Below are 72,089 nucleotides of genomic sequence, written 5' to 3' on the forward strand. Positions count from 1 at the left end.
TGGCTTTTGCTAGGATTCGGATATATATAGAGAGAATTTGATGATGGGGTATTTTATCAGGCGAGCCTTGACGGTCCGGAAGTGGCCATCATCGTCGACTACCCTCGCCTTTACCCATTCTGCATTGTGAGTATCCAGAGGCTTCTTAAGAAGAGGTCCCCATCTGTACCCTTATCCATTGTACTGATCTGGATCTTTAATAGGATCGGCACTCCCAGGACAGTGTCTCCTCGAGGGCGGCCCCCACACAAGGTTATCATTCAAAATGAAAACGACCGGGAGAACCATGGAGACTTCACAGTCTTCCAAGAGGTATGTGTACTTAATGCATGCCTAGGCATGAGTCCGGATTGTTAAGAGTCTCCCCCTTTTATTTTTAGGAGGAGTACGCGACAAACAGTGGGAAAATGCCCACTAATCCGGTGCCGAACTCACCGATTAGGACGCAAGCAAATGCTGCGCCCGTTTCGCCTCCTCAAGAGGATTCACATGACGTGTTGGTCACAAATTCCGAAGTGGAGAGGGTGATGAATCACCGTCGCTTGAAGGAAGCTATGCGTGCTCCGGCCTTGTCTGAACAAGAATTCACTGCACTGAGTTCGACAGATGCTTATATCCGAGCCGCTCGAGACGGCCTTGCTAGAGTTATACAGCTATTCTTAATGAAAATATAGGTAAAGTTTGACACAATTTTGCATGGTCGTATACCAGTAGCCCCCGAGACTTGAAGCAGTTGGCCCAACTGATTTAAGGGTCGTTATATCATCAGGTACTCACAAAGAAGAATAACACATTGTCCAAGGAGCTTGAAGAATATCGGACCAAGCTGACTGTTATCACCACCGAACTGGAAAATTTGAAGAATTCCAAAAAGGCAACTGATGGTAAGCACAACAGTGTCCGGAAAATACGATTCTGCGCCAACAATGAGTTTTAAATATGCATTGTTCTATTTTTAGCGGCAGGATCGACAGAGCAGTTGGAGGAGAGGCTAGGGGCTGCTCAGGCGGACAAACAACATGCCGAAGGGCAAGAAACCATTGGTCAAGTTACAGGATGAGAAGAACAAATTACAGGATGCAAACATCAAGCAAACCGAAGAGCTAAAGGACGTACGAGCTCAACCGTCGGATGCCTTGAAGGAGAACAAAAAACTGAGAGGCGGCATATTCAGTATGTCCTTTATCCTGACTTCCATACGATCCCCTCATGGAAAGTTTTATGAAATTGTTCCTGTAGGTTTGCTAACCGGGCGGCCCGAGGGAGAAGCGTCCGGATTTCAAGGTGACTTGCTGCAAGAGCTATCCCAAGTGCATGAGCGAGCTCGGAAAGCCATGACGAACATGGCTAAGGCTTTGTGGCCATCCGATGCTCCTCCAAAAATTATGGGGGAGCTCGTGAATTTATTCAAGGGAGCTCGATGCCGCTTTGAACTATGGAAAGGATCAGCATGTCGAGAAGGTGCACGAGAAGCCCGGGCCATGGTGAAAACGCGGTATACCGGACTTCATCCGAATCATATGGCTCGGGTCGGACCTCGAGGACCATACGGACAAGAAATTCCGGTTAGCTTGGTGTACGACCAAGTACAGACGGCCACCAAATTTTCCCAACAGGACTGTAAACTAGACAGCCTTATAGATGGTATAGATAAAGAGTAGGTGTTTGATTCCATGTAGCAATGCACTTTATCACCAAACTTATCTCCGGCCGAACTTGAAAAAATTGTCATGGAAGACCTTCCGCTTCAACCTCCGAAACCCAAGGGTTGGAGTGTTTCTGAATACTATACCTATGATAAACACCAAGTATGTTCGGAAACCAGGCAATCCGGTCATGGTGCTTGAACAGACAAACTGTATTCGGGGAGTTATGTTATATTACTTTTTAACGTAAGAAACATCTTCCAGAGAGAATAGTTCCGTTAAGGGTTCCTCTCCCTGGGTCATCATGCGTTATTTATGCATGCCTAAGCTGTGATGCTAAAAAATCACAAGAAGTTTTATATTGCAACGGAGGCAGTTCGTTGTTTTGTCCGCCGGCCAATTATTCTCTGAAGAATGCTAGCTTTCGGCTTCACCCGTCTGAGGTACATGTCTGGATGACCCGGTTGTAACAATCGCAGAGGTGCTCCCTTTATGCCCTAGCCGAACAAGCGGGAACGTAGGGCATAAGCACAGGAGCCAGGCAACCTAGCTTGGCAAAAACTTAAGTCATAGAGGTGCATATAATGGCGAAGAAGGGACGCATGTGAGCAGACGACACACACACACACACACACACATATATATATGGTGAGCCCTATGCTCAAAATAATAATAAGCTTCTATTCAGAGAAGCCCCCAGTTATGGTGGGGTGTGTACATTTAAGGATGTATACCCTGCAAGTGTGCGGCTTACCCGAATAGATGTTAGGAATCGTATAAAAACGAAGAAAAAAAGGAGAAATTGAAAAGGAGAAAAAGGAACGAACAAAGGTATATGTCTGGATTTAGGCGTAGAATCGTCGGAGCCGAGCAACGTTCTATGGGTTCGGCTCTAAGCGATTATCCGATGCATTGCGAAGGCGATAGGCTTCTCCAGTGAGAATTTCATCTATAATGAAGGGACCCTCCCATTTGGGTTTGAGCTTGTCCTTTTTCTTCTCTGGTAGGCGTAGAACGAGCTCGCCGACATTATAAGTCTTTGCCCGCACTTCTCTGCTTTGATATCTCCGAGCCTGTTGTTGATGGAATGCGGAACGGGCCTTCGCAACATCACGCTCCTCCTCCAGTCCATCTAGATTGTCCTGTCGGTCGAGCTCGGCTTCTCTCTCTTCATACACGCGCACTCGAGGTGAGTCATGAATATTGTCTCAAGGCAAGACAGCCTCTGCGTCGTACACCACAAAGAAGGGTGTGTATCCGGTCATGCGATTGGGCGTGGTCCGCAGCCCCCAGAGTAAGGAATCGAGTTCCTCAACCCAGTGCTTATCTGATTCCCGTAAGGAGCGCACTAGTATGGGTTTGATGCCGCTCATTATCAGGCCATTAGCCCATTCGACCTGACTGTTTGTTTGATGGTGATAAACGGAGGCGTAGTGAAGCTTAATGCCCAGATTAGCACACCAAGTTTTCACCTCGTCGGTTGTAAAGTTAGAACCGTTGTCAGTAATGATGTTGTGCGGGATGCCATAACGGTGTACAACATCGGATATAAAATCGATCACTGGTCCGGCTTCCCGTTTTTACCAGTTTGGCCTCTATCCACTTGGTGAATTTATCCACCATAACCAGCAGATACTTTTTCTTATGGCTTCCCCTTTGAGGGGTCTGACCATGTCTAGCCCCCAGACCGCGAAAGACCAGGTAATGGGGATTGTTCTGAGGGTAGTGGCCGGCAAATGGCTTTGATTGGCAAAAAGCTGGCATCCGACACAGCGTTGTACGAGGGCCAGTGCGTCCGCTCGGGCCGTGGGCCAGAAGAAGCCTGTACGAAAGGCTTTACTTACTAGGGCCCGGGCTGCGGCGCGATGGCCACCGAGGCCAACATGTATTTCGGCCAAGAGATGTCGCCCCTCCTCTTCGGAGATACATCTTTGAAGGACTCCGGTGGTACTTTTCTTGTAGAGCTCTCCCTTGTGGACTTTATAGGCTTTAGAGCGTCGAACTATGCGACGGGCCTCATTCTGATCATTAGGGAGCTCCTGCCTATTAAGATAGGCCAAGAAGGGCTCGGTCCATGGAGAAATTACCGCCATGATTACATGAGCGGAGGGTGTTGGCTCAGTGCTCGAGCCCCTGATGATATCCGAGTCATGTTTGGCGTCCAGGGGTATGATCGGCGCCGGACTGTTATTTCTGCTCTCGTCCTGCCATACCACGGATGGTTTGAAAAGCCTTTCCAAAAACTTGTTAGGCGGGACAGCGTCGCGTTTAGTGCCCAGACAAGCAAGGATGTCAGCTTCCTGATTACTATCTCGAGCCACATGATGAAACTCGAGCCCTTCAAATCGAGCGGATATCCTGAGTATGGCATTGCGGTAGGCCGCCATCTTTGGATCCTTTGCGTCGAATTCTCCATTTATTTGGGATATCGCGAGGTTCGAATCCCCACGCACTTCGAGGCATTGTATGCCCATAGAAACAGACATCCAGAGTCCATGCAGGAGCGCTTCATATTCAGCTGCATTATTGGAATCCGTATACATGATTTGTAATACATAACGGACTATGTCCCCTATAGGGGATATTAGGATGACCCCAGCCCCCAGCCCGACTAGAATTTTGGAGCCGTCAAAGTACATCACCCAGTTGGAGTATGTGTTGTACTCTTTAGGGAGTTCGGCTTCTTTCCATTCGGCGATAAAGTCAGCCAACACCTGAGATTTATTAGCTTGGCGTGGCTTGTATATTATTTCGAATGGTAAGAGCTCTATGGCCCATTTGGCAATGCTTCTGGTGGCGTCTCGGTTGTTTATGATGTCATTGAGTGGTACTTCAGAGGCCACCATGATCGAGCGCTCTTGAAAGTAGTGTTGTAGCTTTCGAGATGCCATGAAGACCGCATACGCTATCTTTTCATAGTGCGGGTATCGGGATTTGCATGGTGTAAGGACCTCCGATATGTAGTATACTAGTTTTTGGAGTGGGCATTTGTGTCCCTCTTCCTCTCGTTCGACAACGAGCATAGTGCTCACTACTTGGTGAGTTGCTAAAACGTACAGAAGCATGGGTTCGCTGGCGTTTGGTGCGGCCAAAATTGGGTTGTTTGCTAGCAAAGTTTTTATTTCTTCCAACCCGGTCGCCGCGTTCGTCCACTCGAAGTGATCGATACGTCGGAGCAGGCGATAAAGTGGTAGTGCCTTTTCTCCCAGTCTGGAGATAAAGCGGCTCAGGGCTGCCACACACCCAGCTAGTTTTTGGACCTGCTTTAGGTCTGTTGGTGCCGCCAATTGTGACAAGGCTTGAATTTTGGTCAGATTTGCTTCGATTCCTCTATTGGAAACAATAAACCCGAGCAGTTTTTCGACTGGGACGCCGAAAACACATTTTTCTGGATTGAGCCGTATGTCATATGTTCGGAGGTTGTCGAATGTGAGGCGCAAGTCGTCCACCAATGATTCGACATGTTTGGTTTTGATGACTACATCACCTACACATGCCTCCACCGTCTTGCCAATTTTTTTTCCAGGCATGTTTGGATCGTGCGCTGGTAGGTGGCGCCGGCGTTTTTGAGCCCGGAAGGCATAGTGTTAAAGCAAAAAGGCCCATATGGAGTGATGAATGCTGTCGCGGCCTGGTCGGATTCCTTCATCTTAATTTTATGGTATCCGGAGTATGCGTCAAGGAAGCACAGTGAGTCGTGCCCTGCGGTTTCATCAATGATTTGGTCAATGCGGGGCAGTGGGAAGGGGTCCTTAGGGCAAGCCTTGTTTAGGTCTTTGAAATCGACACAGAGGCACCAAGACTTATCCTTCTTTGGCACCATGACCAGGTTTGCTAGCCAGTCCGGGTGTTTGATCTCTCTAATGAATCTGGCTTCAAGTAGTTTGGCTAGCTCTTCCCCCATGGCTTGTCGCTTGGGTTCGGAAAAGCGCCACAACGTTTGCTTGACTGGTTTAAATCTCTTAATTGTATTGAGGCTGTGTTCGGCTAGTCTGCGTGGGATTCCTGGCATATCCGAAGGATGCCAGGCAAAGATATCCCAATTTTTGCGCAAAAAAGCTCTTAAGGCGGCGTCAATCGTTGGATCCAGCTGCGCTCCAATGGCTGCAGTTTTGTTAGGATCCATTGGGTGCACTTGAAATTTGACTATTTCGTCTGCTGGTTTAAAGGAAGTGGATTTGGGCCTCTTGTCGAGGATTACATCGTCCTTGTCCACTGTAGAGCGCAGAGTAGTCAGTTCCTCGGCCGCCAGGGTCTCGGATAGCGCCTCCAGGGCTAGTGATGCAGTTTTATTTTCAGCGTGGAGTGATATATCCGGATCACTGGTAATAGTGATAACTTTGTTGGGCCCTGGCATTTTGAGCTTCATGTACCCGTAATGGGCTATGGCTTGAAAGTGGATGAATGCTTCTCGCCCTAACAGGGCATGATATCCACTGTGGAAAGGTGCTACATGGAAGAGCAACTCTTCATACCTATAGTTTTCCAGCGTGCCGAATACGACGTCGAGTTTGATCCTCCCCGAGCTTATTGCTTCTTGACTGGGGATGATTCCTCGGAAAGTGGTGCCGCTTTGCTCAATGCGACTTTTGTCCACCTGCATTTTTTGGAGTGTGTCTTCGTAGATGAGGTTTAATCCGCTGCCACCGTCCATGAGTACTTTTGTGAGCCGAAAGCCATCTACTATTGGATTTAAGACCAAAGCGGCTGGTGCTCGGACTGATCTGGCCCTTGGCTCGTCGTCGGCAGTGAAGGTTATCGCCATGTCATTCCAAGGATTTACTGCCGCTACCTGGTTGACTTCGGCAAGGTTGCGCAGTGCCCTCTTGCGCCGGTTGTTGGAAGAAAAGGTCTCGAAGACCGTAAAAACATTGAGATCGGCGTTTTCCGAAGAGTGCCTCTCTTGAGGAATGCTGGTGAGGATGGCCTCACTGCTCTTAGCCACCTACCGGAGTACCCAACATGCCCGAATGCTATGTGTTGGTTCGGTATTCGCCGTTGTGTGTATCTTGCAAGGTTTATCGAGCAGGTCGTCGAGGATAGTTCTGTGTCCCGTAAAGGGCTTCGCTTTTTTGTCCATGGGATGATGATCGAGTACCCCATAGGGGTGCATCCTTTTTGTCCGTCCGGTGAGCTGCTTGAAGGCTGGAGGATCCCATCGAGCTGTTTGTGCCTTCTAGGTGCTTTCCATTGCACTAAACTTCTGGATGATGTGTGCCAGATCTAAGAAGTGCGGTATGCGGCGGCGATTGAGAGCGTTAAGGATTCCCTCGTCCATGCAATTGCGATGAAATATTGAATTTGTGTCGTCGTCACGGCAGTCCTTGATCATGTCTTTAACAAGGAGGAACCTGGCCCAAAAGTGGTGGACTGTTTCCTCAGGTTGCTGCTGCACGTACATTAGGTCGCATACATCTGGAGGACCTGAGTTGTTTGGGGAATATTGTATGTGGTGGGTGGGCGGGCTGAAATCCGAATCCTGACCCGTTGTTGTATCCAAAATTTGAAGAATCTCTGAAGTCACCGGTCCAAGGTCCGGAGCATCCTGGCGGTCTTCGGGCTCAACGCCCGGTTCTATGTTCGGAGGACATGAGGTCTCTTCCCGAAGATGGGTATCCGGCTCGTGCGGAAATCTGAACATAGTTTGTTCTCAACTTGGGGGAGAAGTATCATCGGCCTGTTCTTCCAATCCGACCATAGTCTGTTGCTACTCCCAGGCCGGCGATGCGATCAAGTAGTTCGTTTAAAGACGAAATATCTATTGGATCCATCTTTTCGGGGTGTTCGAGGCCGACATGAAGACGATGTTTAGCGATTTCGAGGGACGCCCTTGGCTTAAAGGCCGTATGGGCGCCCATGGTGAAACCGCCGAGGTGGAGGAGTTGTCCCGGAGCTAGGGTTTCTCCTGAGGTGATGTTGTCATTAATGACGAGGCGAGCCATCAATCCCACCGTCGATGGCACAGTGGAACTCTCAATGAAAGTACCAATGTCGGTGTCAAAACCAGCCGATCTCGGGTAGGGGGTCCCGAACTGTGCGTCTAAGGATCGAAGGATATAGTAGACAGGGGTGACACGATGTTTACCCAGGTTCGGGCCCTCTTAATGGAGGTAAAACCCTACATCCTGCTTGATTGTATTTGATGAGTATAGGGGTTACAAGAGTCGATCTACCTCGAGATCGTAATGACTAAACCCTAGATGTCTATCCTATGTGATTTGTGATAGCCTCTACAGAATAAACCCTCCAGTTTATATAGACACCGGAGGGGCCTAGGGTGTACAGAGTCGGTTTACAAAGAAAGGAAACTACACATCCGGACGTCATGCTTGCCATCCACGGAAAGGAGAGTCCCATCCGAACACGGGGGAAGGCCTTCTATCTTGTATCCTCATGGCCCATCAGTTCGGCCCATGCTACACAGCCCGGACACCCGAGGACCCCATAATCCAGGACTCCCTCGGTGCTTTGTAGTGGGTTCGATCTTACGGTGCTTGATCCCAGTGACAGAAGGGGAACCGACACGTATGTATCGTTGCTACTAAGGATAAAACGATGGGGTCTATTTCTACATAAATAGATCTTGTCTACATCATGTCATCGTTCCTATTGCATTACTCCGTTTCTCCATGAACTTAATACACTAGATGCATATTGGATAGCGGTCGATGTGTGGAGTAATAGTAGTAGATGCAGGCAGGAGTCAGTCTACTAATTTTGGACGTGATGCCTATATAATGATCATTGCATGGATATCGTCATGATTATTCGAAGTTATATCAATTGCCCAACAGTAATTTGTTCACCCACCGTTTGCTATTTTTCTCGAGAGAAGCCACTAGTGAAACATACGACCCCGGGTCTCTTTCTCATATTATTTGCCTTTGCGATCTATTTTCCTTTGCTTTTATTTTCAAATCTATTAAACCAAAAATACAAAAATACCTTGGTGCAATTTATTCTTGTTTATTTTATTTGGCGTTCGATCTATCAATCTACTATAATTTATTCATGTCCGTTTGCCAATTTTTGGCATCGTTACCCGAAAGGGATTGACAACCCCTTTAATACGTTGGGTTGCGAGTATTTGATATTTGTGTGCAGGTGTCGTTTACGTGTTGTTGCTTGGTTCTCCTACTGGTTCGATAACCTTGGTTTCATATCTGAGGGAAATACCTACCGTCATTGTGCTGCATCATCTCTTCCTCTTTGGGGAAATACCGACGTAGCTTCAAGCCGCATCATACATTTCGGCGACTCCTTCACCATCCTTCATCTTGAACTTGTCAAGTTGACTTTGAAGCACATCCAACTTGGATTCCTTGACGGACTCGGTACCTTTGTGCATATCAACCAAAGTATCCCAAATTTTCTTTGCATTCTCAATGCGGCTGATTTTGTTGAATTCTTTGGGGGCATAATCCATTGAAGAGAATATCGCAATCTTGAGTACTGTATTGCAACATCTTCATTTCTTCCATTATCGCTTCACAAACCGGTTCTTTTCCATCCTCGAAGAAATCACCTTGCAAGCCAATATGCACAACAGCCCAAACGGAGGGGTTATGACCAAGAATATGCATTTTCATCTTATGCTTTCAATTAGCAAAATTTGTATCATCAAAGTAAGGACCTCTACGGTCGTAATTTCCCTCGCTAGACGCCACACTCTCCTAGGTTATAAAACCAAGGCTATGATCACCAAAACTTATAAATCAAGGTAAATGGAGACCAAAGCTCTAATCCCACTTGTAGGATCGAAAGTATGTCTACAGAGGGGTGATTAGACTAATTGACCAAATAAAAATCGATCATTTCCCAATTTTAGTTGTGGGCAGATTTTAGCAATTAGCACAAGTCAAGCAATCAATCTACACATGCAATTCTAAGAGTGTAGCAGCAGAAAGTAAAACATTGCATATGAATATAAATGGAAGGGTTTGGAGAAGGCAAACGCAATGGAGACACGGGGATTTTTGGCGTGGTTCCGATAGGTGGTGCTATCGTACATCCACGTTGATGGCGACTTCAACCGACGAAGGGTAACGACTACGTGAGTCCACAGAGGGCTCCACCCATGAAGGGTCCACGAAGAAGCAATCTTGTCTATCCCACCATGGTCATCGCCCACGAAGGACTTGCCTCACTCGGGTAGATCTTCATGAAGTAGGCGACCTCCTTGCCCTTACAAACTTTTTGTTTCAACTCCACATCTTGATGGAGGCTCCCAAGCGACACCTAACTAATCTAGGAGACACCACTCTCCAAAAGGTAATAGATGGTGTGTTGATGATGAACTCCTTACTCTTGTGCTTCAAATGATAGTCTCCCCAATACTCAACCCTCTCTTTCAGATTTGGCTATGGTGGAAAGATGATTTGAGTGGAAAGCAACTCGGGGAAGGCTAGAAATAAAGATTCTTATGATAGCATTGGAATATCTTGATCTCAACACATGAGTAGGTAGTTCTTTCTCAGAAAATATATGGTGAAAGTGTAGACATGTTCTGATGGCTCTCTCACAAATGAAGAAGGGGGTGGAGGGTATATATAGCTTAGGTTAAATCTAAGGCTGGTCATAGTGGGGAGTAACTTATGTTACTTCCACTATGACCAACTACCCCAGAATTAGTTGCACTTTCAATTAGCCTTATGTTACTTTCACTATGATCAACTCTGGTCATAGTGCGGAGTAACTTATATTAGTGTCATGCATATGACACTAGTCTAAGTTATTATCTTTGTAGTGCAAAGTACTACATCCATCTTGATTTATTGGTCCTTTTCATATTTTGTGTCAAATTTTGACCATAAATTAAAATAATAAAATGTTGATGCATGTCATAAATAATAATACCGTTGGATTCGTACTTAAACATAGTTTTCAATGGTATCATTTTCTGTGACATGCATTGACATTTTATTAGTTAAAACTATGATCAAAATTTGACACTAAATACGATGGGAATAATAAACCAGGACGGAGGTAGTAACATAGTAGTAGTGTCATAGAAGACTTCATTAATTAGCTTGTAGATTCATATTGTCTTGGAAAGCGCTATGTTACAATAACATATTATGTTACCACTTCTCATTAACTACATGTCACATAAGCAAAAATTTCTCGGAATGCACTTTATTACTTTGCTAAGTTACTCCCACTATGACTAGCCTAAGAGCAACTCCAAAGGGCCGACCCATTTCGTCCGCCTGTATCCGTTTGGGTCGGCGCGGACAAAAGTGGCGGCCCAATGCGCCGACCCAAACCCAAATCACGTCCGCGTCGCGTCCGCGCCGACGCATTTGCGGCCCAAATTTGCGCCCCAAATGCGTCGGCGCGGACGCCGAACGGACGCTTCGCGCGCCTTCTCACTGTCCGCCGCGTCCCCACATGGCGATCGTCCAACTACCCGCTGCCCATGCAGTCAGCTTAATTTATGACGACGGGCCCACGCGTCAGCGACGGCGCCCGTCCTTTTTTAAGCCGACCGTGCGGCGGGGCCGTCCTCATCCAAACTCGCCGTCCCCATCTGCCCACCCTTTCTCCCTCGTCGCCGGCAAACCCTAGCCACCGCAACCACAGCGACGATGGGTCTTTTCTCCGGCGCCAGCGGCAGCAAGGCCAAGGGCAAGTCCCCCGCCACCCCTTTCCCCTCCGAGTTTCTCCCACCCCCGCCGGCGCCTCGCCGGCAGAGGCAGCGCGTCAGCATGCCAGTGCACCAGGCGGAGTGGAACTGGAAGAACCGCCAGCCGCTGCCGTATCCCGACGTGACGCTGCCGCACGACTGGCATCTGGATCCAGATAGGATCCCAGTGCCGGCGGCGCCGCGGTCGGCTCGTGCTCACGCGGAGGAGGTGCGGCGCCGGCGGGCGCTGCTGACGACGGAGCAGCGCCGCGACTCCACCTACGCAACCGACTCGCCCAACTGGGCGAGGTGGTTCGCCTTCGAGCACGAGGACGCGAGGCGCCGGGGCGTGCGCGAGGTCGACCGAAGGCCAACGCCGCTGGTCGTCCGCGAGGAGGACCAGGCGGCCCTTGAGGCCGTCTACCGTGAGAGCGAAGAGGACGAACGGCGCAGAGCGGAGGCGGCGGAGGCGGAAGAGGAGGCCTGCTACGAGGCGGCAATGGCGCAGGCCCTTGCCCTCTCCGCGGCGGGCGACAGCGTGGTGCCGCCGGTGGCCCCACCGTCCCCCATCAAGCCGGAGCCGCAGCCGCAGCCGCAGCCCGAGCCCGAGCCCATCGCGCGCTTCTCCTGGAATGGAGTGGTGCGCGAGTGGGTGTCCGTGCCACCGGTCTAGCTGGGGGCGACGCCAGCGCAGGAGTAGGCCTACCTTGAGATGTGGCGCCAGCCCGGCTGGCAGAGGAGCGTCGGCGAGGCGAGTACTAGGAGATGCTCGAGCGCGACCTCGAGGAGGAGGCGCGCGAGGCCGAGGAGGAGGCGCGCCAGGCCGCGGCTGCACAGGCGGCCGCACAGCCCCCCGCTCCAGCACTGCCTGCGCCGGCACAGCCCGACATGGCAGCGCTCTGGAACACGGCGTTCGCCTGGGCCGGGCCGGCGCCGAAGCTGATCAACCTCACGGACCCCGAGGACAACGATGACGACGTCTAGGGCAGCGCGCCGCCTCGTAGTTTAGGCTGTTTTTATTTTTTTTTTAAATGCAAATGTGGACGCGTGGACTCTCGCCGGCCTTCGTGGCCGGCTTTAATGTTTAATTGATGTAGTTTCTTTTTTTTTTAAATATGCATGTGTTCATTTTTTTTACGCCGTCTAAATGGGTCGCAGGCCAGAATGCGGAAGCGGGCATCCGTGTCTGTTTGACTGATTCAAACGAACAAAAAGCGGACGAAATCGACATCCGTTTGGATCGGCTCGTTGAAATTGCTCTAAAGGACGAGTGTTAAGCACATATCTTTTTGTGGGATGCCAACATGTCACGACTATTTGACCTGGAACAAAACAGTCTGATCCTCTGTTCGTAGTGCATGGTGATTGAGGTTTGGGTGGCTACGTAGGAAGAATATCACAACAACCAACCAAAGAAACCTAAAGCTAGTCAGTCAATCAGTTCTGCCCCCGTCACATCGTGATCAGGTGGGGGCGTCGCCCCAACAAGGGTATATATATGTATCCGTGCCATGAAAACCGGACCGCCCGCCCGCCCACATTCGGCGCTGACAATAGACATCCTCTGCTGCTGATTTTGTTGTGTTGCTGCGAGGATCTTGTACCCATCGCAACCACTCCTCGACGACCCGAACCACGACCCGCCGTGTCACCGCCTTTTTCTATCTTTTATTTTTAGAGACGGTGCAGTAGATAGAAGAGGGGAGTGTGAGGAAGAGGCAGAGACAGCAAGTAATCCATATTTGCTTTCTTGTTTTGTTTTCTCCTTGTTACGAAGACAAATTCCATCATCCTTTAGGAGACCAAGCAAAAGCATCATCATCCCTCTCCAAAATCCGTCCCCTCCCTCCCTCTAAAAAACACGTAATCACCAACCTTTACCACCTTTGATCCATTGCCTTTACCTTTCCTCGCCTCTTCTTTTTCCCTTTATTCCATGCCTAGTTGCTACTACTCCTCCCACTGCTTTGCGAGCAGCGAGCATTCTGTTGCTTACACTCCGCTCACACACGGCACTGCCACCATTGCACCACCAAGAAAGTCAGTCAGTAGGCAGGCAGGTAGCAACACGCCAAGAGCATGAAGGAGTTTTCCTACCAGGAGATCGAGGCGGCGACCGGCGGCTTCGCGGCCAAGAACGTCGTCGGCAAGGGCAGCCACGGCTGCGTCTACAGGGCCAGGCTCAGGGGCGGCGCCGGCCACGGCAGGAGGCTCGTCACCGTCGCCGTCAAGAAGGCCTCGCACCCGCAGGGGGAGGCCAAGCTCGCCAACGAGATCGCCGTGCTCACGGCCGCGCGCCACCACCCGGGCGTCGTGACCCTCGTCGGCGCGGTTGCGGCGGCGGGGCGGTCGCCGCTTCTCGTCATGGAGTTCATGCCCAACGGCTCGCTGCACGACCTGCTGCACCGGTCCCCGAGGCCGCCGCCGTGGCCGCGCCGCGTGGAGATCGCGCTCGACGTGGCGCGGGCCATGTGCGCGCTGCACGGCGCCGCGCCCCGCGTCATACACCGGGACGTCAAGACGGCCAACGTCCTGCTCGGCCGCGACGGCCGCGCCCGCCTCGCCGACTTCAGCCTCGCGGTCAGGGTCGCCGCCGCGGGCGCGCCGAGGCCGGCTCCGGCTGGCACTATGGGGTACCTGGACCCGAGCTACACGGAGCCGGGCCGGCTGGGGCCCGAGAGCGACGTGTTCAGCTTCGGCGTGGTGCTCCTGGAGCTCATCAGCGGGCGCAAGGTGATGGACGTGAACGCCTCCCCGTCGTCCATCGTCGCGTGGGCGCTGCCGCTGATCGGCGCCGGGCTGGCGCGCCAGGTGTTCGACGGGAGGGTGGCCGCGCCCCGTCCCGGCACCGACGCCGAGGCCGCGATCGCCAGGGTCCTGTCCGTGGCCGCGCGGTGCGTGTCGGAGAGCGTGGAGCGCCGGCCAGCGATGGCGGAGGTGGCGTCGGAGCTGCGCGGCGCCCTGGAGAGCGGCGGGTGGCACCGGCGCGGGAGGGACGTGGTGGAAAGGGTGTGCAGGCGCGTGGTGTCGTGGGGGGTACAACTGCGCGTGAAGACGACGCGGAGGAGCAAGGTCGAGTGCACCGAGCTGTCGGGGTCGTCGGAGGGGGGCGGCGCGCCGAGCCGCGCGGACTCGTGCCCCCGGTCCAACAGCATACGACTCGGATAGGCTGACCCAGCAAACCCCAATGCTTAGGTGCCCGTTCGATGGGAACGGTGCGAATTTTTTTTCTACAATACAAAATCGTGCCAGAATTGGATTGTTTCTCCTGATCAACTTACTGGGATTGCTATTGTTATTCCGGGAGTAGTTCATCTACTGGATTAATTAATGTATGACTGTTTGGCTGGGCATGTGCATACACACTGTCTTGGAATTTGCTGATGAGATAACTTGTAAGGAGAACCCACCCACACATGTTTGAATCCCCGCCCCCCCTGCTTTTGACTTCAACAAAACGGTTATACTACATTTCTTCATCTTTGTATCAAGAACCCTCCGCGAAACTCTTTCGAAACAGGAGCACGATAATAGTATTGTTTTTGTGTGTGACAAAAGATGCCTAGCTGGTCTAGTAGTACCACTTGTCAAACTAGGGCATGTTCTGCTAATAGGAAGAGTAGATAGGAAGCTGGGAAATTGGGCACGGGAAGCTCATGGATTCAGGTTAACCCAGGGGTAGGCAGTAGGAGGCAGCTGCTAGTAGGCTTTTGCTTTGGCCATGCATGAGATGGCCATTATTTTGCTCCAACTGCAGGCACAGTGCACATACTGTACATGTGTAACTACAAAAGCTGACTGCATGCAGTTCTTGGGCTGATACGCTCCCAAAGATGATGGAGTTAATCTAGTCTGACGGAGGCACTGCCCACCCGTTAAAGTTTGCCTATTATTAAGTAGGAGTATATAATATTGCTGAGGGTCTGCTTTTCTTATGCAAGTTGCTTTCTCTTTCTTACAATTTTCTGCTACATTTCTCGATGAAAACGAGCTTTTATTAACTCACAAAACGTCCCGTCGAGGGGACGCAACTGACAAGAGATTATACCAGTCGAGAATGATAGATGCATGCCACCGTTTGTCGAATGAGAAATGCTATGGTTTATTCTTGTGTGGATTGAGGGTGGAGCTAATGACATTGAGGAAATGTACATGGACAGCATTGTACATGTCAATCCTTCAGAGTTATACTACTTGTTTTGTGTGTGATCAGAGGACAAATGATTATTGTAGATAAGATGGAATAAATTACGGAGGAATCAAACTTTAAATAAGTTCGATGTGATTGAAAAAACATTGCACTCCCTGTTGGAAAAGAAATTTGGCAAGCCTTTCCGTGCAGGTGCATCTGTATTTTATTTCGTTTAATTAATGGTATAATCTATTGGTGGTATTATTAACGGCCATTTATTGCTTTGGTTTGTCCAAGCTTGAAAAGTTTATTTTATTTGCTGGGGAGAATAATAAAGCCGGGAACTCCGTAGATGATTCGGTCGGCAGGACATAATTGATTTGACAAATTCCTAGTTGAATAATGCCTGCTTCAGATTTCTTCCGCTCTTTTTGTACGAAGGAAAAATCAGTGGCTGTCGTTTTCCAGCAACTGTTCTTAGAAAACAAGAGAACCAACGCGAATTCCAGCATTATTTCCACCTTTTCCAATTTAATACATGTGAGCAAATTTTAAATGGCGAGATGCAACAGGGACAGAAGAACTGTACTTAAATCGCTGGAGAATATGTAGAATAGAATGCACAGATTGATCTTTTGCAAAAGAGGAAAGGCAAGAGAAGCAATGTAGTCGTATATGGACGTGTTTGGTTGCATGCGTTAGGTCTGATCAGGTCCACGCGTGAAGAATCCGGTTTGTTTGGTTGCCCGCATACACTATTAGACCTGCATCGCATGAACTTTAAAGTATCTATGGGTCTGTCTCGCTGAAAACGCTCAGGTCGGCAGTTTCTCCAGAGTCAGGCCCGCTCAATGTACGTGGGCTGCAGGAACTGCACGCGCGTAGCCACGTTCGAGAAGACGTGTTGCTTCCCGAAGTGTCGATAGTTATTACCCTCACCGCCCCCTCACCACTTCCTATCCCCTCTCCCCACTCTCACCGACGGCGGTGACGAGCAGCAGGACGTAGAAGAGCAAGGCGACCACCGGCCCCTTCACCGGCTTCCGCATCATCACCTTCGGCACGGCAATGGCGGTAAGCATTTTTTTCACCTGCTCACATACTCATTCACATTCGATCCACGTTAGGGGAATGGGGAATCGGGATAAATAGCCATAGGAATGATCATATAACATCATCATGAGTTTGTAGTACGGATGGATTTGAGGTTACCGATTGAGATTGAGTACAAGGGTAATGTGGATTAGGGACAGACGAGCTATACTTAAATCGCTCGAGAAGATGTAGTAGAATAGAATGCACAGATTGATCTTTTGCAAAAGAGGAGAGGCAAGAGAAGCAACGTAGTCGTATATGGACATGTTTGGTTGCCTGCATTATTGCCCGCGCGTGAAGAATCCGGCGTGTTTGGTTGCCCGCATACACTATTTGACCCGCATCGCATGAACTTTAAAGTATCTTTGGGCCTGTCTCGCTGGGAATGCTCAGGTCGGCAGTTTCTCCAGAGTCGGGCCCGCTCAATGTACGTGGGCGGCGGGGACTGCATGCGCGGAGCCACGCTCGAGAAGTCATGTTGCTTCCCGAAGTGCCGGGAGTTATTACCCTCACCGCCCCCTCACCACTTCATATCCCTCTCCCACTCTCACCGACGGCGCGATGAGCAGCAAATTGGAGAAGAGCAAGGAGACCACCGGCCCCTTCACCGGCTTCCGCATCATCACCTCCGGCACGAGAATGGCGGTAAGCACTTTTTTCACCTCCTCACATACTCATTCGCATTCGATCCATGTTAGGGGAATGGGGAATCAGGGTAAATAGCCATACGAGTGATCATAATATCATCATGAGTTCGTAGTACTGACGGATTTGAGGTTACCGATCGAGATTGAGTACAAGGGTAATGTGGATTAGGGACAGAAGAGCTATACTTAAATCGCTCGAGAAGATGTAGTAGAATAGAATGCACAGATTGATCTTTTGCAAAGGAGGAAAGGCAAGAGAAGCAACGTAGTCATATATGGACGTGTTTGGTTGCCTGCATTTTTGCCCGCGCGTGAAGAATCCGACGTGTTTGGTTGCCCGCATACACTATTTAACCTGCATCGCACGAACTTTAAAGTATCTCTGGGCCTGTCTCGCTGGGAATGCTCAGGTCGGCAGTTTCTCCAGAGTCAGGCCCGCTCAATGTACGTGGGTGGCGGGGACTGCACGTGTGGAGCCACGCTCGAGAAGTCATGTTGCTTCCCGAAGTGCCGACAATTATTACCTCACCGCCCCCTCACCACTTCATATCCCTCTCCCACTCTCACCGACGGCGCGATGAGCAGCAGATCGGAGAAGAGCAAGGAGACCACCGGCCCCTTCACCGGCTTCCGCATCATCACCTCTGGCACGGCAATGGCGGTAAGCACTTTTTTCACCTCCTCACATACTCATTCGCATTCGATCCACGTTAGGGGAATGGGGAATCAGGGTAAATAGCCATAGGAGTGATCATAATATCATCATGAGTTCGTAGTACTGATGGATTTGAGGTTATCGATCGAGATTGAGTACAAGGGTAATGTGGATTGGGGGTAAATCTTACACAGTAGTTTTAGATCTTAGCCTCGGCTACCTTGGAGGCGTTTGGAGCGGCGGTTACCCTTGCCCTTGTTCTTCTCCTCGAGTTGCACCATCGTCTCTTCTTCCTCGCCGGAGTCCACATCGATTGGCATGCTTCGGTGTCCTGGCTCCGGCGCCCTTACAACCATGGCCACCGCAACTTCTTCTTCCTCCTCCATCGCCACCGCTTCTTGTTCCTCCTCCACCGCCACCACGGTCCCTGTCGTGAAGTACGTTGCGGCATGATGGTCATGAGGAAGCATGTACTCTCTGTACTTGGCCCACCTTGACCTCTGTCGGGCTTCGCCGAAGTCGGTCTGATTCATGGCCCAACAAAGGATGTCGACTGACATAGCGCCCTTCGCTGGGTCAGGAATCGGTGTCTTCAACTCCTCTAGCCTTCTTCAACACCGCGTTCGACTCTTTTCTGCATGTTTGCCATGCCGGTGAAGTTGGAGCAGACTTCCATGGTGTTCTCGAACTTGGCGTAGTCACCGAGCGAGCACCCGAGGAAGAAAGCTCTTTATCCAATGCCCCAAGGGAAGGGGTTGGAGTTGTTGCTGGAGTTCATGGCGGTAGATAGGAGGGAGAGTGAGAGATGACTGAGTGAGATGATGGGTAAGTAGTGACCGTGAGGATGGGTAAATAAAGGGGTCATGGACTGTAGGTTTTAATGGTGATCAACCTTGGAACTTTATGCTCTTCATATTGCACGCTCTTCGTAATGCAGATCGACACGGACAACAAGGGCAAGGAGGTGGTACCTCCCATGGAGGTTGGGACGACCACGCCTGAGGAGGTGGCCACGGATGAGGACGTGGTGCCGGAGGAGTCCCCTAGCGGCAAACGCCGTAACTATGGCCACTACAATGAGGAGGGAGGTCCAACCCACTCCTGCAAGGTGATCCTTGCCCCTCATCTTGAGGCATCCCGATGCCCCTGGACTTTACCAAACACTTCCCGACGGTGCCGCAAGAGTTCAAGCTCAGGACCAACACCGGTTGCTCATGAAGGGTGACTGTCCGGCTGATGGACGACAAGGTGACCCTCGATCAAGGTTGGGCCTCCTCGCCGCCGTCCACATACGCCTATGGTTTAAACTATCTTTGGTTGTGTATGTATGATCTCAGTGGCGAATCTACTAGGGCGGCTTTAACAGGCTTAAGCCCCCCCTCCAGCTTTGCAAAAAAGTTTTTGCTACCAGTTTAAAGGCCTAATCCAGTCATTTGTCAGTCCAAAATAACATATATTCACATGACATAGGCAGTCCAGCCTACCCTCCATTTTCTCTGTAGATTCGCCACTGTATGATTTGTTGCATGGAACTAAACACCATATAGTTGCGTGAGCCGAGTCAATGCAGGAAACCAAACGGTATGTCAAAATTGTTACCCTAATGCGAAAAGACCTAAATGCGAGCAACCAAACAATGTGCAGATGTTGATTTTTTGTATGTTTTCCTTCCTTCAAACAGGCTGAGCTAGCCAGGCTGTTTTCCTTCGACCAGGCTGAACTAGGCAGACCCGGCTCCCTACGGCAATCAAACACGCCCTACCGGCTAAGGCAGAATTTCGACGAAATGCGCAATCATGATATCTGCAGTCAGCTTTTCAAACAAAAAATCCATGACCGACCATTTTATTTGGAACGCATGACTTTGCCAGTCTCATACTCGGGGGTTCAAGTCTCGCAGGATTTTGTGTGTGTGTGTGTGTGTGTGGGGGGCGCAAAAAAGAAAGAAAAATAACACAGTGAGATGTACTACATCTACACTGTCTAGATCACTACTGGTAAACCACAACGAAATCCTGCACCCCAAGGAGTTTTTTTTTGAAAAACTGCACCCCAAGAAGTTGATAACACACACACACAAAATATCATATATCCATGCAACTGCAACTTGATACCAGGAAGGCATAAATTACAGCAAATTCATGATCTCAATTTGGAAAGAAAGCTACATTGTACAAAGGAAACACAACTGCAAGAAAATCCAAACGAAATTCTCAACATCCCTGAGCGCACAATATGTTCATTCACTGGACTTAACAGTAGTACCAACTGCTGTCAGTTTTCAAGGCTAAACTAGCTGCTAACATCGAGATAGAACTAGCTTAGTATGACAGCTCACTTGGCCATCATCACCTTCACAAACTCTTCGTAATTGATCTGGCCGTCACCATCGACATCAGCCTCACGGATCATCTCATCCACCTCCTCGTCTGTCAGCTTCTCACCAAGGTTGGTCATGACATGGCGGAGTTCAGCTGCCGAGATGAAACCATTCTGGTCCTTGTCAAACACGCGGAAAGCCTCCTTAAGCTCCTCCTCGGAATCAGTGTCCTTCATCTTACGCGCCATCAGGTTGAGGAACTCAGGAAAGTCAATCGTTCCATTGCCATCAGCATCCACTTCATTGATCATATCCTGAAGCTCTGCCTCAGTGGGGTTCTGCCCCAGCGAGCGCATCACAGTTCCAAGCTCCTTGGTGGTGATGCAGCCTGTTCAGGAGGCAGACAGTTTTTTAGTCTAACAATTTAAACTTCTTCTACAAATATATATACAAAAATGCTACAAATATATACACGAAAATGCTAAACCTACGTAAACTCCCCCCCCCCCTTGAATTCAACTAGGTGGGCCCCTCCCCTAATTTTCTAATTTTGTCCAACAAAGACATGCCACCTAGGCTGTTACGTTAATCACGTATGGCAGCTTTACGTAGGTGTAGCATTGCTCATATATATACAATGGTAATATTGTGCTAGAATGAAATGCCCCGGAGATTTATGTCAGCAATTCAATTCTGTGCACAATAAAAGAGGTCTTAACATGGAAGATGGGAATGGTTTGTTTGCAACCAAATCAAACCTAATGATTGTTTTGGTTATGACTGAATTTTGGTTCTTGCTTGGATGGCTGACAAAAATTTGGCATGACCATGCGTCCATGCCCCTTAGCCCACTTTCAATTTTCTTGCCAGCAGTGGCCAAAACATGGGCAGACAAAACCTAAGCCAAATTTTTGGTGGGGTTTGGCTTGGGCTCAAACCAGACACACCAAGTATGACTTGAAAACCTATTGCCAGCTGTCTAAATGGCCTCACTATGCAAGCCTAGCTAATTGTCAAATAGTCACTGACTAGTCAGCATCTATAGTCAGACTAGTCACCTGGCCAGTCAGGTGCAACTTGATTCGACTTGCCCACTTGAAACACTGACTATTAGATGGGAATACAGAAACCCACAAGTATGCAGAAAAACACAAGTAATTGTGCAATAAAATCATCATATCATATGTAAAATGCTGCACGTATTCTATATGAAATGTGCCAGTAATGGGCGAATCTTCAAAATGATCTTGTAGAAATTTATAAGCCACATTTGCACATGGATGTGCAGTACAAGAACATAACGAACTTGGGGGTTTTCAATGGACAGTTGGACTCAAATATTATTTACATTTATTTAACCATCAGAGATCATTTCAGCTATGCTAATGCAAAAGACAATATGGACCAATGATTGGGTCCATCAGAACAAATCTTACAGTCCCTTTCTTCATCTGGAATTTTGGGTGCATGAAATCATTCAAGGGTAGCAAATAAACACAAATACAGTTTAAGTGGACAATGATGAAATTTCATAAGAACATTCAAGGCTTGACTATCTGGAACACAACTATCCAGAAAAGTATTTGGGTAAACATTCCATCGACTTGATCAGTACCAAAGCCCAAATAAATAGAAGAGTAAGACATGCAACCTATTACAGCAAAGATTTGCTTGGCTGTAATAGGTTGCATGTCAATCAGTAAGCAACTTACAGATATATTTTCTGTCAATCAGTAAGCTGGTAACATGTAAACTTCAACTAATGTTTCATACAATCAGTAAACATCAATACCAATAACTTTTCAAGCCATCACATGCATTCTCCATGTTATCAGTCTCACACTAGCACCACCATAGCATGATAGGCAAAACCAGAGAAACTCCGATGTTGCATTCACTGAGAAGAAAATGTGCAGTTTGAGCAACGCAAAATTTAATCATGCTATCCCACTTCTATGCCCATGTCATCCATAGAAAAAGACCCAAAAGCCTAGATAAATTCCAAGTCAGTAGTAGTTCCCCATTACTAACATACAAGTACAGAATTATGGGGTATTACATGATCCTATAACCCTAACACGGTAACACCACTTCGCAGCGCACCTCGTCACTGCTGTTCCAGCTAAATCTAGAGTAGAGACTGATGACTAGTGACCCACCATGCTCTAGCAACCTACTCAGCAGCAACAGTGCCACCGGCCATGCTGTGTGATCACCCATGCTGCACCCTCGGTTTTCTTAAGCTGCAGACACCACTAGATGTGTGAGCGGTAGACCCATGCTAACCGCAGCAACCCCATGATGCCACCTTCTCTCATAATTCAATCTCTTCCTAGTAGAACCTTTTTTTTTTGGAACTTTGCAAGGTCATCAGTTGCTCCACTGAAAGAGATCTGAAGGAACGACCAAGCAGCCGGCTGAAGCCTTCGCTATGACAGACAGCTCAGCGATCAGCCGGAACGGACGAGCATAAGGCGCAGCAATACCAGAACACTGGACGGTGACGGGTTGACAGCGCTGGCAAGACAAGAATGTATGGAACCAGAATCCACAAGGAGTGGAGAAAAGGAGTGCAAGATCTACTGCATCTTGAGCACCCCGCAAACCAATCCCGCCGCGATCCACTCGGACCAGCAAACGCATATACGCTACGTCGATCAGATCTCCCACCCAACACATCCACGCGCCAGTGCAAGGCGCCGCATCAACCACAGCGAGTGCGCGCACATCGAATGGAGTCGTGCAAATCATATAGTAGTACATGTTGAAAGAGGAGAATAGAGAAGGGATCGAACCGTCTCCGTCCTTGTCGAAGAGGCTGAAGGCCTCCTTGAACTCGGCGATCTGGTCGTCGGTGAGCTGGTCCGCCATGGCTCCTACCCCAACACGCGGGCGAGACGGAGGAGAAGGGATCTGAGAGCGAAGCGCGAGTGGAGGAAAGGAAGGAGGGAGGGCGACAGGGAGGAAAATATTTAGGCGACAGGATACCGATAGGGGCAACCTGCTACGGGTACCTTTGTACCGCGGCTCAAAATCACGCTCTACTGCTTTTTTTTTTCTTTTCGGCAATGTTATTACCTGGCGAACAGTCGCCAGGAACATCCCTCCAGCAACCCCTCCACACGCCACACGATCAAGATTTGATGGTGGCAGTTTTTAGATGAAAATGCACTAAAATAAATAAAATGCCATGCCTTTTGTAAAACTGCCGTCCCCAAGCACACTTAAACTGCAATCTAGGCGGTTCACAAATGTCAACCCTAGCTGGCGAACGGTATAACGCAGCCAACAAAACGATTCACCCTTGTAACGGCAACTTCAATGTGGTTCACCAAATCGCCTTTAAATGTGTAGACCGAATGGTCTAAATATTTTGTCAACGTGGGTCATTAAATTTGTCCAAACCATACTGGAGTCTAAAATCACACAAACCAAAACCAAATGTAGGAGAGGTTTACGGGTGTCCGGACCTTCGTCATGCCCGATCCACCCAAAAAAACCATAGGGAGCACTTTTTTCCATTGCATCCAAAAAACGTAGGAGGAAATAAAGTGCAGGGACACGTAGAAGGTTACACCAACGCCTATGAAAGTAAGGATTGGTTCGGTAGCCGAAAAGACCTAACAAGGGATCATAAGGTGTAGTCACTGAACGCCAATTGTGTTGGCTTGGAGAAATCCTTAATAATCGACGTAATCCCATGTGACGGTAAGGGCCTTGTTTGGACAATAGACTCACGATGTAGGTTGTTGATCGGTTGTGATATTATTTGGACGCATTCCCCATATCTAATCGTTGAGACCACATCACCATGTTGGAAATTAAGAGAAGATCCTAAGTGCAACTATAATGTTGTAAGTAAAGTCCACATGCCTATGCCTATCTTCATGTATTTGATCTCTTTTTTTTGCGGGTGAAAGAAATTTCATTTCTCACACATAAAGGGCCTCGGCCTTACACAAATCTGGGACCTTCTTCGGTCCCGATCCCAGCCACACAATCGTGCGTTTATGAACTCTACCGTAGTTCGCAAGATAGTGGCTTACCCTATTCTCCTCTCTACATACATGAACTATCTTTATTTCTCTACCTCCTGACATCAAGCGTCTAACCTGGTCGACAAGCATAGCAAAACGAGATCTGTCCGGCACTGGAGCTAATATCGCATGTAGTGCCACCGAACAGTCTGTTTTCATCACAATAGGCAACGGAGTCCAATGCAGTGCTAGATTGAGCCCCTCCATGCATGCATGTAGCTCGGCCTCAAGGGGCTCAGAGCACATCCGTAGTTCCCTGCAGGAGGAGAAGATGATATCACCGGTTTCGCTGTGAAGGATCATGCCTGCTCCGGCCTCTCCACCCGTGGCACTAAAGGATCCATCAATGTTGAGCTTTGTCCACCCCGTGGCTGGTCTGGACCAGTGCAGCGGCACTGGCGGCGCTTGGACTTCCCGTTGCACGATCCGTTTGGGGACAATCGTATCAACCACATGCTTCCCCTTGGTGAGACTCGCCTCTGGATTGTTCTGAATCCCCACCAAAGAGTCGACGTAGCTGGTGAGGAAGCGTTTGGACACTTCAATCGGCGGCGGCTTATTGTGGTGCACCAGCTCGTTGCGAACGAACCAACATCGCCACAAAGTCATCATGAGCTCCATCCTCTCCATATCCGGCAGATCGCAAAGGGCTTGGGCAAGCCACTCCGATCCCGTCCGGCGGAATGATGCGACATCCGGGATTCGCCATTGGTCCGCCATGGTTTGCCAGAGCGCCACCGCCAGCGGGCACCTGCAAAAAAGCATGGAACGTGTCCTCCGGCTCCAAAGCACAGAGAGGGCACTTGTCAGACACTTCCAGACCTCGACGACGCCTGTTAACCCAAGTGGTATTTGATCTCTGTTTTAATCATAACTACTATTTTTTCGGTCTAAGAACTGAAATTTCTTTCAGGAATGATAGCTTGCTTGAATCCTTGCCTAATAGCAGAATTCCTCGTGGGTTCGATACCCAAGGTCATCCTTGGGGAAAGAGGTGAACACTATCTACATCCATAGCCGGGTCAAAGGTAATCAACCATTTTCTGCGTTGTTGCCGGGAATCATCATCGCTACCCTAGCCAGGTGACTAAAGGTATTATTTCAGTTTTTTGTTTCAGTTTTAGTTAGTTTTTGTCTTTTGTTTATTTTTCTTAAACCCAAAATTTGTCACGGCAAAGAAACTTAGGAACTTTGCAACTCCCGATGAGAAATTTATGTGCGCTCCTATCGCTTTACCTGATATTGCTGCCGAGCAATTTGAGATTAAACAACACTTGGTCACCATGGTTCAATGGAACCAATTCGATGGCTCCGCATCTGAAGATATCAACATGCATTTACATACTTTCACTGAATTATGTGATATGACACGTACAAAAGATTATGAGCCTGACGCATTGAAGTTGCATCCTTTTCCTGTTTCTTTAAGAGTAAACACTAAGAAATGACTTCTAGCCTTGCCTAAAGGAACCATTACCTCATGAAACTTGTGTTGCAGCATGTTTATGACAAAGTTTTCCCACATGCTAAGATTATGCAATTGCACTCTTAACATTATAGGTTTTAAGCAGGAATATCACGAGCCACTAGTGCTTGCTTGGGATAGGATGAAAGAGGCAATAAGAATTGTCCGAATCATGGGATGGAAGAATGATCGATTCTTCATTTATTTTATAATGTTCGTATCCCCCTGTCCAGAAGTATGCTAGACACTGCTGCAGGAGAAACCATCATGGGAAGACCAATTACGGAAACAAAAAGGTTGCTCCATGAGATGCAAGAAAACCATGCCATTATGAGCTATGAGGTTAACACTTACCTCTTCTTTCCCTTTGAAAGGTCTACCACGAAGAAGGTGAACTCCATCTCTGAAGAGAAGGATGAAGCACTAACCGCCAAAAAATCGATGAACTGATTGGCATGATCAAAGGTAAAGAAGAGGTAAATGTTATCCTCATAGCTCATAATAATTACAACCCCAATTTGAGGAACCAAAATTATGCTTCAAATAATTATCCTAAACCACCATAACCAACCAACCAAGGAGCATCAAATAATTATAGGACAAGCACAGGTAATAGACCTTCAGTTGAAGAAACCCTCGACGCTTTTATGACTGCTCAAACCAAGTAGAGCAAAACCTATACCAATATCTCAAAGTCTCATGATAACCTACTTGGTCAACTGACCACGAAAATTGTTGGTAACTAATGAAGTGCAGGCACTTCAAGAAAGAACCCGTAATATGGAAGATCGTGTCGCTAAAATAGCGAAGAGCCAAACTGTTAGATCTTGGTCCTTGTCCAGGTCCTAATGTATGGTGTCACTACATTAATGATTCGACGTGCCATTTCTAGCATAGAACGGTCTGAAGGTGAGCATAAGACCGATAACCGTGAACACATTCAGCATAAAGAACACCAAGTGGTCGCCTGCAAAGGATAATTCACAGCAGGTATCCATGTCAAACGCAAGATTAATCTTACCAGAAAATCATAACTTAACCAAACCTAAATGTCTAGAGTCGAGCAAATGAAGAGATTGCGCTCACAACCATTATACCTTTCACTATGTACCATACTACCATTGATTCGACACTACCAAACTACAGTTTCCCTTTAAACAGAAATGTTAAACATTTACTTCTGTATTTTAATCCTTCGATTTAGAGGATTTAAAGATTTGCATATGACAGGGTGATAGAAAATTTTGTACATGCAGTTAAAACAAAGTCAAGTATAAAATACCTGGAAGAAATGGAGCTGTTTGACGCCTCTGAGCCCATGAGAATCTACAAGGAAAAATGCAATTTACATGATAAGGTGGAGAGCATTTTTTGTCCTGAAAATACAGGGAAAAAACAGTCGACTGCATACAAATGTGACACCGAGGTGTATACAAACATACGATGATGAGCTATGCTATTGACAATGTTGCCGAGAAGGAAGAACTTGAGAGTGGAAAATAACCAAAAAAACTATCTTCTGTTCAATTTTTCATTGTCAACAAACTGACTCGCAAGAAAAAATACAACTATTTGCGGAACTGAGATAGGTGCTGTTTGCAATAGAAAATATTGGATGAATGCAGAGCAGCTCAAAAGCCAACTCTGGAACTAATCTGGATATTACTGTCAAGTGCTATATTTCGCTTATGTGGTCGCAATAAGTATGTAATGAGCTGGAGCATGGATACTTACATAACTCCTGCAACAGCTGGAGCGATAGTTTTAAAGATGGACATTAGTGTTACAGAAAGGCCATTGGCTGAGGCTCTTAGGTCCTGACTCTGTAATGTGTATCTCACGGTTAGAAAACAAAATGATATTACCAGTTTTCGTAGGAATGGATGGAAGATAGCTATTCATTTGACCCATTGTTAGGAATCTCGTGAACTTACCACAGCATCATTCATTAAAATGTTGAACACAGTCATGGTAGTTACCTGAAATGGTTTTGAGAGCACGAGTAAACTTTTGTAGCAATTAATAGTGGCTCCCTTGAGTTGAAATATGTAAGGCAGCTTGTTGGTAACTAGCAGCCTGTTGGTATTTGTATTGCTGCTATTCTCTACTAACAAAGAAAGAGTCTCGGGAAGCAATACTTGCAGTTATGCTTAGCCAACACTAAGACAGATAGACAAGACTTGAAATATACTTAGTAGAATGCTCAAACTTAAAGATTTGTTTCACACAGAAATTTAAGATCGTTGCACTCACTGAGAAAGAGTTCTTCAGAAAAGACGCACAATTTAGTGCCAACTGAAGAATGGACCCTGATAATGCAGGCATGAATGGATAGCTCGAAAGAAGTGGTATTGTCAATAGCTGCACATCAGAATATCTAATAAGTTTAACCATTAAAATATAACTAAGCTGATCGAACAAGCAATAAATAGTCTTACCGCAATTGCACGGACTAATGTGATGGGGTCTATAGAGTTTGCAACCAATGGATAGATCAAAATTTGATATATTAGGAGTAAGAGACCTGACAAAAAGTACAGTCAGTACACCAAACTTTGCACGTGAAACACAGCAGAGCACAACACCTGAGAAATGACATGCTGAGTTACTAGTGAGTTCCCTTCATCACATATTTGCATATAAATTATTGCTCTAGCATAACTTCTTCAAATTGAGCATATATTTCACTCATGTCAATCTAGATAAAGCTGCATATCTGTGCCACAGACACAACATGTGTTTTATTTATAGGCAAGTTTAGATATATCAAATGTGCCTCATTGATGTATGAATAGTCGTATCACAAGCTTTTCTTGGATCCCTATCTCAGGGTCGCCGGTTTCCCTTAATTAACCGTGCCATGTATGGTTTTTGGGTCCGGTTCCCCTTATTAACTGGACCAACTCTCTCCTTAATGCAATGCGGGAGCTCCCCGCCCTCTGACGAGGTTCCGTCAAAAAAGGGACTCACGATGTTAAAAAATAAAAATGTCAATGAATACTACCTGAGATTGAAAGGACCCTACCCACATCTTGAGAAGAAAAGCTTAGTCCACCATATTTTCTGTCACTGACAGCCCAAAGCGAAAATACCTGCAATTTACGTCTTCCAGAATGAAATCCAATAATAATAATGGCAATGTAAGTAAAACTATGAGATGCTAAAAAACAACGGAAATATATCTCAGCAATAAAACAGCACATGCTACCTCTGCATAAGCCATGTCCTGGAGAGAGAAAATGCAGTATACAGTGATAGTGGACATCAATGGCCAGTTTGTGAATAAACTGAGACAGCCACTACCACTTTGTTCAGCATTTAAATCAGAACAAGGTTCTTCAACAGCTTCAGTCGAACTATTTAACATTGTGTCTTCAGTGTGTTTATGCAAAGTTTCCTGCAACATTGCAGACATGTTAAGTACAGGTGAGTTCATGTGCTACGTGTTATGTGGGGCTCCATGTAGAGGCTATATAATGATTTCGGTGTCAAAAAAGATTTCCTTTCACTAATGTTATCAAACTGTTGGTATTGGTTTGCATCTTCAGAAACTTGTAGAAGCATCAATGATCTACTTTCGGATCCTACAAAACTGACTAGTTGCTCTAGCTGTGTTTCAGATCACGATGCACAATACATATTGCTACATAGAACAGATGTGCTATCACTACCGTAGTATAATATCACAGTTTATCAGCACGTTTTCTACAATGGAAGATTTACTCTCCGTCATGACAAACAAGTGTTCGTCGGAACACAAGATTACAGCCACCATTAAAATCCAGTATGATTCCTCAAAAAAGAAAAACTAGTATCATTTAGAACCTACAGGGAGCATGCAGCTCCAGTAAATATTAATTGAGAAAAATGTTTATTTTTATCCCAACATGATGTTTGCTTCAATACAAATGAACCATTAGTTGTATGCATCTAGGAACAACAAACTCACCGGAAGCCAGAAGCAAGCAATTACAGCGGCAATGGCAAGGAGTGATATACAAAGACAAGGGAGAAAGTACGGAAACCTAAAACAATGCATGTTTAAACTGAATTAGCATCTGAGAAGAAAGCGATATCAGAAGGACGCATAAAGCAAAGAAACAAAATATATAAGAAGGATTCACAAGTAAATGCTTGCCTTCCAAATATGGAGTTGACAGAGAATATGCCTGGATATTTATCTGCAGGCTGGAGTTCACAAGCAAAATTAGCTTACAAGGCTTCTAACCATTTTTAATCATGATTGTATGTTGACATAAGAAATTTGAATCAATCAAAATAACTACTTTTAGTGCATGCTTGCACATAGCGTAGCAATACAATGACAAATATAATCAACCTTTAGCAGAATTTATATAAATGGGGAATACTTTGCCATATGTTGGTTATCATGGGTGAACCACTGATGGATACCAGAGTGAACCCAACTCTGTACATAGCAGGTAAACGAATTATATGAGGATAGTTAGAGAAGGGACAATCAGGAAATACTTGATAAGGTATATAATTTTTAAATTTGCATGTGAGTTCAAAAACCTCATGATCAGAAGTAATGGAACATCATAGATCAAACATACTTAGATGATAATATAATACGTACATAAGTATTCTGCAAATATTAAATGGACTGTATTGTAAGTTCAAAAATCTCATGATCAGAAGTAATGGAACATCATAGATCAAACATACTTAGATGATAATATAATACATAAGTAAGTATTCTGCAAATATTAAATGGACCGTATTACCTGTGCAAGATAACCACCAATGGCTGGTCCAACAATAAGACCTATGCCACGTGAGGAGGACATCTGATGGATTACCCAGCACATAGCAATATGTGAGTTTGTATCATGGTCCAATAAAGTTGGGACTGTGAGTAAAAGAAGAATTCGAAATAACAACTTGATCATCTTACGAGTGATAATGCCAGGTGACTGTGTTCTTTCCGACATACTTCTGAAGCATAAGCCTGAAGACACAAATGAGTCGAACACAATGTAATCCAGTCATATATTTTACCTTTTTACCCTAATAATCATCACCGTCTCACTCATGACTTCTAGCTTGTGAATTCGTTTTGTTTTATTGGCGTCATAGTGGGCAGTTATACTATTTTGGATAATGCAAACATAGCGCACCATGCGAACACTAGCTGGTTGGCTGAAATTTATCTGGTGTGTAACCATCCCAGTTACGAAGACCTCGATTACTAATACAAAACAAACTTCATCCAGAACAAGCTAACAAGCTAAACACAGTGTGCATCACGAACAACTGAATCTGGGAAACTTCGTTCTCTTGTGGAAGATCACCACAAAATTAAGTCTACTGAAATAAGAGTAGGAACCGGTGTTATCTTAGCAGTTGGTCAAGAAAGTGTTGATATATGAATTCAAATTGAAAGTAAAGAGGCCAGAGTCTACCGGAACAGAGGCCAGCAGGTAATGTGAAGGTATGCAAGATAAGCACTCATGATAATCATGCTGATATGCTCTCATGATAAGCACTCAAGATAAGCTCTCCACCCAGGTGACCGTTCAAAAAAAATCATGCTGATATGATGACAAGCCAGTTCCTATTACTAAGTTTGAGCTCTGCTCATGCTTAATTGATGTTATGTCCAAGAGACTTTCGTCACATGATGGATATTTAATTGCTGAACGAGTTTAAGATTATTGTTTTTTTTTGAGGAAAGTTTAAGATTATTGTTATGGGTTCTTCATAGCGGATTGGATTTCCGCTTTGACTTGAGCTGCATGGCCGCCACCTACGTACACCTGTTGTAAGCCGCACGGGATGTGTGTGTTGACGACTCATTGTTAGTCTGGTGGTTGTAACACTCTCTCGGTATAGGTGAGCACTGCCGCGCATCTGCTGTTTCCGCAAGGGTTTTCCACATAAAAATTCAGCATCTCGAGTTGATCTACTTTTTTTTATGTGCCTGTTGAATTCTAACACAAAGCTACAAAAACACGATGGACGGTTCTAGTACCTGAGAGAAAAGCACTCCCATGCAAATGTAAGTACCTTCATTGGTCCAAGCATACCAGACAACAGCCCAAGCAGACCTCTTGTGGTTAATGCCATCCAGTAACTAGAGCTGAGTCCAAAGAGTGTATTGAAGATAATTCTGAAATAGATGAGAAGAACTGCTTAAATTTTGGTGCGTCTGTCAAAATACACCAAAGAAAGACTCATATCTGAGAGTGCAGCTTGTTAAAGTATATCCTTACACTGAAAAAAGGGTAATTAGAAGAACTGGTTTCCTCCCATACTTATCAGCCACAACTCCCCATATTACAGAGGTGAGTGCTCTCCCAAGCATATATGAAGCACCTTCATTTGTAGAACAGATATTATAAGTTTACCATGATAGATAAAGCTGAAGCATACCCCTCATATAACAATATCCTTACACAGTTCAGTTAAAGTGTTTCAGAAGATTGATACAAAAGAGAAACTACATTTTGAAGAAAACGTACCAACAAAACCAGCATAAAATCCAATATCTTCTTCTTCTTTAGCAATGTTCAGGTCTCTTATCTGCAAACGAATATGCAGTGTTGACAATCGATAGTAGATTTACAAAAAATAGTTGGCATTACCAATACTCATGTTGTTGGGTAGTGAAAGAAAAGAAAACAACAAAACTGTGAGAAGAGCAAAGCTTTATTTCCACCACATGTTATAATCTTATTTTTATTTTGAACCGAAAATGTCATAATCTGATGCAAAGCTTGTCTCATTATCATGGTTCAAAATATATATAGAACATGGAAATTGTTGATCCTACTTATAAATCTTCTCCTGTTATGATTGAAGAAATGTGCAGTCATATTGCACGTTTTAAAAAGATTGTGAATCCTGTTGCTCACCATAAAATACAAGAAGGGAAACACGTACTGTATAGGCAACGCTGCAAAATGCAAATATGAGAATATCAATTCCTGATCAATAATGAAGGGATGTTTTGCTTAAGACATAATCAATAACATCTTAAATCAGTAATATCTTTAAATGGGTATGAGAGTAACAAAAGATTCCACCCAAGTCTCAAGTAAAAAAATTAGTAGATCAACCTCGTTGCCTTCTCTTTAGGTTTTGTTTAGTCAAAAGTTAGCCATTGTCGTACAAGGCCCATTTGTTTACTTGGTTCTTCGGTGGCTAAGGGGGTGGACGCACATCCCAAGGCAGGGAAAACTCAACCCTATGTCGTACAGGGCCCATGACTCAAGTGGAGGTGGCAGGAGCACCTTATGACTCAACTTCTGTGACAAACTCGGGCTGTTTCGGCGATTTCTTGCACTCGGAATGAATTTGGAGGAGTGGATCCTACTGCTGGAAAGTCACTAGATAAGCTTTCGAAAAATAACAAGATCGCCCAATTGGGAGTTCGAGTGAGAAAATTCTCAATTGTGTCTGTCTCAGCAGTCAGAATCTGAGTCGAGGACATGGGGGGCTTGATCTCTAGCATCTCTCAGGCCAAAAGTGACGTGAGAGAACTTCTTGTACAATACCTAATCATGTCCCTTTGCTTGACCATCATTTCTTGACCAAATGTGGAGAAAGTAGTCACAGTTGTGGTTGTATCCATGTATCCATGGTAGTGATGTCATCATGGGCTTGGTGACTCTCTCGGTCATGCATGGTCAGGTGGTGACGATGCGGCAGCATGGTATAGGTGCTCTCATCTGCATGCACGTCGATGGCGTACCAACGACTTCATCTGGATCGGTGGATCATGTGCAGTTCATGGCCTCGCCACCTCTGTTCTACTATGTTGAATTTGATCAGTTCGGACTTTTGGATGAACCGGGAGCATGAATTCAATATGATATCGGAGCGAAGAGGTCTCAAGTTCAAGACCCGACCAACGCGCTGTTAAATAAAAATAGTTGCGGCCTACATCGATCCCACGCCTAAGCTCTGGAGGAGCCGACGTGAGGGTGGTTGTTCAATTTATTTTTTTGACTCCTGTGTTCAATTATATTGCATGTCCTTCTCCATCAGTTTGGACTTTTTAAAATAGTGATGACTTACACCGTTCCCACATCTAAGGCCTGAAGGAGCCTAGACGTGAGGGGGGTGTTGAAATATATTGCCCATCCTTCTCCATCAAATCAGACTTTTGGATGAACTGACTAGAGCATGAATTCAATAAGCTATGAGTGAAGATCATCCCATGAAGCGAAGGACTACCAATCGAGCCTGGTCTTTAATTTGGACCTGTGTTCGTGCATCGGCACTAGGAGTTTCGGTGGTGGCATGCTTTTACGGCTAACTCTAGTGGATACCATGAAGTTTGTGCAAAGTACTAGATGGCGTAACTCTCGGGCGATCCGTCATCGAGATGGTGAATGAAACAATGATTCATATACTGGGATGAAACTCTATGATCTGGCCTTTGTTGATCAGACCCAACAACGACGGAATTGCGTCCTTACCTGGTTGAAAGTGTTGTCTCCGTGCCGTTGTTCTGGCTTTGATTGGTTGGGCCCAGTATCCAGGATGGAAATCATTCTTCTAGCCAACTCAGGCTGGACGTGGTGACATCAGCGTGAGCTCATTCTCCCTTCTCGAAGGCGTTGCCGCAGAAGGAGGTGAATCCATCGTTGGTGTTTTTTCAGTCAATGGTTTTTTTTCGAGGTTCAGTCAATGGTTCTACCATTGTTGTTCGACTTTGGCCTCGTTGATATTATGGTTGCATGCCGCGGATGCAGAGGGCAGGACTAACAGGAGGTTGGTAAGCACGGACCGACGAAGGCAAGTTTGATCGGAACTCAAGAGCAAGTGGAAGTGAACAGAGCCAAACCTGCATTCTTCAGGCCAAACCTGCCCGCGTGCTTCAGCCAAAAAAGAGCTAAATAGAGGGAGAACGACGAGAGCAACAACTAACACGTTGGATATCAGAAGTTGAGAACTACGGTCCACACGCTGGCTGGACAAATGAGCCACGGTGAACGCAAGAATTAAACAACATGCTCCAACTGATTAAAACGTTTGCAGCAAGCGAAAGGGGACAGAAAATAACGGGGTTCCCTTGTACTCCCTCCGTCCCATATGTCAAAAATGATCTTGCATCCCCTCAAAAAAACAAAAAAACTGATCTTACATTTTGGGACCGAGGGAGTAGTAACTATTATAAGAGCATGATAGATATCTAGCAGTAGTAGTTGTTAGAAAAAACAGGAATCAGCCGAGGTAAAGAAAAACAAGGGACGTGAAGGAACGGGAAGGGGCGGCGATCACGCACAGGAGCAGATGGTGACGAGCCACATGCAGCAGAGCTCCGTGACGGGGAGCCCCTCCCTCTCCTCCTTCCTCCTGTCCACCCTGCACCCGGGGCAGTTGGGGCGGTACCGCGCCCTCTTCAGCAGCGGCTCGGCGGTCGCCCCGCCACCGCCGCCGCCGCGGGCATCATCGCCCATCTCCCTCGCCCGTCAGTCGGCCCGCCCGCCCCCGCTGGTACCAGACGGTGACGGCGAGCAGAGAAAGGCCCGACCTCGAGGAGGCGAGGAATCTTGCTGCGCGGCGCTGCTTGCTTTGCTTGGTGCCTTTTGGTTTTTCCTGCGGACGGACGCGGGGCAACCGGCGCGGGTAAGGACGAACCGCAAATTTCCCCTACATTCGTCTCCACGGACTGAGAATTAACGTTGCCTATACATTTAGGCAATAATATAAACAAATAAAATAAAATTTGTTTAAACATGACATAATTTTATTTAAGTTAATATAATTTACATGAATGAACGAAATTCGTGCAAACATGATGAATTTTTGTTACATTCCGAATATTTAGAAAAAAAAACTACCGCTGCCGTGTCCTTCATCTTCGTCTCCATGAGCGCCTCCTTCATCCACCGTATCCCCCATCTGGACCGCCTCCTTCATCCACCGTCTCCTTCATCTGGAACTGCCTCCATCCGTCGTCTTCAAGAGCATCGACGATAAGCATCGTGAAGTGAAGGTGCGGTCTTCGGCGAGAAAGAGTAGAACACGATAAATGGACCGACCCACATGGGACACAAGGCCGTGCCGTCTCCCGTGCCCTACTCATCCTCGGAGGGAGTCCACAACCTGTCCGTCTTCGATGGACGTGAGGTCCATGATGAATATGGTGGCGCCCGCGCTTTTGTCGTCCATCGGGCCATCGAATAGTTTGTCGGCGGCGCGTAAGAGGCACGATAGGCGTTGTACCCCTCTGCGATCACCTAGAGTTGTGCCTGCGCAGCGACCGCTTCCTCGCGAACGGTGGCTTGAGTGCGCACAGCCTCATAGATCGCACGTTGCTCCACGATGAAATTGGGGTTCGCCGCGACCATAGCTGCCACGGCTTCCTCGCTCGCGCGCTCGCCGTCGATTTGGCCCTCCGCTAGCCGGTGCTGCTCCAGGAGGAACAGATTGTACCGTTGTTCCTCATGCGCCGGCGCGGGGCTGCACCTCCGCCATGGCGGCATTGTTGTGCGCCTACGCCTGCTTTATGGTGAAGTTGGCGTGCACATGCGCGGGCTCTAGTGCGGTGTCGTTGGAGCCTGTTTCCATCACAGGGTCGTCGTTGGAGACCTTGGGTGAGCTAGTTGATGACCCACAAGTATAGGGGATCAATCGTAGTCCTTTCGATAAGTAAGATTGTCGAACCCAACGAGGAGCAGAAGGAAATGACAAGTGGTTTTCAGCAAGGTATTTTTTGCAAGCACTGAAATAGTCGGTAACAAGTAGTTTGATAGCAAGATAATTTGTAACGAGCAAATAACGATAACGGTAAATAAAGTGCAGCAAGGTAGCCCAATCCTTTTGTGGCAAAGGACAGGCCAAAACGGTCTCTTACGATAAGCAAAGCGTTCTTGAGGATACACGGGAATTTCAGCATATCATTTTCATCATGTTGGTTTGATTCGTGTTCGCTACTTTGATAATTTGATATGTGGATGGACCGGTGTTTAGGTGATGTTCTTACTTGAACAAATCTCCTACTTATGGTTAACTCCCTCGCGAGCATCCGCAACTACGAGAAAAGTATTAAGATAAAATCTAACCACAGCATTAAAATTTTGGATCCAAATCGGTCCCTTACGAAGTAGCGCATAAACTAGGGTTTAAACTTCTGTCACTCTAGCAATCCATCATCTAATAACTACTCCACAATGCATTCCCTTAGGTTTGCTCTCATCACAAATGAGATTGCCAGCTTAGGAAGTGAAGAGATGATCAACAAATTCATCATCAAGAAGATCCTAAGAGCCTTGGATGGAAATACGACACCATGTGCACTTTGATCCAAATGATGCCCAATTACAAAGATCTCAAGCCCACGGAAATCATTGATAGAATTGTTGCTCATGAGATATCACTCAAGGATAAACATCTCCACAACAAGTCAAGCAGTGCTTATAAAGCTTCAAGTGATACTCCTACAACATCAAGCGAAAAGCAAGTCTCCAATGAAGAATTAAGCTTAATGTTGAAGAACTTCAACAAGTTTTACAAGAATAGAAGCAAAGAGAGAAGCTCCAAGTCAAGGTCCTACAATGACAAAAGATCTTCTAGTTGTGATCATAATTGCTACAATTGTGGAAGACCCACACACTGCTCAAATGAGTGTACGGCTCCCTACAAGAAAAGAGATGACTCACCTCAAAAAGAGAGAAGGAGTAGAGATGGTCGTTATGAATGAAGACCCTCTCGTAGAAGCAAGGATTCTGAAAGGAAGAACAAGTCATCAAAGAGCTACATAAGATAAAGACATCAAGCTCACGTTGGTGAATGGGTATCCAGTTCCGACTCCTACAACTACTCCGAGAGAAGCTATCACTCTGACTCCAACTATACTCAATATGAAGGTGTTGCCCATCTTGCACTTGTGTCATCCAACTCCTACAACATATTTGACTCACCAAATGAAAGAATTGGAAGATGCTTCATGGCTAAAAGCCCTAAGGTATCACACCCTGATGTAACGCCCTCGATGTGGCTATATCTCCCACGTGTCGAAGCACGACTTAGAGGCATAACCGCATTGAAAGCAATGTCGCAAGTGAGGTAATCTTCACACAACCCATGTAATGCATAAGGGAAAGATATACATAATTGGCTTACAATCGCCACTTCACACAATTACATGAATAAAGCATTACATCATCCAAATACAATCAAGGTCCGACTACGGAACCAAAAGAAAAGAAGAACCCCAAGTGCGACAAAGGTCCCTGATCGACCCCAACTGGACTCCACTATTGATTAACTGGAACAGAACAACACAAAGGACAAGATCTTCATCGAGCTCCTCCTGAGCTTGGTTGCGTCACCTGCTCGGACTCATCGACACCTGCAAGCTGGTTTTGGAAGTATCTGTGAGTCACGGGGACTCAGCAATCTCACACCCTCACGATCAAGACTATTTAAGCTTATGGGTAAGGTAAAGGTATGAGGTGGAGCTGCAGCAAGCGACTAGCATATATGGTGGCTAACATACGCAAATGAGAGCGAGAAGAGAAGGCAAAGCACGTTCGAGAAAGTATGATCAAGAAGTGATCCTAAAACAACCTACGTCAAGCATAACTCCAACACCGTGTTCACTTCCCGGACTTCACCGAGAAGAGACCATCACGGTTACACACACGGTTGATGTATTTTAATTAAGGTCAACTTTAGGTTTTCTACAACCGGACATTAACAAATTCCCATCTGCCCATAACCGCGGGCACGACTTTCGAAAGTTCAAATCCCTGCAGGGGTGTACCAACTTAGCCCATGACAAGCTCCCACGGTCAACGAAGGAATAGACCTCCTCCCGAGACATTCCGATCAGACTCGGTATCCCGGTTCTACAAGACATCCTCGACAATGGTAAAACAAGTCCAGCAAAGCCGCCCGATGTGCCGACATCCTGATGGGAGCTGCACATATCTCGTTCTCAAGGCAACACCGGATAGGTCAAGCTACGAGTAAAACCAGCCCTCAAGTTTCCCCGAGGTGGCCCCGTAGGCTGCCCATTTCGGACCAACACTTAGACAAGCACTGGCCCGGGGGGGGGGTTAAAATAAAGATGACCCTTGGGCTAGCCTAACCCAAGGGAAAAAGAGGCTAGGTGGCGAATGGTAAAACCAAGGTTGGGCCTTCCTGGAGGAGTTTTATTCAAAATGAACTGTCAAGGGGTTCCCATTATAAGCCAACCGTGTAAGGAACGCAAAATCCGGGAACATAACACCGATATGGCGGAAACTAGGGCGGCAAGAGTGGAACAAAACACCAGGCATAAGGCCGAGCCTTCCACCCTTTACCAAGTATATAGATGCATTAATTAAATAAGGTATATTGTGATATCCCAACAAGTAAACATGTTCCAATAAGGAACAACATCTCCATGTTCCAACAAGGAACAAACTTCAATCTTCACCTGCAACTAACAACGCTATAAGAGGGGCTGAGCAAAGCGGTAACATAGCCAAACAATGGTTTGCTAGGACAAGGTGGGTTAGAGGCTTGGTTCACAATATAGGTGGCATGATAAGCAAGTGGTAGGTATCGCGGCATAGGCATAGCAAAAGAGCGAGCAACTAGCAAGCAAAGATAGAAGTGATTTCGAGGGTATGGTCATCTTGCCTGAAATCCCGCAAGGAAGAAGAACGAGTCCATGAAGAAGACAAACGGATGAAGTCGAACGGGTCCTCACAACACGATGTTACCGGATCCAACCCGAAGAAGCAAACACCGAAAAGAAGCACACAACATAGTAAACAACCAACACATGAACATGGTATGATATGCGGGATGCGGTATGCGATGCATATGCATGATTTGACAAGGAATGATTGAACCTGGCCTCAACTTGGAAATCCAAGTGTGCCACTGGAAAGGTGGGATGATTTCGCTTGAAAACGATATAAAGATCACCGGAATCGGAGTTACGGTTTGGAAATGGCAAGCAATTCAAATATGGCACTGGTCTGCGATTTACAGCAAGTAGCCATCTAAATGCAACAAGATGAGCATGCTACGGCACTCAATCATGGCAAAAAAATACATGGCAGGGATCCATTCATTATTCTTAACAAAAGATGAACACTGAGCTACGGCCAATTCATCCATTAACAGGTTCAAACAAGCATGGCAAAAATGCAATTGGTAAATAGATCTCAGACTTAGTGAAATTAACACTTGTCTGGAATTTCAAATCAGGTAGCACACTTTGGAGCATGAAAACTATAAGCTACAGGGCCTTAACATGGCAATGTAAAGCATGGCATGGAGCTACTCAAATAGCTTAACAAAAGTCCCTTAGTGACCTTGAGCCAAAAGGGATCAGAAAATACAATTGCAAGCATGTGAACATGGCAAAAACATAATCAGGTTACAGACTTAGTGAAAAACTGGAGCATGCAAAACAGATAGCAAGTAGGCATGATTACGAGCTTGATGCACTCACTACAGAGCAAGGCATGACAATCTAAGCATACATCCATCAAGAATACACATTATACAAGCTAGGCATGGCAAGAACAATAACATAGCATGTACGGATGAACTACAACATCCTCGGCAAAATCGCTAACAAGTAGACAATCTGCCCAGATTCACGAAATAGCAAAAATAGAGCTCGATTGACTCAAGCTAGGGTGCTCCATAATTGCAAACAAAGACATGGATGGATAGAGCACTATAATATTAACAAAACATCCTTACTGAACATCCTCAAAAGAGGTACGGATCACTAGGAAACAACATGAACATGTGGCATATTGAAATAAACAGATCAAGGACTTAGTGGAATTGCTAAGTCCCTGAAATCAGCATTAACGAATGCACCACTTTGCAAGCTTGTTCTAGTCACCACACACATCACAAAAATACATGAATAGCACCCCTGGAAAGATGACATGGCATATAACAAAACACATGTAGAGCTCAAGGGCATATCATGCACACAATAATCATCACAAAAAATGACAAATATCTAATTGGAGCAACAGATCTGACAATTAACTCAAATAGCTCTCTTCCAACAGCATTTCGGGCATCAAGATGAGCTCAAATGAAAATGATGCAATGAGATGAAATGATGTATTCTCTGAGACGAACATTTTGATATGCTATATGCTCAAATCGGAGCTACGGATGCAAAGTTACGGCACGATGAACATGGGCATATGAATCTGGGAAAAAGGACTTGGACGAATTTTACCCTCTCAGGAACAGATCTAGGGTTGACTTGCACGTGGTTCGAGGTAGGGCCGCATCTCGAGCTTCACCGGAGCTGGGCCGCGCCGGGAGGCGAGGCCATGGCGAGGCACGACGACGGGGAGGTCGGATCCGGCCGGAGTCGGGGCCAGGGTGGCCGGATCGAGCGCCGGCGAGGAGAAGACAGCGCGGGGCGGCGCTGCCAATCCCTGGCAGAGAGAGGAGGGATGAGGATCGCGGAGAGAGAGGGAAACAGGAGGAGAGGAGGGCGGCGACCTGGAGAACGGCGGCGAGGCTCCGGCCGGCGGCGGAACGCAGGCGGCGAGGGCGGGCAACGACCGAGCGCGGGGCGGCGCGAGCAGGCAGCTCGGGCCTGTTGCGGGCTGGCGGCGCGGCCAGATGGGCCCGGGAGGGCCACACGCGGGCTCGGGCGGGCCGCGGTGGAGGCACTGAGGCAGGGGCGACGTGGCAGGCGCCGGTTGGCCACGGGTGTCTACGAGGCGGCGGCTAGCCAACCAGGGCGCGCCAAGTGGCGGGGGCGCGGTGGCCAGTGCCGGAAAACGAGGGGGAGGCGGTTGGATGGGGCTGGCGGCGCGGATTTCGAGGTGGCGGCGGCGGCTGATCCGAGGGGGGAGGCTAGAGGTAGGTGGAGGGGCTTGGGATGCCAAATTTGGAATGGGGGGTTGTATATATAGGGAAGGTTAGGGTTTGAGGGGGTTTGGAGGGGTTTTCGGAGCCTCCGATCGCGATCCGACGGATCCGATCGAGAGAGGGATTGGGTAGGCCTAGGTGGAGAGAGAGAGACTTGGGCTGAGGAGAGAAGAGAAAAGAAACCCGACAACGGTTTTTTGGAGACCGAAACGTCCGGCGAAAATACCGGCAATGGTGCCGCTATATATTTAATGGTCGGGCTATCAAACGAGCACCGAATGCGACGAAACCTGACAGGCGGTCTACGGTAGTAAACCAAGGCCGCTTGGCAAGTCTCGGTCCAATCCGGAAACGTTTAACCCCCCACACATGAAAAGAAGGTAGAAATGACCACCGGAGGAGATAGGAGCGCCGGATTGCAAAACGGACAACGGGAAAAATGCTCGGATGCATGATACGAACATGTATGCAAATGAAATGCATATGATGACATGATATGCAATGCATGACACGCAAGCAATGACAAGACAACAACAGCGAATAACTGGACGACACCTGGCACATCGGTCTCGGGGCATTACACCTGAGTATGTTGATTTCAATAGTGATGAAGATGATTTGCTAGGTGATGATGATTTACTTGTTGACAACACTAGTGATGAAAACTATGATGAACTTGCTAGTAATCATGCTAATCAAGATGAAACGAATGACAATGATAAGAAGGAGATTGAGCGTCTAACTAAAGAATTAAACACTCTTAAGTTAGCTCATGAAACAACTCTAGAGGGAGAGCTCCTAAGGACTCATGAGAAGCTATGCTTCGAGAAGAAAAATTTAGAGCAAAATCACGAGTTTCTAAAAGCTATCAATGATGATCTTTGAAAGAAGAGTTCTTCTTATCTTTCCAAACATCTCCTCTTGTCTACTTATATGCCAAAAGTAAATTCTAGCAACAAGAACAAGAAAGATTCTTCCTCTAGTAGTAATAATAACCATGTTAAATCTAATATTGTTGCTTCTAGTAGTTCTCTTGATTCCACTAATGATTCTCTTAGCCAAGTTACACTTGAGCGAGAAAATAGCTTATTGAAGGGAATTATAGAGAAAGGTGTTTACAAGAGCCTTGCTGGAACTAAGCAATTTGAGGAAATTGTACGCAAGCAAGGAAGACACTAGAAGAACCAAGGTGTTGGTTTTGAATGAAAGTTCAATGCCAATGGAGTTGAGTGGGAAGAAGATCAATACCCGAAGACGAAGTTTGTTCCTCAACAAGAGAAGTATGACCCCACTTTTTTCAAGGGAACACAAGCTCAAGATGATCTTCCACCACAAGACCACAAGCTAAAAGGCAAGGACAAGATTCAAGAAGAGATTGACTCATTTGAAGAAGCTCCTAAGGCCATGGTCAAGTGGGTTCCCAAGACTACATCAAGCTCTACATCATCAAGTTCGACTACAACTCCAAGGATTCCCATCAAGTTGATGTGGATCCCAAAGAAGAAGAACTAGAGCGTTCTTGAGGGTGACTCTGCCAACATATTTCACTCATATTCATTTTGGCGAGGACTTGTGCAAACAACTTTCATATCTTGCACTAGTTCATGGAGTCACAAACCCTCTTGTTGGTAAGACAAGGGACAAGGTAACCTAATGCTTTCATGGACATCATCACATGTGCAATTCACTCTATGTCTATGGATAGCCTTGTATGTTCCTTGTGGGACTAACCCATGTAGTTATTGAAAGTGCAACTCTCCAATGGATTGCTCCAAAAGATCTACATCAACATTGAGAATCCACATCTTCACTATCTACTGAAGGAAATATTCCCTAGGGGCAATAATAAAGTTGTTATTTTATATTTTCTTATATCATGATAACTGTTTATTATTCATGCTAGAATTGTATTAACCGGAAACTTGATACATGTGTGGATACATAGACAAAACACTCTGTCCCTAGTAAGCCTCTACTAGACTAGCTCGCTAATCAAAGATGGTTAAGTTTCCTAACCATAGACATGTGTTGTCATTTGATGAATGGGATCACATCACTAGGAGAATGATGTGATGGACAAGATCCATTTATTAGCTTAGCATTATGATCGTTCAGTTTTATTGCTATTGCTTTCTTCATGTCATATACATATTCCTTTGACTATGAGATTATGCAACTTCCAAATACCGGAGGAATACCTTGTGTGCTATCAAACGTCAGAACATAACTGGGTGATTATAAAGATGATCTACAGGTATTTCCGAAGGTGTTTGTTGGGTTGGCAGATCGAGATTAGGATTTATCACTCCGAGTATCAGAGAGGTATCTCTGGGCCCTCTCGGTAATACACATCATAAGAAGCCTTGCAAGAAGTGACTAATGAGTTAGTTGCGGGATGATGTATTACGGAATGAGTAAAGAGACTTGCTGGTAACGAGATTGAACTAGGTATGAAGATACCGATGATTGAATCTCGGGCAAGTAACATACAGATGACAAAGCGAATAATGTATGTTGTCATTACGGTTTGACCGATAAAGATCTTTGTAGAATATGTAGGAACCAATATGAGCATCCAAGTTGCTGTTGGTTATTTACCGGAGAGGTGTCTCGGTCATGTCTACATAGTTCTCAAATCCGTAGGGTCCGCATGCTTAACATTCAATGACGATTTAGTATTATATGAGTTATGTGATTTGGTGACCGAATGTTGCTCGGAATCCCGGATGAGATCACGAACATGACGAGGAGTCTCGAAATGGTAGAGAGGTAAAGATTGATATATAGGACAATGGTATTCGGACACCAGAAGTGTTTCAGATAGTATCGGGTATTTACCGGAGTACCGGGGGGGTTACCGGAACCCCCCGGGGGAAGAGATGGGCCATATGGGCCATAGGAGGGGAGCACACCAGACCACAAGGGTGCCCCCCAAGGAAGGATCCCGAGTGGGTAAAGGAAAAAGATCGGCCCTCCTTTCCTTCTCCCCTTCCCCTTCCCTTTTCCTTCTCCAGAAATATGGAAAGGGGGGCTGAATCAGGATAGGACCCCAAGTAGGATTCCTCCTACTTGGGGTGCCCCGTGGATGCTCCCCTCCCCCTCCCACCTATATATACGTGGGGAGGGGGTGCCTAGAACACACACCAACAATTTTTAGCCGTGTGCGGCGCCCTCCTCCACAGTTTACGCCTCCGGTCATATCTTCGTAGTGCTTAGGCGAAGCCCTGCGCCGCGGATCACTACACCATCACTGTCACAACGCCATCGTGCTAACGGAACTCATCTTCTTCCTCGACACCTTTGATGGATCAAGAGGACGAGGGACGTCATTGACCTGAATGTGTGCAGAACTCAGAGGTGTCGTATGTTCGGTGCTTGATCAGTCAGATCTAGAAGAAGTTCGACTACATCAACTGCATTGTCAGACGCTTCCGCTTTCGGTCTACGAGGGTATGTGGACACACTCTCCCCCTCTCGTTGCTATGCATCTCCAAGATAGATCTTGTGTGAGCGTAGGAATTTTTTTGAAATTGCATGCTACATTTACCAATAGTGGTACCAGAGCCAGGTCTATGCGTAGATGATATGCATGAGTAGAGCACAAAGAGTTGTGGGCGGTGATCGTCATACTGCTTACCACCAATGTCTTATTTTGATTCGGCGGTATTTTTGGATGAAGCGGCCCAGACCAACCTTACATGACCACGTTCATGAGACAGGTTCCACCGACAGACATGCAACTAGTTCTGCATAAAGGTGGCTGGTGGGTGTCTGTTTCTCCTACTTTAGTTGAATCGAATTTGACTACGGCCGGTCCTTGTTGAAGGTTAAAATAACAAACTTGATAAATCACCATTGTGGTTTTGATGAGTAGGTAAGAACGGTTCTTGCTAGAAGCCCATAACAACCACATAAAACTTGCAACAACAAAGTAGAGGACGTCTAACTTGTTTTTGCAGGGCTTGTTGTGATGTGATATGGTCAAGACATGATGTGATAAATGTTACTGTATGAGATGATCATGATTTGTAAGACATCTGACAACCGGCAGGAGCCTTATGGTTGTCTCTTTATTGTATGAAATGCAAACGCCATGTAATTGCTTTACTTTATCACTATGCGTTAGCGATAGTTGTAGAAGCAATAGTTGGCGAGACAACCATGACGCTACGATGAAGATCAAGGTGTCGAGCCGGTGACGATGGAGATCATGACGATGCTTTGGAGATGGAGATCAAAAGCACAAGATGATGATGGCCATATCATGTCACATATTTTGATATCATGTGATGTTTATCTTTTATGCATCTTATTTTTCTTAGTACGGCGGTAGCATTATAAGATGACCCCTTAACAAAATTTGAAGGTATAAGTGTTCTCCCCGAGTATGCACCGCTGTGACAGTTCGTTGTGTTGAGACACCATGTGATGATTGGGTGTGATAGACTCTACGTTCACATACAACGGGTGCAAGACAGTTTTGCTCATGTGGAATACTCGGGTTAAACTTGACAAGCCTGGCATGTAAAGACCTGGCCTCGGAACACTGGAGACCGAAAGGTCGAACGTGAATCATATAGTAGATATGATCAACATAGAGATGTTCACCATTGATAACTACTCCATCTCATGTGATGATCGGACATGGTTTAGTTGATTTGGATCACCTATCATTTAGATGACTTGAGGGATGTCTATCTAAGTGGGAGTTCTTAAGTAATATGATTAATTGAATTTAATTTATCATGAACTTAGTCCTGATAGTTTTTGCATATCTATGTTGTAGATCAATGGCCCGTGCTACCGTTCCCTTGAATTTTAATGCGTTACTAGAGAAAGCTAAGTTGAAAGATGATGGTAGCAACTACATGGACTGGGTCCATAACTTGAGGATTATCCTCATTGCTGCACAGAAGAATTATGTTCTTGATGCACCGCTAGGTGAAAGGCCTACAATAGGAGCAGATGTTGATGTTATGAACATCTGGCAAGCTCAATCTGATGACTACTCGATAGTTCAGTGTGCCATGCTTTACGGCTTAGAACTAGGACTTCAAAGACGTTTTGAACGTCATGGACCATATGAGATGTTTCAGGAGTTGAAGTTAATATTTCAAGCAAATGCCCAAGTTGAGAGATATAAAGTCCCCAACAAGTTCTATAGCTGTAAGATTGAGGAGAACAGTTATGTCAGTGAACACATACTCGAAATGTCTGGGTATCATAATCACTTGACTAAGCTGGGAGTTAATCTTCCAGATGATAGTGTTATTGACAGAGTTCTTCAGTCACTGCCACCAAGCTACAAAGGCTTTGTGATGAACTAAAATATGCAAGGGATGGATAAGACAATTCCCGAGCTCTTTGCTATGCTCAAAGCTGCAGAGGTAGAAATCAAGAAGGAGCATCAAGTGTTGATGGTTAAAAAGACCACTAGTTTCAAGAAAAAGAGCAAGGGAAAGAAGGGGAACTTCAAGAATAATGGCAAGCAAATTGCCACTCCCGGGAAAAAAACCAAATCTAGACCCAAGCCTGAAATTGAGTGCTTCTACTGCAAAGGGACTGGTCACTAGAAGCGGAACTGCGCTAAGTATTTAGCGGATAAGAAGGATGGCAAAGTGAACAAAGGTATATTTGATATACATGTTATTGATGTGTACCTTACTAATGCTCGTAGTAGCGCCTGGGTATTTGATACTAGTTCGGTTGCTCATATTTGTAACTCGAAACAGGGGCTACGGATTAAACGAAGATTGGCTAAGGACGAGGTGACGATGCGCGTCGGGAATGGTTCCAAGGTTGATGTGATCGCCGTCGGCACGCTACCTCTACATCTACCTTCGGGATTAGTTTTAGACCTGAATAACTATTATTTGGTGCCAGTGTTGACCATGAACATTATATCTGGATCTTGTTTAGTGTGAGACGGTTAGTCATTTAAATCATAGAATAATGGTTGTTCTATTTATATGAGTAATATCTTTTATGGTCATGCACCCTTGAAGAGTGGTCTATTTTTGTTGAATCTCAATTGTGGTGATACACATATTCATAATATTGATGCCAAAAGATGCAATGTTGATAATGATAGTGCAACATATTTGTGGAACTACCGTTTAGGTCATATTGGTGTAAAGCGCATGAAGAAACTCCATGCAGATGGACTTTTTGAATCACTTGATTATGAATCATTTGATACTTGCGAACCATGCCTCATGGGAAAGATGACTAAAACTCCGTTCTCCGGAACAATGGGGCGAGCTAATGACTTATTGGAAATAATACATACCGATGTATGCGGTCCGATGAGTGTTGAGGCTCGCGGCGGGTATCCTTATTTTCTGACCTTCACAGATGATTTGAGTAGATATGGGTATATCTACTTGATGAAACACAAGTCTGAAACATTTGAAAAGTTCAAAGAATTTCAGAGTGAAGTGGAGAATCATCGTAACAAGAAAATAAAATTTCTATGATCTGATCATGAAGGCGAATATTTGAGTTACGAGTTTGACCTTCATTTAAAACAATGTGGAATAGTTTCACAACTCACGCCACCTGGAACACCACAGCTTAATGGTGTGTCTGAACGTCATAACCATACTCTATTGCATATGGTGCGTTCTATGATGTCTCTTACCGATTTGCCTTTATCATTTTGGGGTTATGCATTAGATACAGCTACATTCATGTTAAATAGGGCATCGTCTAAATCCTTTGAGACGACACCGTTTGAACTATGGTTTGGCAAGAAACCAAAGTTGTCATTTCTTGAAGTTTGGGGTTGCGATGCTTATGTGAAAAGGCTTCAGCCTGATAAGCTCGAACCCAAATCAGAGAAGTGCGTCTTCATAGGATACCCTAAGAAACAATTGGGTACACCTTCTACCACAAATCCGAATACAAGATATTTGTTGCCAAGAATGGAAACTTTCTATAGAAGGAGTTTCTCTCGAAAGAAGTGAGTGGGAGGAAAGTAGAACTTGATGAGGTAACTATACCTTCTCTCGAATTTGAAAGTAGCTCATCACAGAAAACCGTTCCCATGATGCCTACACCAACTAGAGAGGAAGCTAATGATAATCATCATGAAACTTCAGATCAAGTTACTACTAAACATCGTAGGTCAACCATAGCATGTTCTGCACCAGAGTGGTACGGTAACCCTGTTCTGGAAGTCATGTTACTAGACCATGATTAACCTACGAACTACGAAGAAGCAATGATGAGCCCAGATTCCGATAAATGGCTTGAGGCCATGAAATTTGAGATAGGATCCATGTATGAGAACAAAGTGTGGACTTTGGTTGACTTGCCCGATGATCGGCGAGCCATAGAGAATAGATGTATCTTCAAGAAGAAGACTGATGCTGATGGTAATGTTACTGTGTACAAAGCTCGACTTGTCGCGAAAGGTTTTTGACAAGTTCAAAGAGTTGACCACGATGAGACTTTCTCACCCATAGCGATGCTTAAGTTTGTCCGAATCATGTTAGCAATTGCCGCATTTTATGATTATGAAATATGGCAAATGGATGTCAAAACTGCATTCCTTAATGGATTTCTTAAAGAAGAGTTGTATATGATTCAACCAGAAGGTTTTGTCAATCCTAAAGGTGCTAACAAAGTGTGCAAGCTCTAGCGATCCATTTATGGACTGGTGCAAGCATCTTGGAGTTGGAATATACGCTTTGATGAGGTGATCAAAGCATATGGTTTTATATAGACTTTTGGAGAAGCTTGTATTTACAAGAAAGTGAGTGGGAGCTCTGTAGCATTTCTAATATTATATGTGGATGACACATTGTTGATTGGAAATGATGTAGAATTTCTAGATAGCATAAAAGGATATTTTAATAAAAGTTTTTCAATGAAAGACCTCGGTGAAGCTGCTTATATATTGGGCATCAAGATCTATAGAGATAGATCAAGACGCTTAATAGGACTTTCACAAAGCACATACCTTGATAAAGTTTTGAAGAAGTTCAAAATGGATCAGTCAAAGAAAGGGTTCTTGCCTGTGTTACAAGGTGTGAAGTTGAGTCAGACTCAATGCCCTACCATTGCAGAAGATAGAGGGAAAAATGAAAGTCATTCCCTGTGCCTCAGCCATAGGTTCTATCATATATGCTATGATGTGTACTAGACCTGATGTGTGCCTTGCTATAAGTTTAGCAGGGACGTACCAAAGTAATCCAGGAGTGGATCACTAGAGAGCAGTCAAGAACATCCTAAAATACCTGAAAAGGACTAAGGATATTTTTCTCGTTTATGGAGGTGACAAAGAGCTTGTCATAAATAGTTACGTCGATTCTAGCTTTGACATTGATCCGGATGACTCTAAGTTGCAAACCGGATACATATTTATATTGAATGGTGGAACGGTCAGTTGGTACAGTTCCAAGCAGAGACAGGTGTTGTCATTTGATGAACGGGATCACATCATTAGGAGAATGATGTGATGGACAAGACCCATCCGTTAGCTTAGCATAATGATCGTTAAGTTTTATTATTATTGCTTTCTTCATGACTTATACATATTCCTCTGGCTATGAGATTATGCAACCCCCGAATACCGGAGGAACACCTTGTGTGCTATCAAACGTCACAACGTAACTGGGTGATTATAAAGATGCTCTACAGGTGTCTCCGATGGTGTTTGTTGGGTTGGCATAGATCGAGATTAGGATTTGTCACTCCGAGTATCGGAGAGGTATCTTTGGGCCCTGTCGATAATACACATCATAAGAAGCCTTGTAAGTAAAGTGACTAATGAGTTAGTTGCGGGATGATGTATTATGTAACAAATAAAGAGACTTGCTGGTAACAAGATTGAACTAGGTATGAAGATACCGACGATCGAATCTCGGGCAAGTAACATACCGATGACAAAGGGAATAACGTATGTTGTCATTACGGTTCGACCGATAAAGATCTTCGTAGAATATGTAGTAACCAATATGAGAATCCAGGTTCCACTGCTGATTATTAACCGGAGAGGTGTCTCGGTCATATCTACATAGTTCTCGAACCCGTAGGGTCCACACGCTTAACGTTCGGTGACGATTTAGTATTACATGAGTTATGTGATTTGGTGACCGAATGTTGTTCAGAGTCCCGGATGAGATCACAGACATGACGAGGAGTCCCTAAATGGTAGAGAGGTAAAGATTGATATATAGGACGACGGTATTCGGACACCGGAAGTGGTCCGGATAGTATCGGGTATTTATTGGAGTACCGGGGGGGGGGGGGGGGGGGGGGGGGGGGGGGGTTATCGGAACCCCCCGGGGGAAGATATGGGCCATATAGGCAATATGAGGGGAGCACACCAGCCCACAAGGGTGGCGCCCCCCCCAAGGAAGGAGGCCGAGTGGGGAAAGGAAAAACAGGGGGTTCGGCCCCCCTTTCCTTCTCCCCTTCCTCTTCCATTTTCCCTCTCTGGAAATATGGAAAGGGGGGGCGGAATTGGGATAAGACGCCAAGTAGGATTCCTCCTACTTGGGGCGCCCCATGGATGCTCCCCTCCCCCTCCCACCTTGATGTCTGCTAGAACTACATCAATATTCCCCAAAGCGGAAGGGATGATGCAGCACAACTATGGTAGGTATTTCCCTTAGTGATGAGACCAGCGTTATCATACCAGTAGGAGAACCAAGCAACACTACGTAAACAACACCTGCATACAAATAACAAATACTCGCAACCTGACATGTTAAAGGGGTTGTCAATCCCTTTCGGGTAACGGTGCCACAAATTGGCAAACAGACATGATAAAAATATGATAGATAGGATAAATAGATCTCGGATAAAATAAATTGCAGCAATGTATTTTTGTATTATTGGTTTAGTAGATCTGAAAATAAAAGGCAAATAAAATAGATCGCAAAGGCAAATATATTAAAGAAGAGGCCCGGGGCCGTAGGTTTCACTATTGGCTTCTCTCGAGAAAAATAGCAAACGGTGGGTAAATGAATTACTGTTGGGCAATTGATAGAACTTCAAATACTCAAGATGATATCCAGGCAATGATCATTATATAGGCATCACGTCCAAGATTAGTAGATCGACTCCTGCCTGCATCTACTACTATTACTCCACACATCGACCGCTATCCAGCATGCATCTAGTGTATTAAGTTCATGGAGAAACGGAGTAATGCAACAAGAACGATGACATGATGTAGACAAGATCTTTTTATGTAGAAATAGACCCCATCTTGTTATCCTTAATGGCAACGATACATACGTGTCGGTTCCCCTTCTGTCACTGGGATCAAGCACCGTAAGATCGAACCCATCACAAAGCACTTCTTCCCATTGCAAGATAAATAGATCAAGTTGGCCACACAAAACCCAAATATCGGAGAAGAAATACGAGGCTATAAGAAATCATGCATATAAGAGATCAAAAAAGACTCAAATAACTTTCATGGATAAAAAGAGATAGATCTGATCATAAACTCAAAGTTCATCGGATCCCAACAAACACACCACAAAAAATTACATCATATGGATCTCCAAGAGACCATTGTATTGAAAATCAAACGAGAGAGAGGAAGCTGATATGTCTCCAACGTATCTATAATTTTTTATTGTTCCATGCTATTATATTATTTGTTTTGGATGTTTAATGGGCTTTAATATACTCTTTTATATTATTTTTAGGACTAACCTATTAACCGAAGGCCCAGTGAAAATTGCTGTTTTTTTGCCTATCTTAGTGTTTCGCAGAAAAGGAATATCAAACGGAATCCAAACAGAACGAAACCTTCGCGAGGATCTTTCTTGGAACAAACACAATCCAGGAGACTTGGAGTGTAAGTCAGAGACGCAACGAGGCAGCCACGAGGCAGGAGGGCGTGCACAGGAGGGGTAGGCACGCCCCCACCCTTGTGGGCCCCTCGTAGCTCCACCGACCTACTTCTTTCGCCTATATGTACTCTTATACCATGGAAACATCTAGGGGAGCCACGAAACCACTTTTCCACCGCCGCAACCTTCTGTACCCGTGACATCCCATCTTGGGGCCTTTTCTAGCGATCTGCCGGAGGGGGATTTGATCACGAAGGGCTTCTACATCAACACCATAGCCTCTCCGATGATTTGTGAGTAGTTTACCACAGACCTTCGGGTCCATAGTTATTCGCTAGATGGCTTCTTCTCTCTCTTTGGTTCTCAATACAAAGTTCTCCTCGATGTTCTTGGAGATCTATTTGATGTAATACTTTTTGCGGTGTGTTTGCCGAGATCCGATGAATTGTGGGTTTATGATCAAGATTATCTATGAACAATATTTGATTTTTCTCTGAATTCTTATATGCATGATTTGATATCTTTGCAAGTCTCTTCGAATTATCGGTTATCGGTTTAGTTTGGCCTACTAGATTGATCTTTCTTGCAATGGGAGAAGTGCTTAGCTTTGGGTTCAATCTTGCGGTGCTTGATCCTAGTGACAGAAATGGAATCGACACATATTGTATTGTTGCCATCGAGGATAAAAATATGGGGTTTATATCATATTGCTTGAGTTTAACCCTCTACATTATGTCATCTTGTCTAATGCGTTACTCTGTTCTTATGAACTTAATACTCTAGATGCATGCTGGATAGCGATCGATGTGTGGAGTAATAGTAGTAGATGCAAAATCGTTTCAGTCTAGTTGACACGGATGTGATGCCTATGTTCATGATCAAGCCTAGATATTCTCATAACTATGCGCTTTTCTATCAATTGCTCGGCAGTAATTTGTTCACCCACCGTAATATATGCTATCTTGAGAGAAGCCACTAGTGAAACCTATGGCCCCTGAGTCTACTTTACATCATATAAGTTTCCGATCTATAATTCTAGTTTACTATTTATTTTGCAATCTTTACTTTCCAATCTATACAACAAAAATACCAAAAATATTTATCTTATTATCTTTATCAGATCTCACTTTTTGCAAGTGGTCGTGAAGGGATTGACAACCCCTTTATCGCGTTGGTTGCAAGGTTCTTGATTGTTTGTGTAGGTACTAGGCGATTTGCGTGTAGTATCCTACTAGATTTATACCTTGGTTCTAAAATATTGAGGGAAATACTTACGCTACTTTGCTGCATCACCCTTTCCTCTTCAAGGGAAAACCAACGCATGCTCAAGAGGTAGCAAGAAGGGTTTCTGGCGCCGTTGCCGGGGAGATCTACGCTCAAGTCAAGACATACCAAGTACCCGTCACAAACTCTTATCCCTCGCATTACATTATTTGCCATTTGCCTCTCGTTTTCCTCTCCCCCACTTCACCTTTGCTGTTTTGTTCGCACTTTTTTCGTTTGTTTCTTTTCGCTTGCCTCTTGTGTTTTTGGGTGTTAGTATCCCCGTTTTGCTTTTATGGCTCCACCAAAAAGCGTTGATCCTCACCTTAGAAGGTTGGAAGAAATTGAAAACAATGTTAGAAGCTTTATGTCTTTGCAATTTGAGCATAGTAATTTCTTCAGAAACGAGGTCAAAGAACAGGAAAGTTTTATGGAGTACATGAATAAAGAGCTCGATGATATGTCTAAGGAATTTTATGGTTTGAAATATCAGTTTGCTCATCTTGAAAACTCAATAGCCCAAATTTCGGATAAGCAAGCCACCTTAGTTAATAATATGGCCGCTAAACTGGAACATCTAGATAATAATAATGATGAAGATCTAAAAGTGATTGATGTGTCTCCTATTAAATCTTTGTTTTCCAATATGAATCTTGATAAAGATGGGACTGGAGGTGAGTCAACTTTAGTTAAAAGGCATCCCAATGATTCAGAGTTTTTAGATCTTGATGCAAAAATTGGTAAAAGTGGGATTGAAGAGGTCAAAACTTTACATAGCAATGAACCCACTATTTTGGATTTCAAGAAATTTAATTATGATAATTGCTATTTTATAGATTGTATTTCCTTGTTGCAATCCGTGTTAAATTCTCCTCATGCTTATGATCAAAACAAAGCTTTTACTAAGCATATCGTCGATGCTTTAATGCAATCTTATGAAGAAAAACTTGAATTATATGTTTCTATCCCTAGAAAACTTTATGATGAGTGGGAACCTACTATTAAAATTAATATTAAAGATCATGAATGCTATGCCTTATGTGATTTGGTGCTAGTGTTTCCACGATTCCAAAAGCTTTGTGTGATGTGTTAGGTTTCCGTGAATTTGATGATTGTTCTTTATATTTGCATCTTGTGGATTCCACCATTAAGAAACCTATGGGAAGGATTAATGATGTTCTTATTGTTGCAAATAGGAATTATGTGCCCGTAGATTTCATCATTCTTGATATAGATTGCAATCCTACATGTCCTATTATTCTTGGTAGACCTTTCCTTAGAATGATTGGTGCAATTATTGACATGAAAAAGGAAATATTAGATTCCAATTTTTGTTAAGGAAAGGCATGGAACACTTTCCTAGAAATAAAATTAAATTTCCTTATGAATAAATTATGAGAGCCACTTATGGATTGCATACCAAAGATGACAATACCTAGATCTATTCTTGTTTTTATGCCTAGCTAGGGGCGTTAAACGATAGCGCTTGTTGGGAGGCAACCCAATTTTATTTTTGTTCCTTGATTTTTGTTCATGTTTAGTAATAAATAAATCATCTATCCTCTGTTATTATTGTGTTTCTATGTTTTAATTAGTGTTTGTGCCAAGCGAAGCCTTTAGGATCTTCTTGGGTTATTGTTATTTGATCTTGCTGAAAAAAACAGAAAGTATGCACTCACGAGAATAATTTTCATTTTTACCACAGAGCGATAAATACAAATTCCAACTGTAGTAGATCAATATACAAATTATTTAGGTCTTCCTAATTTTTCAGAATTTTTGGAGTTATAGAAGTATTCGAAACCTCCAGATTGATACAGACTGTTCTGTTTTTGACAGATTCTGTTTTTCGTGTGTTGTTTGCTTATTTTGATGAATCTATGGCTAGTATCGGGGGGTATGTGTTGGGGAACATTGCAGAAAACAAAAATTTTCCTACGGTTTCACCAAGATCCATCTATGAGTTCATCTAGCAACGAGCGATCGGATGCATCTACATACCTTTGTAGATCGCGAGCGGAAGCGTTCAAAGAACGGGGATGAGGTAGTCGAACACGACGTGATCCAAATCACCGGAGATCCTAGCACCGAACGGACGGCACCTCCGCGTTCAACACACGTACGGTCAGCATAATGTCTCCTTCTTCTTGATCCAGCAAGAGGGAAGGAGAGGTTGAGGAATATGGCTCCAGCAGCAGCACGACGGCGTGGTGGTGATGGAGCTGCAGTACTCCGTCAGGGCTTCGCCAAGCGCTATGGAGGAGGAGGTGTTGGAGAGGGAGAAGGAGGCAACCAAAGGCATGGATGAAAAATCCCTCCTTCCCTCACTATATATAGGGGTGCCAGGGGGGGCGCCGGCCCTAGGAGATCCAATCTCCTAGGGGGGGCGGCGGCCAAGGGAGGTTTCCCTCCCCCCAAGGCACCTAGGGGTGCCTTCCACTTGTGGGACTCTTCCCCTTTGGAAACCCTAGGCGCATGGGCCCCTTGGGGCTGGTGCCCTTGGCCCATGTAGGCCAAGGCGCACCCCCTTACAGCCCATGTGGCCCCCGGGGCAGGTGGACCCACCCGGTGGACCCCCGGGACCCTTCCGGTGGTCCCGGTACAATACCGGTGACCCCGAAACTTGTCCCGATGGCCGAAACAACACTTCCTATATATAATTCTTTACCTCTGGACCATTCCGGAACTCCTCGTGACGTCCGAGATCTCATCCGGGACTCCGAACAACATTCGGGTTACTGCATATACATATCCCTACAACCCTAGCGTCACCGAACCTTAAGTGTGTAGACCCTACGGGTTCGGGAGATATGTAGACATGACCGAGACGACTCTCCGGTCAATAACCAACAGCGGGATCTGGATACCCATGTTGGCTCCCACATACTCCACGATGATCTCATCGGATGAACCACGATGTCGAGGATTCAAGCAACCCCATATACAATTCCCTTTGTCAATCGATATGTTACTTGCTCGAGATTCGATCGTCGGTATCCCAATACCTCGTTCAATCTCGTTACCGGCAAGTCACTTTACTCGTACCGTAATGCATGATCCCGTGACCAGACACTTGGTCACTTTGAGCTCATTATGATGATGCATTACCGAGTGGGCCCAGTGATACCTCTCCGTCATACGGAGTGACAAATCCCAGTCTTGATCCGTGTCAACCCAACAGACACTTTCGGAGATACCCGTAGTCTACCTTTATAGTCACCCAGTTACGTTGTGACGTTTGGTATACCCAAAGCACTCCTACGGTATCCGGGAGTTACACGATCTCATGGTCTAAGGAAAAGATACTTGACATTGGAAAAACTCTAGCAAACGAACTATACAATCTTGTGCTATGTTTAGGATTGGGTCTTGTCCATCACATCATTCTCCTAATGATGTGATCTAGTTATCAATGGCATCCAATGTCCATAGTCAGGAAACCATGACTATCTGTTGATCAACGAGCTAGTCAACTAGAGGCTTACTAGGGACATGTTGGTGTCTATTATTCACACATGTATTACGATTTCCGGATAACACAATTATAGCATGAATAAAGACAATTATCATGAACAAGGAAATATAATAATAATGCTTTTATTATTGCCTCTAGGGCATATTTCCAAAAGTCTCCCACTTGCACTAGAGTCAATAATCTAGTTACATTGGGATGAATCGAACACCCATGGAATTCCGGTGTTGATCATGTTTTGCCCTAGGGAGAGGTTTAGTCAACGGATCTGCTACATTCAGGTCCGTATGCACTTTACAAATATCTATGTCTCCATCTTGAACATTTTCACGAATGGAGTTGAAGCGACGCTTGATGTGCCTTGTCTTCTTGTGAAACTTGGGCTCCTTGGCAAGTGCAATAGCTCTAGTGTTGTCACATAAGAGTTTGATTGGCCCCGACGCATTGGGTATGACTCCTAGGTCGGTGATGAACTCCTTCACCCATATTGCTTCATGTGCTGCCTCCGAGGCTGCCATGTACTCCGCTTCACATGTAGATCCCGCCACGACGCTCTGCTTGCAACTGCACTAGCTTACTGCCCCACCATTCAAAATATACACGTATCCGGTCTGTGACTTAGAGTCATCCAGATCTGTGTCAAAGCTAGCGTCGACGTAACCCTTTACGACGAGCTCTTCGTCACCTCCATAAACGAGAAACATTTCCTTAGTCCTTTTCAGGTACTTCAGGATATTCTTGACCGCTGTCCAGTGTTCCTTGCCGGGATTACTTTGGTACCTTCCTACCAAACTTACGGCAAGGTTTACATCAGGTCTGGTACACAGCATGGCATACATAATAGAACCTATGGCTAAGGCATAGGGGATGACACTCATCTCTTCTATATCTTCTGCCGTGGTCGGACATTGAGCTGAGCTCAATTTCATACCTTGTAACACAGGCAAGAACCCCTTCTTAGATTGATCCATATTGAACTTCTTCAATATCTTATCAAGGTATGTGCTTTGTGAAAGACCTATGAGGCGTCTTGATCTATCTCTATAGATCTTGATGCCTAATATATAAGCAGCTTCACCAAGGTCCTTCATTGAAAAACTCTTATTCAAGTAGGCCTTGATGCTGTCCAAGAGTTCTATATCATTTCCCATCAAAAGTATGTCATCTACATATAATATGAGAAATGCTACAGAGCTCCCACTCACTTTCTTGTAAACGCAGGCTTCTCCATAAGTCTGCGTGAACCCAAACGCTTTGATCATCTCATCAAAGCGAATGTTCCAATTCCGAGATGCTTGCACCAGCCCATAAATCGAGCGTTGGAGCTTGCACACCTTGTCAGCATTCTTAGGATCGACAAAACCTTCCGGCTGCATCATATACAATTCTTCCTTAAGGAAACCATTAAGGAATGCCGTTTTGACGTCCATTTGCCATATCTCATAATCGTAGAATGCGGCAATTGCTAACATGATTTGGACAGACTTTAGCTTCGCTACCGGTGAGAAAGTCTCATCGTAGTCAACCCCTTGAACTTGTCGATAACCCTTAGCGACAAGCCGAGCTTTATAGATGGTCACATTACCATCCGCGTCTGTCTTCTTCTTAAAGATCCATTTATTTTCTATGGCTCGCCGTTCAACGGGCAAGTCAGTCAAAGTCCATACTTCGTTTTCATACATGGATCCTATCTCGGATTTCATGGCTTCTAGCCATTTGTCGGAATCCGGGCCCGCCATCGCTTCTTCATAGTTCGAAGGTTCACCATTGTCTAACAACATGATTTCCAAGACAGGGTTGCCGTACCACTCTGGTGCGGAACGTGTCCTTGTGGACCTTCGAATTTCAGTAGGAGCTTGATCAGACGTATCTTGATCATTATCATTAACTTCCTCTCTAGTCGGTGCAGGCACCTCAGGAACATTTTCTTGAGTTGCGCCATTTTCCGGTTCAAGAGGTAATACTTCATCAAGTTCTACTTTCCTCCCACTTACTTCTTTCGAGAGAAACTCCTTCTCTAGAAAGGATCCATTCTTGGCAACAAAGATCTTGCCTTCGGATCTGAGGTAGAAGGTATACCCAATAGTTTCTTTAGGGTATCCTATGAAGACGCATTTTTCCGACTTGGGTTCGAGCTTTTCAGGTTGAAGTTTCCTGACATAAGCATCGCATCCTCAAACCTTTAGAAATGACAGCTTAGGTTTCTTCCCAAACCATAATTCAAACGGTGTCGTCTCAACGGATTTCGACGGAGCCCTATTTAAAGTGAATGCGGCAGTCTCTAAAGCATACCCCCAAAAGGATAGCGGTAAATTGGCAAGAGACATCATAGATCGCACCATATCTAATAGAGTGCGATTACGACGTTCGGACACACCATTACGCTGAGGTGTTCCAGGCGGCGTGAGTTGTGAAACTATTCCACATTTTCTTAAGTGTGTGCCAAACTCGTGACTCAAGTATTCTCCTCCACGATCTGATCATAGGAACTTGATTTTCCTGTCACGTTGATTCTCAACCTCACTCTGAAATTCCTTGAACTTTTCAAAGGTTTCAGACTTGTGTTTCATTAAGTAGACATACCCATATCTACTTAAGTCATCAGTGAGGGTGAGAACATAACGATAGCCACCGCGAGCCTCAATACTCATTGGACCGCACACATCAGTATGTATGATTTCCAATAAGTTGGTTGCTCGCTCCATTGTTCCTGAGAACGGAGTCTTGGTCATTTTACCCATGAGGCATGGTTCGCACGTGTCAAATGATTCATAATCAAGAGACTCTAAAAGTCCATCTGCATGGAGCTTCTTCATGCGTTTGACACCTATGTGACCAAGGCGGCAGTGCCACAAGTATGTGGGACTATCATTATCAACCTTACATCTTTTGGTACTCACACTATGAATATGTGTAGCAATACGCTCGAGATTCATTAAGAATAAACCATTCACCATAGGAGCATGACCATAAAACATATCTCTCATATAAATGGAACAACCATTATTCTCGGATTTAAATGAGTAGCCATCTCGAATTAAACGAGATCCCGATACAATGTTCATGCTCAAAGCTAGCACTAAATAACAATTATTGAGGTTTAAAACTAATCCCGTAGGTAAATGTAGAGGCAGCGTGCCGACGGCGATCACATCGACCTTGGAACCATTCCCGACGCGCATCGTCACCTCGTCCTTCGCCAGTCTCCGCTTATTCCACAGCTCCTGCTTTGAGTTACAAATGTGAGCAACTGCACCGGTATCAAATACCCAAGAGCTACTACGAGTACTGGTAAGGTACACATCAATTACATGTATATCAGATATACCTTTTGTTTTGCCGGCCTTCTTGTCCGCTAAGTATTTGGGGCAGTTCCGTTTCCAGTGACCACTTCCCTTGCAATAAAAGCACTCAGTCTCGGGCTTGGGTCCATTCTTTGGCTTCTTCCCGGCAGCTTTCTTGCCAGGCGCGGCAACTTCCTTGCCGTCCTTCTTGGAGTTCTTTTTACCCTTGCCCTTCTTGAACTTAGTGGTTTTATTTACCATCAACACTTGATGTTCCTTCTTGACTTCTACCTCTGCTGATTTCAGCATTGCAAATACCTCAGGAATGGTCTTTTGCATCCCCTACATATTGAAGTTCATCACAAAGCTCTTGTAGCTTGGTGGAAGCGCCTGGAGGATTCTGTCAATGACCGCGTCATCCGGGAGATTAACTCCCAGCTGAGTCAAGCGGTTATGTAACCCAGACATAGTGAGTGTGTGCTCACTGACAGAACTATTTTCCTCCATCTTACAGCTGAAGAACTTGTCGGAGACCTCATATCTCTCGATTCGGGCATGAGCTTGAAAAACCATTTTCAGCTCTTCGAACATCTCATATGCTCCATGTCTCTCAAAACGCTTTTGGAGCCCCGGCTCTAAGCTGTAAAGCATGCCGCACTGAACGAGGGAGTAGTCATCAGCACGTGTCTGCCAAGCGTTCATAACGTCTTGGTTCTGTGGGACGGGTGGATCACCTAGCGGTGCTTGTAGGACATAATCTTTCTTGGCAGCTATGAGGATGATCCTCAGGTTCCGGACCCAGTCCGTATAGTTGCTGCCATCGTCTTTCAGCTTGGTTTTCTCTAGGAACGCGTTGAAGTTGAGGACTACGTTGGCCATTTGATCTACAAGACATATTGTAAAGATTTTAGACTAAGTTCATGATAATTAAGTTCATCTAATCAAATTATAATGAACTCCCACTTAGATAGACATCCCTCTTCTAGTCATCTAAGTATAACATGATCCGAGTCAACTAGGCCGTGTCCGATTATCACGTGAGACGGACTAGTCAACGTCGGTGAACATCTTCATGTTGATCATATCTTCTATACAACTCATGCTCGACCTTTCGGTCTTCTGTGTTCCGAGGCCATGTCTATACACATGCTAGGCTCGTCAAGTCAACCTAAGTGTTTGCATGTGTAAATCTGTCTTACACCCGTTGTATGTGAACGTTAGAATCTATCACACCCGATCGTCACGTGGTGCTTCGAAACAACGAACTGTCGCAACGGTGCACAGTTAGGGGGAACACTTTCTTGAAATTATTATGAGGGATCATCTTATTTACTACCGTCGTTCTAAGTAAACAAGATGAAAAACATGATAAAAATCACATGCAATCAAATAATAACAGTGACATGATATGGCCAATATCACATAGCTCCTTTGATCTCCATCTTGGGGCTCCATGATCATCTTGTCACCGGCATGACACCATGATCTCCATCATCATGATCTCCATCATTGTGTCTCCATGAAGTTGCTCGCCATCTATTACTTCTACTACTATGGCTAACACGTTTAGCAATAAAGTAAAGTAATTTACATGGCGTTTCTCAATGACACGCAGGTCATACAAAAAATAAAGACAACTCCTATGGCTCCTGCCGATTGTCATACTCATCGACATGCAAGTCGTGATTCCTATTACAATAGCATGAACATCTCATACATCACATATATATCATTCATCATTCATCATTCATCACAACTTTGGCCATATCATATCACAAAGCACTTGCTGCAAAAACAAGTTAGACGTCCTCTAATTGTTGTTGCAAGTTTTACGTGGCTGAAGTAGGGTTCTAGCAAGAACGTTTTCTTACCTACGTGAAAGCCACAACGTGATTTGTCAACTTCTATTTACCCTTCATAAGGACCCTTTTCATCGAATCCGCTCCAACTAAAGTGGGAGAGACAGACACCCGCTAGCCACCTTATGCAACTTGTGCATGTTAGTCGGTGGAACCGGTCTCACGTAAGCGTACGTGTAAGGTTGGTCCGGGCCTCTTCATCCCACAATACCGTTGAAGCAAGATAAGACTAGTAGCGGCAAGAAAGTAGACAACATCTACGCCCACAACAAATTGTGTTCTACTTGCGCAAGAAGAACTACGCATAGACCTAGCTCTGATACCACTGTTGGGGAACGTTGCAGAAAACAAAAATTTTCCTACGGTTTCACCAAGATCCATCTATGAGTTCATCTAGCAACGAGTGATCGGATGCATCTACATACCTTTGTAGATCGCGAGCGGAAGCATTCAAAGAACGGGGATGAGGTAGTCGAACACGACGTGATCCAAATCACCGGAGATCCTAGCACCGAACGGACAGCACCTCCGCGTTCAACACATGTACGGTCAACATAACGTCTCCTTCTTCTTGATCCAGCAAGAGGGAAGGAGAGGTTGAGGAAGATGGCTCTAGCAGCAGCACGACGGCGTGGTGGTGATGGAGCTGCAGTACTCCGTCAGGGCTTCGCCAAGCGCTATGGAGGAGGAGGTGTTGGAGAGGGAGAAGGAGGCAACCAAAGGCATGGATGAAAAAGCCCTCCTTCCCTCACTATATATAGGGGTGCCAGGGGGGGCGCCGGCCCTAGGAGATCCAATCTCCTAGGGGGGGGGGCGGCCAAGGGAGGTTTCCCTCCCCCCCAAGGCACCTAGGGGTGCCTTCCACTTGTGGGACTCTTCCCCTTTGGAAACCCTAGGCGCATGGGCCCCTTGGGGCTGGTGCCCTTGGCCCATGTAGGCCAAGGCGCACCCCCTTACAGCCCATGTGGCCCCCGGGGCAGGTGGACCCACCCGGTGGACCCCCGGGACCCTTCCGGTGGTCCCGGTACAATACCGGTGACCCCGAAACTTGTCCCGATGGCCGAAACAACACTTCCTATATATAATTCTTTACCTCTGGACCATTCCGGAACTCCTCGTGACGTCCGAGATCTCATCCGGGACTCCGAACAACATTCGGGTTACTGCATATACATATCCCTACAACCCTAGCGTCACCAAACCTTAAGTGTGTAGACCCTACGGGTTCGGGAGATATGTAGACATGACCGAGACGACTCTCCGGTCAATAACCAACAGCGGGATCTGGATACCCATGTTGGCTCCCACATACTCCACGATGATCTCATCGGATGAACCACGATGTCGAGGATTCAAGCAACCCCATATACAATTCCCTTTGTCAATCGATATGTTACTTGCTCGAGATTCGATCGTCGGTATCCCAATACCTCGTTCAATCTCGTTACCGGCAAGTCACTTTACTCGTACCGTAATGCATGATCCCGTGACCAGACACTTGGTCACTTTGAGCTCATTATGATGATACATTACCGAGTGGGCCCAGTGATACCTCTCCGTCATACGGAGTGACAAATCCCAGTCTTGATCCGTGTCAACCCAACAGACACTTTTGGAGATACCCGTAGTCTACCTTTATAGTCACCTAAGTTACGTTGTGACGTTTGGTATACCCAAAGCACTCCTACGGTATCCGGGAGTTACACGATCTCATGGTCTAAGGAAAAGATACTTGACATTGGAAAAACTCTAGCAAACGAACTATACAATCTTGTGCTATGTTTAGGATTGGGTCTTGTCCATCACATCATTCTCCTAATGATGTGATCTCGTTATCAATGGCATCCAATGTCCATAGTCAGGAAACCATGACTATCTGTTGATCAACGAGCTAGTCAACTAGAGGCTTACTAGGGACATGTTGGTGTCTATTATTCACACATGTATTACGATTTCCGGATAACACAATTATAGCATGAATAAAGACAATTATCATGAACAAGGAAATATAACAATAATGCTTTTATTATTGCCTCTAGGGCATATTTCCAACAGTATGAACCATAGAGAAGTTGGAATACAGTAGTTTTAACACCAATATAAATAAATAATGAGTTCATTATAGTACCTTAAAGTGGTGGTTTGTTTTCTTATACTAACGGAGCTCGTGAGATTTTCTGTTGAGTTTTGTGTTGTGAAGTTTTCAAGTTTTTGGGTAAAGATTTGATGGATTTTGGAATAAGGAGTGGCAAGAGCCTAATCTTGGGGATGCCCATGGCACCCCAAGGTAAAATTCAAGGACAACCAAAATCCTAAGCTTGGGGATTCCCCGGAAGGCATCCCCTCTTTCATCTTCGTCTATCGGTAACTTTACTTGAGGCTATATTTTTATTCACCACATGATATGTGTTTTGCTTGGAGTGTCTTGTATGATTTGAGTCTTTGCTTTTTAGTTTACCACAATCATCCTTGCTGTACACACCTTTTGGAGATACACACATGAACCGGAATTTATTGGAATACTATATGTGCTTCACTTATATCTTTTGAGCTAGATAATTTTGCTCTAGTGCTTCACTTATACCTTTTTAGAGCACGGTGGTGGTTTTATTTTGTAGAAATTATTGATCTCTCATGCTTCACTTATATTATTTTGAGAATCTTTTAGAACAGCACGGTAATTTTATTTGGCTATAAAATTAGTCCCAATATGATAGGCATCCAGGATGGGTATAATAAAAACTTTCACATAGAGTGCATTAAATACTATGAGAAGTTTGATACTTGATGGTTGTTTTGAGATATAAAGATGGTAATATTAGAGTCGTGCTAGTTGAGTAATTGTGGAATTGAGAAATACTTGTGTTGAAGTTTGCAAGTCCCGTAGCATGCACGTATGGTAAACGTTGTGTGACAAATTTGAATCATGAGGTGTTCTTTGATGGCTTTCCTTATGAGTGGCGGTCGGGGACGAGCGGTGGTCTTTTCCTACCAATCTATCCCCCTAGGAGCATGCGCATAGTGCTTGGTTTTGATGACTTGTAGATTTTTGCAATAAGTATGTGAGTTCTTTTTGACTAATGTTGAGTCCATGGATTATACGCACTCTCACCCTTCCATCATTGCTAGCCTCTTCAGTACCGTGCATTGCCCTTTCTCACCTCGAGAGTTGGTGCAAACTTCACCGGTACATACAAACCCCTTGATATGATACACTCTATCACACATAAGCCTCCTTATATCTTCCTCAAAACAGCCACCATACCTACGTATTATGGCATTTCCATAGCCATTCCAAGATATATTGCCATGCAACTTTCCACCGTTCCATTTATTATGACATGCTCCATCATTGTCATATTGCCTTGCATGATCTTGAAGTTGACATCGTATTTGTGGCAAAGCCACCTTCATAATTCTTTCATACATGTCACTCTTGATTCATTGCACATCCCGGTACACCGCTAGAGGCATTCACATAGAGTCATATTTTGTTCTAAGTATCGAGTTGTAATTCTTGAGTTGTAAGTAAATAAAAGTGTGATGATTTACATTATTAGAGCATTGTCCCATGTGAGGAAAGGATGATGGAGACTATGATTCCCCCACAAGTCGGGATGAGATTCCGGATGAAAAAGATGAGAGAAAAAGAGAGAAGGGGCAATGTTACTATCCTTTTTCCACACTTGTGCTTCAAAGTAGCACCATGATCTTCATGATAGAGAGTCTATTATTTTGTCACTTTCATATACTACTGGGAATCTTTAATTGTAGAACTTGGCTTGTGTATTCCAATGATGGGCTTCCTCAAAATGCCCTAGGTCTTTGTGAGCAAGCAAGTTGGATGCACACCCACTTAGTTTCTTTTGTTGAGCTTTCATATATTTATAGCTCTAGTGCATCCGTTGCATGACAATCCCTACTCCTTGCATTGACATCAATTGATGGGCATCTCCATAGCCCGTTGATTAGCCACGTCAAGGTGAGACTTTCTCCTTTTTGTCTTCTCACACAACCTCCATCATCATATTCTATTCCACCCATAGTGCTATGTCCATGGCTCGCGCTCATATATTGCATGAAAGTTGAAAGAGTTTGAAAAGGCTAAGTATGAAACAATTGCTTGGCTGGTCATCGGGGTTGTGCATGATGGGAGCATTTTGTGTGACGAAAATGAAGCATGGCCAAACTATATGATTTTGTAGGGATAATCTTTCTTTGGCTATGTTATTTTGATAAGACATAATTGCTTGGTTAGCATGCTTGAAGTATTATTATTTTTATGTCAATATTAAACTTTTGTCTAGAATCTTTTGGATCTAAACATTCATGCCACAATAAAAAGAATTACATTGAAAATTATGTTAGGTAGCATTCCCCTCGTAGCTCCACCGACCTACTTCTTTCGCCTATATATACTCTTATACCCTGAAAACATCCAAGGGAGCCATGAAACCACTTTTCCACCGCCGCAACCTTCTGTACCCGTGAGATCCCATCTTGGGGCCTTTTCCGGCGATTTGCCGGAGGGGGATTCGATCACGGAGGGCTTCTACATCAACACCATAGCCTCTCCAATGATGTGTGAGTAGTTTACCACAGACCTTCAGGTCCATAGTTATTAGCTAGATGGCTTCTTCTCTCTCTTTGGTTCTCAATACAAAGTTCTCGTCGATGTTCTTGGAGATCTATTTGATGTAATACTTTTTACGGTGTGTTTGCCGAGATCCGATGAATTGTGGGTTTATGATCAAGATTATCTATGAACAATATTTGATTCTTCTTTAAATTCTTGTATGCATGATTTGATATCTTTGCAAGTCTCTTCGAATTATCGGTTTAGTGTGGCCTACTAGATTGATCTTTCTTGCAATGGGACAAGTGCTTAGCTTTGGGTTCAATCTTGCGGTGCTCGATCCTAGTGATAGAAAGGGAACCGACACGTATTGTATTGTTGCCATCGAGGATAAAAAGATGAGGTTTATATCATATTGCTTGAGTTTATCACTCTACATGTCATCTTGCCTAATGCGTTACTCTGTTCTTATGAACTTAATACTCTAGATGCATGCTGGATAGCGGTCGATGTGTGGAGTAATAGTAGTAGATGCAGAATCTTTTCGGTCTACTTGACACGGACGTGATGCCTATGTTCATCATCATGCCTAGATATTCTCATAACTATGCGCTTTTCTATCAATTGCTCGGCAGTAATTTGTTCACCCACCATAATATATGCTATCTTGAGAGAAGCCACTAGTGAAACCTATGGCCCCCGGGTCTACTTTACATCATATAAGTTTCAGATCTATAATTCTAGTTTACTATTTATTTTGCAATATTTAGTTTCCAATCTATACAACAGAATCCATCTAGCTACTAACTACGGACCGAAGGTCTACAAAAGACTACTCACGCATCATCGGAGAGGCACCAATGGTATGATGAACCCCTCTGTGATGGTGTCTAGATTGGATCTACTGGTTCTAGACTCTGTGGCGGCTGGAATTGATTTCTGTCGACTCCCCTAGGGTTTCTGGAATATTAGGGTATTTATACAGCAAAGAGGCAGTCCGGGGGGCACCCGAGGTGGGCACAATCCACCAGGGCACGCCTGGGCCTCCAGGCGCGCCCTGGTGGGTTGTGCTCCCCTCAGAGCACCCCCAGGCGCTTTTCCGGCCCATTGGATGTCTTCTGGTCTAAAAAAACCCACAAAAAGTTTCACTGTGTTTGGACTCTGTTTGATATTGACTACTTGTGATGTAAAAAACTTGCAAAAAATAGCAACTGGCACTTGGCACTATGTCAATAGGTTAGTACCAAAAATGATATAAAATGATTATAAAACATCCAAGAATTATAATATAACAGCATGGAACAAAATAAAAAATTATAGCTACGTTGGAGACGTATCAGCATCCCCAAGCTTAATTCTTGCTCGTCCTCAAGTAGGTAAATGATAAAAACCGAATTTTTGATGTGGAATGCTGCGTAACATGTCATCTCATATTCTTTTATTTATAGCATGGTCATTTGGACTTTTATATGATTCAAAGCAATAGTCTAGTTTTGACATGAGGCTTAAATACTCAAGCATATCAACAAGCAACCATGTCTTTCAAAATGTCAACCCTAAAATAAGTTATCCCTGGCCCATCATGCTCAATCATTGATCCATTCATGAAACACACTCGCATATTAGCTACACCCGATGCTCAAGTACGATCATAGTGTCCCCTAGTTGGTGCTTTATAAGAGAAGATGGAGACTCAAATAAAAAATAAAAAATGCATAAAGTAAAAGAAAGGCCCTTCGCGGAGGGAAGTAGGGATTTGTAGAGGTGCCAGAGCTCAAAGTGAAAATTGAGAGATAAAAACATTTTGAGAGGCATACTTTTCCCACCAACAAAAACAATTTAGAGTTCCCAACACTTTCCATGCTAGATATATCATAGGCGGTTACCAAACAGAAAAATAAAGTTTATTCCTTTTTCCACCATACTTTCACTTTCCATGGCTAACCATATCCACGGGTGCCTTCCATACCAACACTTTCCAAGGAATTTATTATTTGACACCATAAAGTAAATTCATTTTTCATTTCGGGACTGGGCATCCCTAATACCTTTGCCTTGCTCTCGTGCAATGACAAGTGAATAAACACTCATCGTGAGAATAACACATCTAGCATGGAAAATATTAGCCCCCCTCACCACCTTGCGAGCGGTACGAGCACACAAAAGAGAAATTTATTTTGAAAATTAGAGATGACACATACCAATTTGCTTAGAACAGCAAAAGAATACCACATATAGGTAGGTATAGTGGACTCATATGGTAAAATTGGTTTAAAGGATTTTGGATGCACAAGTAGTGATCATACTTAGTGCGAAATGAAGGCTAGCAAAAGATTAAGAAGCGACTAACCAAGAAACGAATAATCTCATAAGCGAGCATTAAGCATAATTAACACTGAATAATGCACCACAAGTAGTATGTAATTTCATTGCATGACTATTGACTTTCGTGCTTGCATAGGGAATCACAAACCTTAACACCAATATTCCTACTAAAGCATAATTACTCATCAACATGACTCACATATCACATCATCATATCTCAAAACTATTACAAAGAATCAAGTTTATTTTGTCCAATGATCTTCATGAAAGTTTTTATTATATCCTTCTTGGATATCTATCACTTTTGAACTAATTTTCCTGTGTTTCTTTTGATATGCTCAAACAAATATAAGTGAAGATCATGAGCATAATTTTTCTTTCTCTCAAATTAATTTAAGTGAAGCAAGAGAGAATTTCTAGAAAATTTTACTAACTCTCAAATAAATCTAAGTGAAGCAAGAGAAAATTTCTTCAAAAATACTAAGGCACACCGTGCTCAAAAAGATATAAGTGAAGCACTAGAGCAATTCCATAGCTCATAAAGATTTAAGTGAAGCATAGAGAGCAATTCTAACAAGTCATGGCATAATTTTGACTCTCTCAAATAGATGTGTCTAGAAAGGATTCATGACTTAAAACACAAAGCAAAACAAGCAAAGACTCATATCATACAAGACGCTCCAAGAAAAACTCATAGTATGTGATGAATAAAAATATAGCTTCGAATAAAATACCGATGGTCGTTAGAAGAAAGGGGGGATGCCACTCGGGGCATCCCCAAGCTTAGTTGCTTGCTTCTCTTTGGATAATAGCTTGGGATGCCATGGGCATCCCCAAGCTTAGGCTCTTCTTACTCCTTATTCCTTCGTCCATCGTAAGATAACCCAAAACTTGAAAACTTCAATCACACAAAACTCAACAAAACCTTCGTGAGATCCGTTAGTATAAGAAAACAAATCACTACTATAAGTGCTGTCACAAACCAATTAATATTTTATTATTGCATTATACATACTATATTCCAACTTTTCTATGGCAAAAACTCTTCAAAGAAAACCATAGAATCATCAAAACAAGCACACAACGCATAGAAAACAGAATCTGTCAAAAACAGAACAGTCTGTAGCAATCTGGGTATTTCGAATACTTTTGTAACTCCAATAACTCTGAAAAATTAGGACGAACTAAGAAATTTGTATATTAATCTTTTACAAAAATAATTGGTATTTATCATGCCCTGGTTAAAAATGAAAATTATTTTTGTGAGCGCTAAAGTTTCTGTTTTTCAGCAAGATTAAGTAGCTATCACCCAAGAAGATCCTAAAGGCTTTACTTGGCACAAACACTAATTAAAACACAATCAAAACAATAGCATAATTGTGCTAACACTCAAAAACACAATCTTTTTTCTTAGATCCATAAGATGCCCTCATGATTGATTCATATGGTGGCATAATTCTTGTTCTAGGAAAGTGTTCCATACCCTTCCTTAATGGAAATTGGACTTTATATTGCCTTCTTTCATATCAATCACGGCACCAATAGTGCTTAAAAATGGTCTACCAAAAATAATTGGGCAGGACGGATTGCAATCAATATCAAGAACACTAAAATCTATGGGCACATAATTCCTATTTGCAAGAATAAGAACATCATTAATTCTTTGCATAGGCTTTTTAATAGTAGAATCCGCCAAGTGCAATTATAAAGAACACTCTTCAATATCAGTAAGACCAAGCACGTCACATAAAGATTTTAGAATTGTGGAAAAACTAGCACCCAAGTCACATAAAGCAAAACACTCATAATTTTTAATCTTGACTTTGATAGTAGGTTCCCCTTCATCATGTAATTTTCCAGGAATTGAAACTTCTAATTCCAACTTTTCTTGAAAAGCTTTCATCATAGCATCAACAATATGTTTAGTAAAAGCCTTATTTTGTTCATAAGCATGGGGTGAATTTATCATGGATTGCAACAAAGAAATACAATCAATCAAAGAGCAACTATCATAATTAAAGTATTTGTAATCCAAAAAAGTGGACATCACTAGTTAAAGTTTTGACCTCTTCAAACCCACTTTTATCATTTTTCTCAACAAGATTTTCACCCTCCGAATTATCGGGACGCCTTCTAGCTAAAGTTGAATCTTCTCCAGTCCCTTTATCATAAATATTAATTTTACTAAACAAGGAATCAATATAAGAAACACCAATCATTTTAAGATCTTCATTGCTTTTATGAAAGTAATCACTAGAAAATGTTTTTTCTAAAAATTCTCGTCTAGCTCTAAGCATAGCGGTTCTTTTCGTACTTTCATCGATAGAAACATAAAGAGCTTTAATTGATTCCTCAACCTTAGGCACAACAAATTTCATCTTGAGATTTTCTACATCATGAGAAATTCTATCAACACTTCTAGACAAATCATCAATCTTATTCAACTTTTCTTCCATTGTAGCATTGAAAACTTTTTGAGTATTGATAAATTCTTTAATATTATTCTCAAGATCAAAGGTGTTTCTATTATTATAAGGAGGATTAAACCATAGGAATTACCACAATTATTAGAGGAATTATTAGGAAAAGGCCTAGGATTAAAATTACCTCTATAAGCATTGTTATTGAAATTGTTTCGCGAGATAAAATTCACATCTACTGCATCACTATTTTGATCAATCAAAGTAGACAAAGGCATATCATTGAAATCAATAGGAGCACTTTCACTAGCAACCAATTTCATAAGAGCATCAAATTTTTCACTCAAAGAAGAAATTTCTTCAACCGAATTAACTTTTTTTTACTAGTAGGAGCTCTTTCGGTATGCCATTGTGAATAATTTGCCATAATATTATCAAGCAATTTGGTGGCTTCACCCAAATTAATTTCATAAAAGTACCACCCGCAGAGGAATCTAAAAGATAACGAGAAACAAAATTCAACACCGCATAAAAACTTTGTATGATCATCCAAAGATTTAACCCATGAGTTGGGCAGTTCCTTAGCATCATTTTAATCCTTTCCCAAGATTGTGCAACATGCT

General features: G+C 44.5%; 3 protein-coding genes and 1 long non-coding RNA gene across 6 annotated transcripts; 1 reads left to right on the forward strand and 3 right to left on the reverse strand.

Annotated features, from left to right (window-relative positions):
- Positions 1 to 12,749: 12,749 nt before the first annotated feature.
- Positions 12,750 to 14,632, forward strand: LOC125543656 (serine/threonine-protein kinase-like protein At5g23170). Its single transcript, XM_048707081.1, has one exon. It carries the CDS (start codon positions 13,351 to 13,353, stop codon positions 14,437 to 14,439), a length of 1,089 nt encoding a protein of 362 aa, XP_048563038.1. The 5' UTR covers positions 12,750 to 13,350; the 3' UTR covers positions 14,440 to 14,632.
- A 5,257-nt stretch (positions 14,633 to 19,889) lies between these two features.
- On the reverse strand, positions 19,890 to 23,120 carry LOC125543657 (calmodulin-1). The gene is made up of 2 exons (XM_048707082.1): positions 22,916 to 23,120; positions 19,890 to 20,508 (listed from the first exon to the last, which is right to left on the reverse strand). The coding sequence occupies exons 1-2, from the start codon at positions 22,989 to 22,991 to the stop codon at positions 20,135 to 20,137; spliced, it is 450 nt and encodes a 149-aa protein (XP_048563039.1). The 5' UTR covers positions 22,992 to 23,120; the 3' UTR covers positions 19,890 to 20,134.
- On the reverse strand, positions 21,343 to 22,909 carry LOC125543658. The gene is made up of 2 exons (XR_007298646.1): positions 21,829 to 22,909; positions 21,343 to 21,771 (listed from the first exon to the last, which is right to left on the reverse strand). It is a non-coding gene; the product is annotated as an uncharacterized LOC125543658 (long non-coding RNA).
- Positions 23,121 to 26,072: 2,952 nt separating the features above from the next.
- Positions 26,073 to 35,234, reverse strand: LOC125543659 (probable peptide/nitrate transporter At3g43790). 3 transcript variants are annotated; one of them, XM_048707083.1, is made up of 17 exons: positions 34,879 to 35,234; positions 32,501 to 32,541; positions 32,108 to 32,168; positions 31,859 to 31,961; positions 31,653 to 31,755; positions 30,541 to 30,594; positions 30,371 to 30,433; positions 29,761 to 29,810; positions 29,572 to 29,647; positions 28,831 to 29,019; positions 28,627 to 28,714; positions 28,061 to 28,146; positions 27,876 to 27,983; positions 27,557 to 27,601; positions 27,357 to 27,445; positions 26,905 to 26,948; positions 26,073 to 26,589 (listed from the first exon to the last, which is right to left on the reverse strand). In XM_048707083.1, the coding sequence occupies exons 1-17, from the start codon at positions 35,051 to 35,053 to the stop codon at positions 26,489 to 26,491; spliced, it is 1,476 nt and encodes a 491-aa protein (XP_048563040.1). In that variant the 5' UTR covers positions 35,054 to 35,234; the 3' UTR covers positions 26,073 to 26,488. The 3 variants fall into 3 exon arrangements, with proteins under 3 accessions (XP_048563040.1, XP_048563042.1, XP_048563041.1); XM_048707085.1 differs by having other exon boundaries at positions 32,529 to 32,541; positions 34,879 to 35,038; XM_048707084.1 differs by lacking the exon at positions 32,501 to 32,541 and having other exon boundaries at positions 34,879 to 35,016.
- Positions 35,235 to 72,089: the final 36,855 nt, after the last annotated feature.

The sequence above is a fragment of the Triticum urartu genome, chromosome 3 (genome assembly GCF_003073215.2).
Source record: "Triticum urartu cultivar G1812 chromosome 3, Tu2.1, whole genome shotgun sequence".
Lineage (NCBI taxonomy): Eukaryota > Viridiplantae > Streptophyta > Magnoliopsida > Poales > Poaceae > Triticum > Triticum urartu.

Excerpts from the sequence above, each read along its gene's own strand:
- LOC125543656 (XM_048707081.1), top strand. The coding sequence starts at position 13,351 with ATGAAGGAGTTTTCCTACCAGGAGATCGAGGCGGCGACCGGCGGCTTC.
- LOC125543657 (XM_048707082.1), bottom strand. The coding sequence starts at position 22,991 with ATGGCGGACCAGCTCACCGACGACCAGATCGCCGAGTTCAAGGAGGCC. Across the intron at positions 20,509-22,915 it reads CTTCGACAAGGACGGAGACG|GCTGCATCACCACCAAGGAG; the intron begins GTTCGATCCCTT and ends CCTCCTGAACAG.
- LOC125543659 (XM_048707083.1), bottom strand. The coding sequence starts at position 35,053 with ATGGGCGATGATGCCCGCGGCGGCGGCGGTGGCGGGGCGACCGCCGAG. Across the intron at positions 32,169-32,500 it reads TTCCCTTCTTGTATTTTATG|ATAAGAGACCTGAACATTGC; the intron begins GTGAGCAACAGG and ends ATTCGTTTGCAG. Across the intron at positions 31,962-32,107 it reads ATTTTATGCTGGTTTTGTTG|GTGCTTCATATATGCTTGGG; the intron begins GTACGTTTTCTT and ends CTACAAATGAAG.